A 72,089-nucleotide genomic window follows, 5' to 3' on the forward strand; every position below is an offset into this window, starting at 1 on the left:
TAATGCTTTATGGTTACAATTCACCGGTGTTTATTAACCCGGCCTGGCTTTCGACTATAAGTCGCCAGTATATGATAAGATAATATCCGGTGTTTATTAACCCGGCCTGGCTTTGTTCATAAGTTGGCAATATATGACAATTCAACAGAGCATTTGAGTGCTCAAATTTTTTGGGTTATCACCCTTACTGCACTGGCTTGATAAGTCGGCAGTGTGATCAAATATCACAGGTATGATATATCTTGTTATGATTATATATGGTTCTAATTGAACCAGCCCTGTTATAAACTATTTTAGTTTCCAGTGATTATATATTGGGTATTATGACCCGTCCTACGGTAAACCGTCAGGACACTTGTGATATGTTTGTATGCAGGAACAAATTTAAATTGCCAATATTACAAGAACAAGTGGCAGATCTTAAATTGGCGGATCAACAGTGTGATGTAAAGCAAAATATGCACAATGGCATAGCAAATCAAGAAGTTTAAGCTAGCCTATTACAAGGCATCTGATAGCCCAACGAGACTAAGCATTCATCAAAGTTATCAGTACAATACATCGGCTTATGATTGTTGGCGGGTTGAAGCCTCAGGATCTTCTTGCACCTCTTCTTCATCCTCAACTCCTTGCTTATCCATCAGCTGGAAGTCAGGCGTAGCCCAGTTGATACCGGTCAACGCTCTAAACACAGCTTCATCGTCAATAAGATTTGATGGATCAATGTCAGGGGCAAAGGTGTGCTTACGAATCGGAGGAATAAGATCTGTTGGTTGGTGAACCGGCGCGCCAATTTTCTTGTTGTCAGCATCATAAGCCGCCTGGTATGTAGATAAGTTGGTTTCGTCAGCTAGCTTGCTTGCTAACGGACGCATAGCTCTCGCTATTTCTGCAAAGTCGTCCGCACTGAAGTCAGATCCATCTTCTTTAACATTGTGCAGCCATTGGCCAAATCTTCCGTGTCAAGATCGGCCTGCCATGCTTTGGCCCGGCTTAAGGCAGTCAAAGCGCCAACTCTAGCAGCTCCCCGTTTCAAGTCATCGATTCTTTTGGGCAGTACTGATAATTGCTTCAAAGTGTCTTGGATACGTGTTGAAGGAGTTTTCTTATGCATCGTAGCAGCGATTGTTCGTTGGGCACCAGTATATAGCTGTTCTACAAGAGTATAGACAGCTTTAAGCCGGATGCGCATATCTGAGCCCAACTTAGCGCTCCTCGAACCTGTATCAATCAAGGTACGGGTAAGCCGGCAGACGTTTCTAAAATAATTCTTACAATGCAAGGGAGATATGTTCTTACCAAAGATGGCTGATGACATAATATTAATCTGCTGCTTTAAGCCGGATAACTCTTCAGTCACCGGCTTAAGCGTGGCCTCAGCATCTTCAGCTCTTTTCAGCAGGGCTGACTTCTCTGTCTCCCACTCTGTTTCTTTAGTTTTAAATCTTTCCTTCAATTTTTCCATCGCTGCTAAAGCATTGGTCAGTTCATCCTTGGCTTTGGAAGTTTCGGCTTGTTGAAGATTTGATGTTTTCTCGGAGGTCGGCGACTTGGGATTCCTTACTGCTAAGCTCAGCCTGCAAGAGATAAACAATTTGTGAGATGGTACGAAGTCCCAAGTACAATACAAGTATTATACTTGGCACTTGGGGGCTAATGTCCATTGCTTCTTCAAATACTACGAAGTCCCAAGCACAATACAAGTATTGTCCTTGGCACTTGGGGGCTAATGCATATCGCTCTTATCAAGAAATGAATATATTTGTTGACCCGGACAAAGGGTGGTGATCCGACTTATGAAGACTACGAACAACATTATTTCCTCAAAGATGATAAGTCCCGACTTAACATAATTGTTAAGCCAACCCTTGGGGGCTACGGATGCAATGTTTACTTCCACTACTCAAAAGTCCCGGCTTAACATATCTATTAAGCCGGCCCTTGGGGGCTACATAAGCAGAGTTGAAGTGCTATTATCATAAGTCCCGGTTCATATTCGAAATATAAACCGGCCCTTGGGGGCTACTGATTTTTATGTATGCAACTATTGAAGTTTACAGCACATTCTATTCTATCATGTCCAATAAACTTGGCGGCTAATGGAAATATATTTATAGGAAAGGAAGTGACAGCGTTTACCTCATAACGGTCCTTCATCAAGTTCACTAAGCCGGCTTCAAAGTCACGGCTGGTGTATAAACGGTTCAAGTAGCCAGAATGGACGTCTTGGGCGCTAAACTGGGTGTAGTGTTCTAAGTATACCTTCCACTTGCCTTTATCCTCAGCAGAAATTTCTTCTTTGGTGCTGTGCCTGGATAAGGCAGTAGGACGACCTGGTGTTGTGAAGCCATGACCAGTAATGGTAACATCATCATCCTTTTCTGCCGGCTTAACAGGACTGTCTGTTCTGAAAGGGCTCGGCGGATTGGTATTAGTCGGGTTAGCATTCATCGGGTCAAGGTCAACATTGTGGTCTTCTGTTGGCAAATCATCAATAATATTATCAGCAATTGGATGAGAAGACTCTGGTTGTTGTCTTTCCGGCTCAGACGGATTGGGATCATTGACCGGCTTATTCAGTTTTTCCTTTTTACTGGGTTTAGCTTGGCCCCTGAAGAACAAGAAATAAAAAGAAGTCAAGGTGATGATCAAGCACAAAAAATGGAATAATTGAAAATAGTCTTACCCAGGTACAGTCTTGAAAGTTGGAATTTGTGTTCCTGTTGACTCGCCAGAGGAGGAATGAGAATTCCCCTGATAGTTTGAATCAGACGGGTTAAGAGGTTGTCGAAAATAACCCGCCTTGGGGTAAATTATGTCAGAAATATGTAAGACCTCTGGACGGCGTTTGCAAAGCGGAGTGTTTGGTAAGCCGGAGGAAGTAATCACGTTGCCACTATGCCGGGTCGTGCGGCGAGCTTCATGTTGCTGTTTCTTCAAAAGAAAGTTTGGATCCAAGTGAGCTAGAGGGTGAGAAAAACTTACTTTTCGGCTTGCTTGTCGAGTTTGCTGTGTTGGCAAAGGTTCTGAGCCGGAGGAAAGAATAATTACCTCTACATCACCTGCACGTCTGGCCTCTGCGTCATCCTGATAACAATTATTGTCAATGAGATGTATGAAAAGGAGCCAAGTGAATCAAGTTCTACCTCTGACTCATGGTTATCATCGTCATCATCAATGTTTAACTCGGCAGATTCGGCGGTTTTCTTCTTGGTGGGCTTCTTGTTAGCCTTGGTTTTGACACGAGACGGTTTGGCTGGCTTATCCTGCGGTTTTCTCTTCCAAAATGGATAAGCAGCCTGTTAAGATTGAAAAAGATCATAAGTTGATATTAAAGCATAAGGATTAAGCAGAAGATGGCAAGTCTTACCGCTGGTGGCTTATTGAAAGTACAGAAAGGACTAAGTCCAGTTTTGCTGCACTCTTTTACAGATTCATTCAACAATTTTTTGGTGGCTTCAGTGACTTCTGCATTAGACAAGTGAATATCACAATGGCGCTGAGGATGTTTTACATCACCAGTATATTCGCACATTAAGCCGGGGCGGCGGCTTAATGGCAGGATACTCTAAGACAGCCAGCACCGGAAAAAGTCAATGTCAGTTAAGCCGTTGGCCATAAAGGCTCTGAGCTTTGAAAAGGCATGTGCATATTTGGCCCGTTCCTTTGAATCAAGCCGTTGGGGAAGTGGATGGTCGTTACTAAGCCGGTGATCCCGGTAACCCGACAAAGGATTTTCGCCAGCTGGGGATGTATCTTGAACATGGAACCAAGTTTGGTTCCAATCTTTGGGGTGACTATGCAGCTTGGCATGAGGAAAACTGACATCTTTCCTCTTTTGTATAATGACTCCACCAAGTTCTTGGCATGGCCCATCAACAAACTCAGTTTGGCGGTTTAAATAATAGAATTCCCTGAATAGATCAACTGAGGGCTCTTCTTGAAGATAAGCTTCACAGAAAACTTGGAAATTGCAGATGTTGGACACGGAGTTGGGTCCGATATCAGGAAATGAAGCACATCGCGATTTTTTTTTGAGCCGGGAGGGCTGAACCCCCGACCCAGGTGATCAGTAAAAACAGTTACTTCTCCATCTTTCGGTTGAGGAAGGACTTCGTCACCAGGAGCCCTCTAGTGGATATCAGTGGTGACAAAATTATTCAGTTCTTCTTCGGTAACCGGGATTTGACCCAATTGCAAGACGTGTATATCTTAGCCATTTTATCAATGATCTGAAAGAAATGTTATGTCGGGTCAATATTACATGGTTAAGCCGGCTTATGGTTAACAGGGAAACAGTCAAGAAGCATGCATGGGCATTAACCCGGAGATTGGAATTACAAAGTTACAGTAAACTATTGACGGCTTAAGAGGGGACTAATGGTACCTGGCGAGTTACTATTTTTGTTAGTTAAGTTGTTCATACCGATGTTGAAAGAACATATCTACGGATGAAAAAATGGCTAAGTGTTGAGAAAAACAGTTTTCACAGATTGATGCTATAATTTCAGATCTGGCGCACTTCAGTTAATGCAAAAATATTCAGACCTAAAAGTATCGGTGCTCGAGCAGTTCATGGGTACAGATCAATTTTCTAAATACGGAGGAGATATTCTAAATAGTAAAATGGATTGCTGAGATTGCCGCGGTACAGGAGGAATGCCAAGTTTGAATCAAAAATCCTACAGCCAAGAACAAGGACGAGCTTCGATGAACTCCATTGAAACCCTAACGGATCTAGGAGGAGAGAGGAAGAAGGAGAACTAACCGGGGCTGTTGAGCAGCGGAGGTGCGCGGACGAGATCTGATCCGAACAGGTTGATGCAGCGGCCGTTGTCGGAGCAGAGGCGAGGGTCGACAGCGGCGGCAGAGCTCGAGCGCTAGGGCGTCGCAAGGTGGAAGACAAGACGAAGAGGCACGGGAAAAAAGTGAAAGAGACCTTCGGCCCTATTTATAAGGCGAATGGATAAGTGGCATGCACGGGAATCGAGGAGGTCCAAAATGAATATGTAACAGTGCAGACGCCTCGATTTCCAGAGGTTCATTAAAAATGGGGAGATACATAAAGAGTTTGGATTTGTATAAAATTAACGACAGGTGACGTCACGACAGGTTATCATGATCTCAGAAGATGACGTCACGGCGAGTTACAAGGTTTCATGAGAGTAATGAGAAGGGGTTTTTCTAAGTGTTGAAGATTGATATGAACAAGTTCAAATCAACCTGGGGCCTAATGTTGGGGATATAGCTATTGAGTTAACCCACCCAGGAGGGGCCGGGTTAAGCCCAGTGCGGCTTATCAAGACAAAGCCATGGGCCGCAGAAGATGGCGGTTCATTAAGTAGACTCGCTAAGGGCCCGAAGCCTGAAGGTGAGTTAAGGCCCAACAAGTATAAACCGCCATATAAGTGTTACTTGTATTATAAGGCAGGTGTGTTTAGTCACCGAGCCGGACACGTTGTTTATGAGCCGGCTCGGACTCTGTAAGCCACCGGGCGTCAACCTGTGTATATAAATGGATGACCCGGCGGCGAGTTAGGGGTAAGAAATAAGAGATCGAAAGCTAGGTCAAGCGTATTCGCTCCTTGGTAATCGAGACATAAGCAATACCACCTCAAACTGGATTAGGCCTTTACCTTCACAGCAAGGGGCCGAACCAGTATAAACTCCCTGTGTCCTTTGTCCCGTTTAACCCCTTTAAGCTAACCTTGTTGCGATGGCTCCACGACTAAGTCCTCACCCTAGGACATCTGCCGTGACAACCCCACGACAACTTTGCTACTAAATATTTTGCTGCAGATATTAAGTCTTTCAGGTGTGGTTGAATTGACAACTCAGCTGCTAATACTTGAGAATATTCTTTGGCTCCCCTCGTGTTGAATTAATAAATTTGGATTAAATACTCTACCCTCGAAAACTGTTGCGTTCCCATATACTTGTGGGTTATCAAAGCACGACTCCAAGATGATGCCTTCAGCAAGGGACACGACGCAGGTTGCGCCGTCATCATCCAAACTAGGAGGACATGGACTAGGGGTTTCCCCTAGATTCAAAGAGGAGGAACATTAGCCTCACAACGACGCCTCCAAGGAGGATTACGGAGCCCATAGGAGTCATCATCGCCGGCTCCGGTTGGAGCAGGGTTTACACCCGATCTGCGACGACGCCCTCCCCTGGGCGGCGTCTGATAACTGAGAATTATAGCACACCTGGAGACCTGCACCGCCGCAACGCCAAACACCACACCACTGCCACCACTAGCTGGAACGACCACAGTCACACCACCACCACCCTTGTCGGGCGGAGACCCGCACGACCCATATCTGGTCACCCGAACAACCACCAACGTAGTGCAGGAGCCACCCACGACCACCTGGTGAGAGGGAGGCGACGCGAAAGCAACCGGAAAGTGTCGCGCCTGGGCATGGCCGTCGGCAAAGAATCGAGCTACCACCCCACATGTGTTGGCCCAGATCGGGACCCGCACCATCGCCACCCAACCTCAGGCCAACCACGTAGCCCCAGCTCCACCTTGCGCCACGACCGACGCCCGAGCTGCCACCTCCACGCTAAAGTGAAGCCGCCGCCGCCCGCCCGCCTCCGAGTTTCCAGATCCAGTACAACGCGTTGCCCTCCTCTAGCGACGAAACGAACACGAGGAACCAGATGCGCCCCACGCGCCACTTTCCCCGGAGCGCACACGACCTTCGCCGGCGGCCCCTCGAGCGGCGGCGAGACAGGGGGGAAGGTAGGATGGGGGGACGCGACAACGCGACAAGGGGATTCCGGCGTGTCCCCAGAGGAGAGGTGATGCAGGGGGAGTCAATGTGAACACCATAAACTTAATGTGTACTCCCTCTATAAAGAAATAGGGAAATAACGATCTCTACGCTCTTATATTTCTTTATGGAGAGGAGCGCATAGATCTAATCGCTCTTATATTTCTTTGCGGAGGGAGTAATAACCAGGTGAAAATAAATCACAAGTTGATTGTTGTGAAATTGCAATACTGGACGAGTACATTATCCATTTTTTTTTCGTCGGCAGCGAACTGCCTGCAATGTGACATCATCAACCACAGCTGGTCCAACCCGCATTCCCCATCGTAGAAGCGGGGGAGGAAAAGGGGGAAAAGCGAGAAAGGACTCTTCCAGTCTCCAACCCATCCCAATTCCCTTCCCCCGTGGAAATAGACTTCTTCCCCTCTCTCGATCTCGCAGGCCTCCCTCGATGTCCAGCAGCCGCGGCGACGCGCTCCTTGACTCGGCGCCGCTGCTCGGCGGCGGCGCCGGCGGGGGGCAGCGTAGAGGCAACGCGCTCCGCCGGCCGTCGCTGCGCGGCGCCGCGCGCCTGCTGCGCCGCAGCGGGCGGCGTGCGATGCGGGAGCCGTCGATGCTCGTGCGGGAGGCGGCGGCCGAGCACCTCGAGGAGCGGCAGGCGGACTGGGCCTACTCCCGCCCCGTCGTGGCGCTCGATCTCCTCTGGAACATCTCCTTCATCACCGTCGCCGCCGTCGTGCTCGTGCTCAGCCGCAACGAGAAATCCCCCATGCCGCTCCGGACCTGGGTCGCCGGCTACGCCCTGCAGTGCGTCGTCCACATGGTCTGCGTCGCCGTCGAGTACCGGATGCGCCGAAGCCAGCGCGGCGGGGCCCCGGCGCCCGCCGACGAGGAGAGGGGCAGCGACGGCTCGTCCTCGTCTAGCGACGAGGATGCCAGCGAGCACCATCTTCGTGGTCGCGACACCGATTACGTCAGGTAATTGGAGGGATTTCACAACTAGCGGACATTTCTAAGCTGTTTAGGCACAACCCTGGTTGTTTCAAGCTACCTAGAAAGTTCAGCGAAACCGGTTTATGAAAGTTTAATTCCTAATTGATTTTTCGTCAAGTAGTCCCTAGCCACGGTAGTGATAACTTTGATTGATGTACACCCGCAAAAAAAAAAACTTTGATTGATATAGTGCCTATGCGCCATTCTACAAGGAAAGACAGACCATTGCATAAGCCGTGTCAGTATTATACAGTTCTCTACCCCCAAAAATTATACAGTCCTGCAACAGTATGTTGGTAGGTTCCATGGATGGTTTCTTAATCTGTGATGTTCAGCGGTGAAGCAAGGAAGGTGAAGTGAATTCATGGTAGAGTGTTCTAAATACAGTTGTGAAGTTTAGTTTGGTCTGTTATGGCCTGTTCATCTTGTTTAGGTGTACTTCTGCTACCGAAGGGGGTTCAAAGATTCTAGTGTTGTGCTCTTGATAATAGCATTATATTTTACTATCCTCTGCGATCATGCTGGCATAAGTTTCTCTTCCTTGTTTTCATGACACGTTTTGTGTGTCTCCCTGTTTCTTCTGCTCGATAAAACATGGTAGTGATTATAAGTGTCACATCGGTTGTTGTATTCATGATGTGTATTTAAATATTCATCATGTGATTCCATATACGAGTGTTCATGTGTCAGCATGCAATATTTCCATTATGTCTTGTTCAGCTGTACCTGATTATATCATTGTGGTTTACTCTCGCAGTTTGGCAAAGCATCTGGAGTCTGCAAATACAATGTTCTCCTTCATATGGTGGATAATTGGATTTTACTGGATATCTGCCGGGGGTGAAGAGGTTATCCGTGATGCACCTCAACTATACTGGTACATATATGTTTGAAGTGATATCCCACTTCTCAACTGTCCTTATTTCTTCTGTTCAGTATCATAAACAAGTTTTTCTATGTCTTGCTTTGCAGGCTTTGCATAGTCTTCCTGGCGTTTGATGTGTTCTTTGTTGTTTTCTGTGTCGCTCTGGCTTGCATTATTGGTATTGCCGTTTGTTGCTGCCTCCCTTGCATTATAGCAATTCTGTATGCTGTCTCTGATCAGGTATGGCTTTCAAGTATTTGAAATATGGCAATACAATCTATAGATGCTTGCTAGGATCCAGTTCTGTGTCATACTGTTGATTCTCCTACAGATTTAACTATGAGCAGTTAACTCTCATATGCCAATCTTGCTATTAGTTAACCTTTCTTTGCCATACTATCAAAATCAGGAAGGAGCATCTGAAGATGATATTCGCCAAATTCCGAAATATAAATTCCGTAGGATGGATGAACCTGAAAAGGATTCTGCTGATGCCACTGAGTCTTCTGGTGGAATAATGATAGAGTGTGGCACCAACCAACCTATAGAGAAAGCACTTGCAGCTGAAGATGCAGTAAGTTCTCATGTCCTCGTCTTTTGGTTATGCATGTCTTTGCCCTAACAATGCATGAGGTACTGCAACTCTGAACCTCTTCGATTATACTTTGGACCATCTCACGTAGTATTGTTGGTTCATCATTTATCATGACGGAATCATGCCCAATCAATAGGAGGGAATAAAACCATGATTCTGTTTCAGTCAGCTCATACTAATGAAATACCTGGCTTTGGTGCATTTAGTTATTTGTTTGGGAAAGTACATTTGCTCCTCTAAAAAATGGTCGTTTTTAACCAATCCCCTAAACTTAACGGAGTACATTTTTGTTTGGGTCTGTCTAGATGTGCCCTAGTTATTGCACATCTAAGTGACTCAATCAAACTAGAAAGAAAAAGAAAAAGACAACAGAATATGCTTGCACGAATCTAACATAAAATCAATGACATAGGACTTAGATTTGCAATACTTAGAGCACATCTAGATGTGCTTTAGCAAAACTGTTTTTGTTTTTCCCAAATCTTTCCAATTTTAGTTTACATAGTACATTTCAACTACATATTTGCACGCATATTAAGTCCATCCATGATAATTAAGGTTCACACAATTCACGAATATTACAAATTCATAGTTTAGAAACCAAATTATTTAAATTCAAACACACGAAAGGGTTCCAATGAAGTAAAGAGCATGATAAAAGCACAACTACGAAGTGCTATGGAGATGCCACTGATGCTCAGCAAGATCATCTTGGAGCTGGGTATGAACTTCTCGGTTCTCTATTCTGTGTTGCGCAGCGAGGAATCCTTGTATCCTATTTGCGTCATGCTCTGGCTCAACAGGTGGCGGAGGTGTCACGGGCCCCCGGCGATGTTGAGCCGATACTAGCGATAGACGTGGCGTTGAGATGGCCGGCAGTGCACGGTGAGGCTACGAGGAAGAAGATCCGAGCCGCTTTCCAGTGTCGAGATCGATGCGACGGCGGCTTTTGAGCTTGATTCCAGCGGCGGCAACGGCCGGCGACCGGCTCGGACTGGGGCAGGAGGGTGGCGAGGACGAAGGGAGGCAGTGGGGTGTCGACGGAGGCGGTGGGTAGTCGCCACAGCAACGCCGGCGACGACGCAGCATGGGGTGGGGACGGCGCAGGAGCGCGTGAGGGGGCCGAAACTTGTACTCAGCCGGGCGGAGGCCGAGGAGGATAAATTTTCCTGCACTAAAGGTTATATGGGTTCGGCTAGGTGCCGGTTAGAGGAGGAAACCGGAATTTATCCTCTAACCGGTTATAGGGGATCGGTTAGAAATGCTCTTAGCCATGCATGACTTCAGTTTTCATCAGCAAGAACTACGAGCATCAAACCATTTGCTTGTTGTATGGCTCATGATAGGGAACTCTGCATTCATGCTTCTGTAAAACCTGTGCACGCCAGGATACAACATCATTTTCCGCACTACGTTTCTGTTGTTGTGCTATCTGGTTTTTCTTTCAACTTTCGACAGGATATAACCATGTTGTATCGTTTGCATAAGTGATGCTTTATGATATTAGTACAAGAATTCCATCCACTCATTGTTCGCCTTGTCAATGCAGGAGTGCTGCATTTGCATTTCAGCATACGATGATGGTGCAGAGCTGCGTGAACTCCCTTGTGGCCACCATTTCCACTGTGCCTGCATTGACAAGTGGCTGCACATCAACGCAACATGCCCCCTGTGCAAGTTCAGTATCCGGAAGGGCGGCAGCAGCAGCGGTAGCGAGGAAGTATAAATGTATCCCACTTGAGAATGCCATCGGTCCGACTTCACGCCTGAGTCCTCGCTAATGTGGTGTAAATTTTTGTATCCCAAATGTGCTGATAGTGTCAATCATGTCATGTCTTAAAGGTGACTAAAGTGCTGTCCATATTACAGAATTAGTTCTGGGGTGTATCTCTGCAGTTCGGACTATATGCTTAGTTACCCAGTGGGCTGTATAATTATGTTTGAGCGATTCATGCTATATCCCCATACCTGTTTGTGTCAAATCGGGCTTGCAAAATTCTTAGTTGATTTTTTACAGCTGCTGAAACAGGCCAGGGATATAGTTCCGGGCTGTAAAATGGTTTGCTCAATGATGCATCTCGTGTGGTAACTTATATGCGGTTCTCCTCCAGCATCGCTTTTCTTGACTGGTACTCTTATATCTTACAGTATAATTTTTCAAAGCATTTTACTGAGCTGGTTGCCATGGAAGGGAGAACTGTTCGTAGTACTAGTGCAATTTCGCTTCAGTAAACCATCACATCGGGAAAAAACAGTGGTTTGAGTGTTCAGTAAAAGGTGAAATAATCGAAATGTAGCCGTTCTGGAATATCACATAATGGAGGAGGAGGACCCACGGTTGTCTGCTGGTCTGTGATCCAGCAGCATTGAATACACCCCAGACCGCCAGATGATTCAGGAATTTCAAATCACCTCCCCGCAATTCTCTCTTCTTTTCGAGAAACCACCTCCTTTGTGGACAGACACCCGCACATCGGGCGCGATTTAGGAGCCCGAAACTTCACCAGATGAGCAGGAGACTTACCATCGATGACCAGATATATAAATTATACCCTACCTCTATAAACACCATCGAGAGACTGAGCCAGCATATCATTTTAAAAATTTACGAAATCACCGTAAACGCCTTCATAGTCGACGTGAACGTTTCGTCTCACTGACACACAACACCGAAAATCCTAAAATAAATTCAGGATAAATATGACCACCAGAACTTAAACCCTGATGGGGTGAGAATACCACTGTTGTAATTATTCAATCACAAGTTGGCTTGTAAAATTTGAGAGGAGCCGCCGCAAGAAATATTCAAAAGGAGAGAGATGGCCGTACCCGGTACGCCGGTCGCTTTCACTACTAGTCTTCCGTCTTCAGTGCTCCCTTCACTGCCGTGCCGAGGGCCAAACAAGGCGGCTGCCTATCGTCGTTACCGTTTGACGGTTTCCGCTCACGCGATTGCGTGCGGCCTCGTTTGTTCCCCACGCCGGACCAAACCCCTCTCCCCCCCCCCCATCCTTCCGTTATTTTTCTCCCACAGCTGCTTTCTCTGTGCACTCCGCACTCGCACCGCGCAGCTTTCCGCCCCGCTCCCTCCTCCTCCTCCGCGCCCCCGAAACCCTCGAGAGGTTCTGCGCGGCGGCGGCGGCGGCAGCCATGGACTCTGCTGCGTCGCTCCTCGAGGCGTACCGCCGCGACCGGCGCCGCCTCCTGGGCTTCCTCCTCTCCTCCGCCGGCGGCCGCGCCGTCGACCTCTCCCGCGTCGATCTCGACGCCGTCAGCGCCGACTACGCTCTCGACTGCGTCGCCTCCGGTAAGGCGGTCTCTCCCCTGCCCCTCCCCCATCCATACCCGGCCGTGTGTGTGCGGCGCGGGTGGAGCGTTTATTATGAAATTGAATCGAACTAACTGTCGGTTGCGCGTGTGTGTGTTTTTATTGATATATATCAGGCGCGCAGTTTGACGCTTCAGAGGCCACCAGGAGGTACTTTGACGACAGGAGGTACCCGATCATGGTATGTCTGAGCTGCCCGCTCCAAAGTTCCCATCCATTTCAGCTCCGAAGTTTGATTTGGCACCTTGTTTCGTTGGATAATTGCTCCTGGTCAATAAATGAGTAGTGTTACATCAACAGAAATTCTTAGGAGCTGGTGGGGGGATGGAAGCCAAGAGTGATCCTAATGTTTGCCCCCCTCTAGTTAATAGTAAGAATGCATTCAAATTGCGTGCAACAACAGCAATAGGAGCGTTACAGAGCCATAGTTTAATGGAAGCCTATGCTGAAGTCTAATAGAAGCATATTCACCTTGTAGTAAAAAACCCATTAATAACAGGGGTGTATGGTGCAAATATTTGTATGCAGCTAGACATGAATCCATCCTCAATGCTAATCAGTATGTTACTGTAGTTAAATATATGAGATGACTAGCCTTTGATGCGAAGAATAGAGTTTTACCAGATTTAAGCAGCCCTCCATGATTTTCGAGGTTTATACGCATGTTGCACTTCTGCACAATACTTTGTATGAAGATACTAATTACTCGTCTTGCCCTACCATGTTTGATGTTTTGTACGTAGTGATAAACATAAACCCATTACACCTTGGCCTGCAATTCACCAATTAAATGCTACTCCCTCCGTCCCATAATGTAAGACGCTTTTTGACACTACACTAGTGTGAAAAAACGTCTTACATTATGGGACGGAGGGAGTAGAAGTTAAATAACAGTTTAATGATCCATGAACTACTGCTTGCAAATTTTCTGCAATTGTTAAGAATTTTCCATTCAACAGACGAGCTCGCCATCAGGGAACTCATATTTTCTTCTTTCAAGGCCAGAAGGCTCTGGTTCTCCTCCAAAGAAAGTAGCACCGGACATTGGACCCGAACCACCTGCAGAAGAGAACTCAAGTAGAGCAAGAAAACATAGTGATTCTTTTGAAGTAGCAGTTAATATTCAGGGAGCATCCTATGTCCTGAAGGATCTTAATTTGGCAAATACATCTCCTCAGCATGCCAAAGAAATGGATCTTCTTTCTCTAGGTTTACCTAGATTAAATGCAGGTAGACAAATATTTGTGCTGTGCTTCGCTCCCCCCTCTCTTTTACGAAGGGCAACTAGTATTTCCTAATTTGTACTCTTGAACTAATTCTGTACTCTGTATTGGACCTTTAAGAATTGTCTGATGATGATCTAAGAGAAACAGCTTATGAGGTCCTTCTGGCTTCTCTATTTGTCAGGTAATTCACACGTAAACTCGACTCTATGTGCATATTCTATTTACACCATTGACTCATTGTTGTGATCTCTTCCTTAATCATATGTAATCAACAGTGGAAAACTGTACTTTGCTGAAGAGAAGAGAGAAAAGAAGCCTAAATTCTTGAAGGGTTTGAGGTCAAAGACTGAAGGATCTAATTCAGCACCTCAGATGGAAAATTATTATACCCACCATCTTGATTTGATCCGAGTACAAATGGAGGCAAGGTCCTCCACCAATTTCTGTACTATCCCGTCTTTTTGTTAGTTTAACTAAAAATAACTTTTGTGATTTGCTTTTGAAATACCTAGCAACGATAGCAAGATTCTTTATGTTCACATGATGCCAAACTTATGTGGTCTCCCTTCATTCCATGTGTTATTTTTATTGAGGACTGAAGTGTGCATACTGCATAATGATCTGAGGAAGATTAGACTATCAGAGGATTCTATTTGTTTTCCCTTTTATCAATACCATTTTCTTCTTGTTTTTTGGACTCCAAATTTTCCTGTGGTGATCCGAGGACAGAAGGTTCTAGCTAAGAGAATTTCATTCTTTTTGGTTCTGGGTGATTTTGAACTTCTTTTTTTATTCTGTTTCCCTGATTATGATACAAGGGGATAGTGTGGATAGAACTCACTATAAGAACACATTCTTTCAGATATCAGAATCTATGGATACATTGGCTAAGAGAGCTTTAAGACGTATTGGTTCGAAGATGGTGCAGGGACAACTTGACGTGCCTTGCATATCACTACAACTCTTAAGCTCTGTTGGCAAATTTGATTTCCCAACAGAAAGATTGCGTGTACAATGGCAGAGAAGACAGGCAAGAATCTTTAGTTGTTTCTCTCTACAGCATGGATGCTTGTTCAAACTATTATTCACAATTCTGCTGTCCAGGCAAATGTTCTAGAAGAATTACTTCTGTTCTCAGCATCTCGTGAGTGCAGTATGAGTGAAACATTGCGGATAGTTCTCTCCAAGCTAAAAAATACAGAGGCAAGTACCATTATCCATATCTTACATCATTTTGTATTGATTAATGTTACTAGTGTCTCATAGGCCACATCAATTGTTTAATCTTTCTCTTCAAGTTGGCCTCAGTCTTGAAATTGAGTTGCGTCTATATTTGCGCCATAAACTATTCCAGGACTGGGTTGTGAGTGTTCCTGATGGGCGTATTGAGGTCTTGACTATCATTGAAAGATACAACACAAGACTATCTGCAGCTCCAAAGAAGTTCGGCCTTAAAGGCGAAACCTACCATTGGACTCAGAGCTATCATTTTAATTCTAGGCTATATGAGAAACTTCTCTCCAGTGTCTTCGATATGCTTGAAGATGGACAACTTGTAGAGGTTTGTTTTTCTTTTTGGTATGCTTAGAAAAAACACACCCTGCTTTTATTGCATATATAGCTGAATTGTTCTTGAACGACAATGGGCCATTAAGTCAAAGGTTGCATCTTGAGTTCCTGACAGTGTTATTCTGTTTGCTACCAGGAGGCTGATGAAATACTTGAAACAATGAAGCTGACCTGGCCTATATTGGGCATTACCCAAAAGTTGCATGACGCCCTGTATGCTTGGGCGCTTTTCCAGAAGGTCTATTTACTACTATGTTTGTTCCCCATTTTCTATCGGAAGAATTCTACTTTTCAACCCTGAATTCTGGCAAAAGTTCATTTTCCAACTCTGAACTTTTAAGACCGGTTGGTTCACAACTTTCAACTATTGAAACCATGCTTTTTTCACCCTCTGGTAGTTTCACAAGTGGTTTTGGGTGATATGGATGACGTGTCTACACATCATTGCTATGTCAGCAAGTTCCATGTATTCATCTGTTCCTAACAATTTTTCTTACATCTCTAGCATTTATTGTGGATTTTTTTAACCCAAATGGTGGGGCTTGTTTTAGATTGTGTTTCATCGTAATATTTGTTCATGGCAGTGAGGTGGCGGACACATGGCATCCATGTCAGTTAAAACCACCCGCAGAACCATCTGAGCGTGAAAAGTATGTTCCAGTAGATTGGGTTTGCAACTAAAACGATTTTAGAGTCCAAGGCTGAAAACTGAACTTTAGCCAGAGTTCAGGGTTGAATAATAGTCATTTCTTTTGTAGTAGCAAGTTGTTCGTCCGTTGCTGCGGCATTATAATCATGCATACTGTTAGACTTGGAGTTACAGAAGATCCATTTGTCACAAACAGATAGAAGGAATATAAACAGTATATTTTTATTGGCTATACCAGAAAAATGACATGCATGTTTGAAACAGTGAACTCACTTTTGCCATGACAATATATAGCATAGACTACACATACTGGTTCAAATTTGGCTGATAATATAGTACTATAAAAAATTGTGGACCTAAATACTGGGTTAAGACACATGATTGGGTGGTTCTTGTGGGCAAAAACAACTCAACTTCAGGGGCAGTTTAGAAAATTGCACGGGTCCCACTTGTCAGAGCAAAGGGAGTGGCAGACGGGCCAGCGCCACCAACTGTTATATTTATAGTAGTAGACATTTAGGATATTATCTTCTGCCATTTTTCAAAATGATTGCATTGTGAATGTATAGGTTCTCCATCAGGTTACCTTCATTTCCAGTGCTGTAGAAGCACCTAGTTGTATATTATTTTGAATGGCAGTAGGGATTTGCTGATCTGTTTACTAACATGTTGAATGGCATTGGCATATATTGTTTGGTGAACTTAGCAACTTAGAATTGAGAAACGTTTTCAGACTTACTTTTGAACAAATGGTACAGTTCATTGTTTCAACCGATTGTCTTGTGAATGATAATAAAATAATTCGTTTTTACTCTGCTTACTTCATTTCTTACATGGAAAGCTTCTTTCTTCCATTCTTCAAACATGTTATTCTTGGCAAGAGCATTTTGTTAGTGCTAGTGCCATGCCAGTGATGTCATACTGATTTGTATGGTTATTTTCCTTCTGTTCAGTTTGCTCAAACTGGGGAAATTCTTCTACTGAAACAGACAGACCTTCAGATACAGAAACTAAAGTTACATAATAATGTTAGAGAAGCAGAGCTGTATATAGATAGCTTTGTTTGTTCTGTGGAAGGATTTGGCAGCAATGGCACTCTAAATTTGGTGGACAGTGCCCTTCTTAAAATAAACATGTGGTGCCATAGACAACTGAAGAATTATCACTTATACTTCAGTCAGGTTTGTTACCTCCCTTGTTTGGATCCTTAAATGTTTCAGCTGAGGATTTTTTTTAATCCATCAGGCCATCAACCTATAGCTAGATGTGCCTTCATGTTGTACCAAACCTGTTAACACAAGTTATATCATTTAGTTACTGTAATGTAATTCATGAAGGATGAATAGAGGATTATAGCCTAGGTCATATGTATTACTTCTTAGATGCACTCTTTGGTTCAGGCTGGTTCTGAAGTTAACCTGACTGTCTTGTGACCTATGATTTGACAAATGTTTATGTCCATGTACATGTTAGAAATTTATCATAGGGCCAAGCAGATGATGGAAGTACAGTTTCTTGAATCATAACCATGGTCCGCCAATTTCTTTCTATTGCCGAATAAACATAGGTTTTCTGTTTCTCTTATGTAATTCTTCTGTAGGCTGTTTTCTGTGTCTGCGGATTTTTCTTTAGTTAGGCTTTAGGATCTTTTTTCTAGATTTTCGCTCTTTTCGGCCTTTACCTGTACTTCGGGTCACATTTTCTCTCCTAGACAAATGCATGTTCCAGAAAAAAACTTGAGTTCAAAACGCTTAAAACAGTTGCAGATGCAGGTTAGTCATCCATTATTATTTGTCTCATGAGTCATGGCCTTCACCTTAATCAGTTTCGACAATGATTTAGTGCGATTTACATTTGTTTTGTCTGAAAGTTATTTTTATATAGGGAAAAAAGGGCTTGGCCCTTCCAATTTATATTACCAGAAACCAATCCGCAAAGCTGGTATAATGCCGCGACAAAGTTTGCCATAAGAGCTTCTTAATGTTGCCTTTCTGCTACAGGCTAACTGTTCAATCTTCGAGAGCATGCTGAACTTGGTATTACTTACGGCGGCAAATCTTACTGATGATGATGAGGAAGCCATGGTTAGATATTTTTTTAATTCTCCTAAAGTACTTCTATTCATACATGCACCCTCGTTAACCTGGAATGGAGCCTACCAACTAAAGGGGGAGTGGATGCACGATCCCACCACCCAGGAGGCCAGGACTGAGTCCTTTCCAACTGAATTGGCGTGCCTATTTTTCTTAATTAAATCGATACCTAGTTCCTTGAGTGTATATCCAATGCATCCTGCCCTTACAGCATTTTACCCATTCTGGTTAAATAAAAATATTCCTGTGTTAGTTTGACATAAGTAGAGATAATCTTTGAATATTGATGTAACATATTTAACTCCAAACTATCAAAGTCATATATACCCTGCAAGGCCTGACATAGTCATGATAATTGACACTAAGGTCCATTCAGCAGGGAAATTCTCAGAAAAGAAGTGTTTACAACTTGCTCAAACTAGGAAATACTTGCCGGTGAGCCGTACATGAACGTTCCTCATAAAAAAACATTTTCCTTAAAAAATTTATGTGGTAGATCAAACATTTTGCTTTGTATGTCTACTTCTAGACTTTTGTCATGACCTACAGAATGTGAGAAGATAAGAAACAAAAAAAGTTTCAGTTGGATCAGATTGTTCACTAGTCATGTTTGTACCGTGGTTGATAATGTAATCAATGCTGTAAGGAGTTAAGATAAGATGTAGATCATCATCTTGAAGGCCTGAATTGATCTTTCTCATAGTAATTCCGTCAAATTCTTTTAACAGTGTTAATAAAACACGGACACGAGTGCTCCCTTTTGGCCAGTTTGATCCCTCTTGTCATCTAAAGTCACTTGGGGTGTTTTGGTTCATCAGTTAGCTTGTCTTGTGTGTTGGATGCTAACCTTTTCTTGTTCCTCTTATTAGGCCATGTTTGAATGGCCTGGGATCTGTCCCATCCAAACAAGGCCTCATTAATAATTTTTGGTTCCATTAAGAAGCTCAAATTTGCCTCATAAGTTGCTTTCAGGGTTCACAGTGGAATGCTTTAATATATTTTGGATTTATTTCAGCTCATTGGGACCTCACTTGGCAGTACACCAGAATCTACGTTGATCCACATACTCGTTGTCAGATCCATTCAAGCTGCATATAAGAATGTGAGTTAAACCATCCTGTGTCCCACTATCAAATACATTTGGCAAAAACTAGAGCATGATTTTTAATGTTTCATATTTCCATTATGCTTCATTAGGCCCTAATTTCAGCAGATGGCCAATCAAAAGCAGAATTTAAGCATCCATTGATATTGCTTGCAAGTGAGCTAAAGCTATTAGTGGAGAAAGAGTGTTCTGCATTCAGCCCAGTACTTCACAAATATTATCCTGAAGCTGGAAGAGTAGCACTAACTGTCTTTCACCTACTTTATGGCCAACAACTGGTTAGTAAACTCCCTTGTCCAGCTCAGCTGTGATATTTTTATTGTGTCAACTTGTAATGATTTTTTGCTACTACCATTGGTGTGAAGGAGCTGTTCCTGGAAGGGAGTGATCATTCAGAAAGCTTGAAAGAGATACTTGGAGCATCAAACAGCTTTGAGCTCTGTATAGCTCAGAAGCTTTACTCGATGTACGGGGAAGCTGCTGGGTCTTCATTGTCTAACTTCCTAAAACCATACATGGTAAGGCATGAGGATGTGCTTTGTGCTCATGATACATACTATTTGGAAGTGTTCTTTATCCTGAAAAAGACTTAGAAATGCTTTATACATTTGGGCTTTTTTTGAAGAACATAATGAGCATAAAATAATCTTCTCCCTCTACCCCTATGATGCAATTTTTGTAAACATGAAATATCGTGTACAATCCGTTCTGCTAATTTCATAGCTGATGGTACCAAAGTAATGTAGAACTATGGAAGCCAGTGGTTTGATATGCTACTAAGAACCTTTTTTATTGTGCCTGTCAAACTGCCAAGCTATCCTGATTTTGTAGATGCCTTGCTGTTTCTTGAAACAATCATCTTGACGCAATGTCTTCCCTAGTAGTTTATTCATAACTTCAAAACCTAATCTTATTACAATGCCAAGACAATTATTTATACACTTGTCGCAAAATAAAATGAAATTATAAACAACCGAGTTGGGAGTCACATGGAACAAATTTCATGCACTTAACTTTCAAAATACCTTGCAAGCAACTTATCACAACAGCAGTCATTTTCCATTTACTTACGAGGCAAACATTAAAGTACAACAATGAGATATCACTTGGTCTCATTTTTAGTTTAGATCAAACTGTATTGGTGTGCCAAGTGGCATTTCCATGGTTACATTATTTTGGACTAAATGACGCCTTTTAAATTTTAAACAGATAGATCGTTTTTCTTCACCCATCATTCTTCAGTGGCTTCATGCTCAACACGAGAATGTTTTGGAGTGGACAAAGCGTACCATTGAGATTGAGGTTTGTTACCCTATGCAAAATTCACTGCTAAGGTTTTTAGTGCATAGTTAATTATGCTAGAACATCCTGAAAATGATTCTGCATTTTCTTCGCATTGATGCTCACATGGAAAATAGGAAAGTTCCTCTGTAGATTTTGGTATAAAGTGGCGTGATTGTAAAATTGTGCATGCGGATATTTTTTGGTGCAAATTTGATCACATTCATTTTTAGTGCCACATGGTTCATACAGTAACTTGATTGCTAGCTCAATGCATTTTATGATGTTAAATTGGTAGTTACAGTCTTGCAGTCAGGTTAAATCTTGCCAAGAAAGAAGAAAATTTGAGCTTCATTTATTGTTACAAGATAATAATATTAACTACAATGTCAGATTTGAACACCCTTAGTGGGATAGCTCAGTGTTGATTTTATTGAAACTGGCATGGTAAGTTTCAACAAACTGAACCGGTGCTACATATGTAATAATCAGACACATATGGTTGTTGTTATTGACACAACTCTGTAACTAGTACTGCCGTCACAACAAGATGACGGTAGCCCATATGACATTCTTTAGTTGGTGACTTCAATTTTTTCTATTTTAGATTCCTCTTTAATAGCTAACTCTTACTTCGGACTTTTGTTATGCATCATAAATTTCTTTTGTTTGCCTTCTGTATGTATTTTTTTTGTCTTCTTTTAAGTGTTCAAGACAAATTGTTCATGCGGGCTGTTGTTTCATCTCTGGCCCATAGGATTGGGAGCCTCTGTCAGTTCACAGGAAACTAGCAACATCTATGGTTGAAGTCTTCCGGATTGTGGAGGAGGTCAGCTTTTCTTCTAATGAGCTCATTTACCACCATATTTTATGTGCCTGAAGAAAATGAAGAGAAGAAAAAAAAATCCCTTGCTTTTGGATGATTTGGTGCAAACTTATTAGTAAACATGGTGATTACTAGGAAACGAGCCTAGCTCATTTGATTGCGCGAGTGGATGTACAATCCCACCACCTGGGTTCATCATCATGGACACAAATTTAGGCTCCTATTTATATTGCCGGGGTTTCCCTTAAAAATATGCTATCTGATCTTGATGCAATCTGAATATTTGAAAGTTCAGTATGGAGGCAGAATCTTCAATATTTCCAGTCACTGCCTGAATGTTGAAGTTCTTAAAAAAATCGACGGCTGTTCTACTACAAACGCACATTTTCCTTATTTTTTTATTCAGTTAATACTCTTATATTTGCTTGGGGCTTATCTGATCATTCTATGTGCAGACTATTGATCAGTTTTTTAACTCAAGTCTACCTCTGGATATTGTCCACCTGCGGAGTCTGCTTATAGGGATCACTAGCAGCCTTCAAGTTTATTTGCTTCACATGGAAAATCAACAAGGTATACCTTAATTCTGCGTAAATGGCAATGCCCTATCTTGTATCCACTGTTAGGAAACGTGAGGAAGAGAGAATGACCGAACAGTTTTCTGTATTGAGGAGGAGAGAGAGATATACAAGGTTACATGGGCCTGGGCCTCACTCTAGACTATGGGCCTGGGCCTGTACAAGACAAACACAACATATATACTTGACACCCCCCCCCCCCCCTTCAAACTTAAGGTGGGTCAGGAGCATCTGATACACCAAGTTTGAGAGTGTGAAACCTATGCTGATCTCTAGTTTGTGCCTTGGTGAAGAAATCTGCGACTTGAAGCTCTGATGGGACATATTGTAGCTTGACAGTGGATTGTTGACAATGAGATCGAGTGAAAAAGGCATCCACACCAATGTGTTTGGTCAACTCATGCTTGACTGGATCATTAGCAATCTGAATAGCAGCAGTGCTGTCACAAAGAAGAGGTGTTGGTGTATGACATAAGACACCAAGATCATCCAATAGCCAGCGAAGCCATACAATCTCTGCTGTAGTAGTAGAGAGAGCCCTAAGCTCTGCCTCGGCGCTGGAGCGAGACACAGCAGTTTGCTTCTTTGATTTCCATGCAATGAGAGATGTACCAAGAAATATGCAATAGCCAGTGACCGAGCGACGATCAATAGGATCACTCGCCCAAGTGGAATCAGAGTAAGCATGAAGCTGGAGCTGACTGGAATTAGCATAGAACAAGCGGCGAGATGTAGTTCCCCTTAAATACCTAAGGACTCGGAATAGGTGACCATGATGAACTGAGGTGGGAGCACAGACAAATTGACTGAGAATATGGACCGCATGTGCGATGTCAGGTCTGGTCACTGTGAGGTACACTAGACTGCCGACAATGTGACGATAGCGAGAGGCATCCTCAAGAGGAGTGCCATCAGTAGGACGCAACTGCAGCTGAAGCTCCATAGGTGTAGCAGCAATGCGCGTGTCAGTGAGACCTGAGCGAAGAATCAAATCCTGAGTGTACTTTTGCTGGGAGATATAGTAACCATCATCGGTATGCTCGACCTCAATCCCGAGAAAATAGCTGAGAGACCCCAAATCTGACATCTTGAATTGTTCACTCAATTTTTTCTTAACAAAATCAATATACCCAACATCATCTCCAGTGATCAACATGTCATCTACATAAAGTAGAAGCAATGTACGGCCATGCTCAGATGTATGGATGAAGAGTGCAGGGTCATGACTATATCCAAGGAAGACACACTGAGCAGACTGAGCAGTCAACTTGGTACTCTCACGAGGTGCTAAAAGAACATAACAAGTACAACCAAAGACACGGAGGTGGTCATACGTGGGAGGAGAACCAAACAAAACCTCACCAGGACACTTGCCCTCAAGGCGAGTAGAAGGTTGGAGATTGATAAGATAAACAGCAGTTGAGATAGCTTCACCCCAAAAATGAGTGGGGACAAAGGAAGAAATCAGAAGGGTACGAGCTGTCTCAACAATATGGCGATGCTTACGCTCAGCAACGCCATTCTAAGCATGGGCACCAGGGCATGAAAGCTGAGGGAGAGTACCCTCAGATGAGAGAAACTCGCGAAAAGCAGTAGATAGATACTCCCCCCCGGAGTCGGAACGAAAAACACGAACAGCACTGGAAAACTGAGTATGGACCATATGTACAAAAGCCTTATATATAGAAAACAACTCAGAACGATGCTTCATAAAATAGACCCAAGTATGTCGAGAGTGATCATCAACAAATATGACATAATGTTTGTGGCCACCTTTCGAAACAAAGGGGGAAGGACCCCATACATCAGAGTGCACTAAATCAAAAGGATGACTAGAATGAGTAGTGCTGGAAGAGTATGGAAGCTGTATTTGTTTCCCTAGCTTACAACCCTTACAGTGAAAACCAGCATCTATGGAAACATGACCCAAAACACCTTGTCGAACAAGGGAAGATAAACGAGAACCACACAAGTGACCTAAGCGATGGTGCCACTGGGCAAAAGAAAACGACGAAGTGGATCTTGATGTTGATGCAGCCATCCGGAACGCGGATGTGGTGGAAGCTGAAGGAAGGTGTAAGGTGTCAAGGATGTAGAGGGATGTGGATCCTCTACGGCGATGGCCAGTTCCAATGACCCTCTTGCTCTGACGGTCCTGCACATAACAAAATGAGTCATCAAAACCAACAAAGTAGTTCATATCAGCAAGCTGGCCAACAGACATAAGATTCATGGACAGCTCTGGAGCAAAGGAGATGGCAGGAACAGAAAACTTGGATGTGCAAAGAGAACCCTGATGAGTAATAGAACAAGGTGTACCATCAGCAGTCTGAACAGAGGCACCATCCCGCACTGGCTGGCAAGACACAAGCTGAGAGCGATCAGAGGTCACATGGAAAGAAGCTCCAGAGTCCAGAACCCAAGGCTGGGTTGCAGCAACAACGGGCTGAGAGAGAACAGATGCAGAAGCACCCCTCGCTTGCTGCTGATAAGGAGCCTGGGGTGCACGACGCTGCTGATTGAGGGCCCGTCTAGCCTGAAACTCAGCTAACAGCTCTGGATGAAGCTTGAAACAACCATCTCTGTGGTGTCCTGCCTTCTTGCAGAACGAGCAGACGACAGCTGAAGGTGTGGCCTTGGAGGCACCTAGCCGCTGAGGAAAAGCCAGAACACTAGTGTGTAGAGTCTGCGCAGAAGTAGCCCCAAGAGAACGGAGACGAGTCTCCTCAGCGATCAAGCTAGCAAGTGCCTCTGTCAAGGTGGGAGGAGTCGTGCGACCAAGCAATTGAGTGCGAATGTTCTCAAAGTCTGGCTTGAGACCCATCACAAACTGAAACATGAGAGTCTGATGGTCATACTTTTCCTTTGCTGCACATGACTCACAACCAGAATTACCCTTTGGAACCATGGAACCTAGCTGCCCAGTGATGCGAGTGAAAGCTCCATAGTACTCTTCTATGGACATGTCTTCTGGCTGCCGAGTGTTGTGTAAATTCTGCAACAAGGAGAAATGAAGTGCACTGCTGGGCTGAAGGTAGCGCTGCTCAAAGTACTTCCATATCTCTTTAGCTGAAGTGTGATGCTCATTCGGAGTGAGGGTTCAACACCCAGAATTAAAACTCCCATCACACGATCATCGATCTTTTGCCAAGACTTCCTTGCTGCATCATCATTTGGACTAGGTGGATCATCTGTCAGATGAGAAACAAAACCAGCCGTCCTCAAGACAGTCCGGGCAGAAAATGCCCATTCCCTGTAGTTTGAACCATCAAGCTTGATATCTATGATCGAAGAACCAAATCCGAAATCATTTCTTGCCATAGTGGTGAGCGGCCAGCAGCTGGAAACACCCAATCTGATAGCAGCTGCAGGCAGCAACAAGAGAAGAGCAGCAGACAGCCACAAACAGGAGCTGGATCTCACTGGATAGAAGGAGGAGCTTGCTGGATCTTGCTGGATAGAAGGGGGAACACCTGGAGCTTGCTGTAGAGCAGGGAAGGCACCAAGAGCTTGCTGGAGATGGCTGCTGGAGAGCAGGGGAAGTATTCTCACAGAGTAGCTGTGAGGACACACAGAGGAGCTGCTGGAGAGCAGCTCCTACAGGTTGATGACGAAGATGGGATGGGACAGCGATGTGGATGTCTCCTCACCAGACAGATCCGCCTGAATCACCTCACCGGCGGCAATTTCATGGGTGGCGGCTGGAAGAGGGACTAGGGTTTGGTCCTGGTCTGATACCATGTTAGGAAACGTGAGGAAGAGAGAATGACCAAACAGTTTTCTGTATTGAGGAGGGGAGAGAGATATACAAGGTTACATGGGCCTGGGCCTCACTCTAGACTATGGGCCTGGGCCTGTACAAGACAAACACAACATATATACTTAACATCCACAAGGTCTCATTTGTACAGTACATTTGCAGTAGGTATGACAGAAAGTAACCAACATGAGTCCTAATCTCATCACATCAGGTGTGTCAACGGAACTGCTCACTTTATAAGTGAACTGTTGACCTCAATCTTAGAACGAAGACTACACTGAGTCGGCATCATACTGATGCTGGTGTTACTTGCGCAGCCTTGTGACTAGGTTTACTATTAACAGATCTGTCAATGGGTATCATGAGATCTCTGTGTTGGTATTCTTGCAATATAAGGACTATTATAATTTAATGTGAAACATCATGTATCTTTGAAAAGATTATGAGTTTGCCACATGTGGTACTGTTTTTGGTACATATTTGAATTAGTACTTGGATTATTAGACATATATACCAGCTAAATACTCGTGCATTGCTATGGAAGTTAAATGCTGATGTATTGCTATAAAAGTTTTTTTTAATTGCGTGAGTTGTTTAAACGCCTGTGTCATTGTAGTCCCTAACTTTGTGCAGATAACAAAAACTGAAAATATACATGAATCGAATCAACTAATCAAAAGACTGATACATTTGCCTACCACATCCTAGAGGCTGTGGGATACCGTTACAACCATCATCTTCTTTGCTTTTAACCAACTAGAAGGGTAGGGCGCGCTTCGCTGCGCCGTTGGTTTTGTTGGCTTTTCATAATTTTGTTACCCACTCTATTTCAAAATATAGAGGTTATTAGTTTTTTGAAAAGTCAAACCTGTCAAAATTCATAATATCAAATCGGTATCATTGGATTCATCATGAAATGAATTTTCATATGTTATTCATTTAGTATTGTGGATGACAGTACTTTTGGCTCTGAACTTGGTCTACTTAGTTTGGCGAGTGGGGGAGATGATGGAGTGTGTTTTATTTCTATTTATATAATATGGTGTTTTGGTGGGCCTTTAGTGGTGTGATTCTATGTTATCTGCTAATCAATCCATATTGATGTGAATATTTTTTGCATCGGTGGTTGCATGTAATATATTGGCGCTTATTTTTTTAGGTGATGAGAGGGTGCGCATGATTGATATGTTTTCATAGGCCAATTGGTGCTAATTGAGTTGAAAAATCGTTGCCCCAGTCCAAACCGTGAACCAAATCCAAAATTGAATACCTCGATGAAAGAGCTCCAAAATTAGGGGGGAAATGACTTAAAAGAAATTAATGGGAGAGCTCCTCGAGAAATTGTTGACCCAGTTGGAGACCTCAGTTGATTGTGGGGCCTTAAAATTTAGGGAGCATGGTGTATAAAAATAATTTAAATGAGAGAGCTCCTTGAGAAATTGCTGAACTGGTCAGAAGTCAAAACCGGATGACCCAATTCCAAATTGAAGACCTCAATTGATTGTGAGGTCTTAAAAATGAGGGAGCATAGTGTATATTTGATGATGAGACCTTAAAAATTAAGGAGCATAGTGTACTAAAAGAATTGAATGAGAGAACTCCTTGAGAAATTGGTGACCCGTTCAAAAAACCGGATAACCCAATTTCAAATTGAAGACCTCAATTGATTGTGAGACCTTAAAAATGAGGGAGCGTAATGTATAGTTGATTGTGAGGTCTTAAAAATTAAGGAGCATAGTGTATTGAAATAATTGAATGAGACAGCTCCTTGAGTATATGACAATAGTTACAAACACATGGTAAATTGTAGCATCGTTCCATGCAGGATTTGCATCCATAAGTGATATAAACAGATGAACATCTACTGCTCTATCAAGAAATGCATCGTTCTAAGATATGAATAAATGAACTAATCAACACTGTTCTAAGATATGAAGGAATGAACTAAACAACACTGCTACCCGCAAAAATATAACACTGCTACGGAAAACTTATTTCTGGTAAACAATGTGTTTTATTCTTACAAACTGAACATCCAGGTTTCTGAAGCCAGGTTCATGGCTTCATCACAGGCTGGGTTCATGGGGCTAGTACACTTGTTTAGTTACAAACAGACAATGATGGAATCACATATTACACGATGACTAATCACAGAGTGCTCGTGTATTTAACTCTGCTATTCTCAATATAGGCATCTAATCAGGCTGCCAAGCAAAATAGAACTATGTACATAGTGTGGCTGTTCATACGGACACTCAACAATGAAATAATAATTTTAGTAAATCTGGAGGAGTGGCTGCAAAAACAAATCGGCGGACGCTGGTGGACAACAGGACGGCGGCCTCCGGTGGCGTTGGTGGAGAATGGTTGGCCGCTCGAGTTGCACGGCTGCCAGCGGCGCTGCTCAAGAAGGTGGAGGAGGACTGCAGCGGTGTGTGGTGGAGGCGGAGAAGACGGGGAAGAGGAGGAGGCGCATGACACGGTGGTCTCAGCTGCCGGGGCAAGCTGCCATCGGGGAGGGATGGAGAGGGGGAGGTAGCAGCGAGTACGGTCGGGGGCGAGCAGCGGCAGCGCTAAGGTCGACCAGGGACAAGTAGGGCGGCGGCGATGTCGGCCGACAAGGACCTGGGACGGCGACCGACGGCTGGAAGGAAGCGATGGGAGGAAGCGAAGGTGGTCCGGCGGTGGTTGTCGCCATGTTCGCGAGAGAGGGAGAGAGGGGTTCGGTCATGGCGGCCCGCATGAGAGCGACACGCTGCCCGTGGCCTGACTCAGATCGAACCGACGTTGCCCTCGGGCTGACCAGCGGGGTCCACGATCGTTTCCTCGTTACTCCGCATACCCCAACCTCACGATCAGAGTCAAAATTGGACCGACCATGAAATCGATAGGCTCAATTGAACGAGAGCGCTTTTGCCCCTAGGGAGCTTAGTGATATAGTAGATGCGTTAATACTTATCAAGCACAATAGCATGTAGCAGTTTCACAAGTATATAGCATCTACTTTTTAAGAACTCTATTGATTACTTTTGCTTTGTTGTATCAGTAACTGTTTTTTCTTCATCTGTTGATTGCAGTTTCTAGAGCTACCCTGCTTCCTGTTGCGCCAGTCTTGACACGTTATGCGGAATCAGTTAATCCATTTGCCAAAAGGAAACTTATTGAGCCTGCAGTTCGTGAAGAAAAGGTGGCTAATAAATTGAACAATTTGACTGTCCCAAAATTATGTGTGAAACTCAACACCCTTCAGGTAAGACATTTTGGTTACCTCCCACCCCCTCCCAACCCGCATGACTGGATTTTTCATTAAACCCTTTCAGCAATGCGTCTCTGACCTGCATTTTGTAGATGCACATTTGTGTTAATTTTAATCAAATGCTGCCATGGTCATAGAATCAAAGTTTTTGTTTTGTTTTGAACATGGGTTATTCAATTATGGAAAACATCATAAATACAAAAGTCCTCGGTCAGTTTCGACGCGCAGGTCGGCACTGCACCAAGCATAACCCCTCCATAATCAAAGGTTTATTTTAATAATTTTGAGTTTCCAAAACACATGAGAAAATGGCAGTCTTGCCCACGGAGCCGGGTGCACCCGTGGAGCGTGGGCACAGGGGGCTTGTCTCCTACATGGAAGATACCCATGAATGTCACTGGGACTGGGATGACATGGTTACTCGAATATCAAAATACGTAATAAATGGCTTCACTACTCCACACCTCTCACACAATTGTGTAAGCCTGCTTTGTGTTTGGTAAAAGCATATCGGGCCACTTGCTTCATATGAGTTCTGCACTTGCAAATAGCTCTTAGCAGCCCACTGCCCACGAACATCCAGCTATACCCTTTTCAGCACGTCACACCTCCAGTTCCATTCCGGTTAGTACCATACCGGTTGTCTATGAAAGGAGGGTCAGGCAAGTACCAGGCTTGCGTTGGCGGGTTTTGGATAGCATCACCCGCTCAAACCATCCCTAATCTTGTCATGGAATGATTTCATAAAAGTTCTATTACTTTGCCGGCATTTTTAATCTTCCACATGGTCTAGATAAACAGAATCGCTTCCATTATTCCTGTCACAACATGCGCTATTTTTAGTGTCAATTTTCTTATGATCCAGTTATTTGCTGAATGCTGCAGTACATTAGAGATCAACTTGATACCATAGAAGAGGGCATCAAACAATCCTGGGTCGATGTCCAGTCAGGTAATCCACGCTCTGCGGCCCATTTTTGTTGTTACAGTGCTGTGCTGTGGAAAATCTAGTTAGTGAGAGATTTGTTGTTGTAGATCCAAAAACATGCTTTCAACTTACCAGTCTTATTTGTTCTAGCAAGATTTTGTTGTTTGAACTCCAAAAAATAATGCTATTAACTAACTAGTATGTTCAAATCTGTAGGAAGTAAGTGTGTTTCAAAATCCACAGCAATACCAAACGTTTGTCCTTCTGTATTTTTCATATCACATGGTTGTTATCATGGTATCCTTGAATTCATGGTAAACCGATTATTTTTATGCCTTTTTCTTCCCTAACTGGGGATGCATTTGTTTTTGCAATCATATGGGTCAATGGAGACTTATGAACAATGTGGGGTCGGGGGGCTGTTAGCTTGACCTTAAAAACGGTTACAAGCTCAAAGACTGTTTAACGAGCTGCTCTAGAGGAATTTCATATGCATGTCTAGGATCATTGGTGTTGAGAAATTCGAGCCTTTATGCCATGGGCTTCTTGGACTGTTGATACCGTAAGCAAGAGTTATGAATTGTTTTTCGACATACAACTGACTATTGTCTTTTTCATTAGGTTGAAGGCGTCAATATAACAAAAGTACAGCAAGACAAAAACAGAAACAAAGACTCCTAGGCATAACAACAAAACAAATTAAGCAAGAGTTATGAGTTGTCCATATGTGAAGTTTGCCAAGCTTAGTGTTATAGATGATACCTTATGCATAAGTAGTATTTGTTCCTGTACTTGTATTGAAGTTGTGGAGTGGTAGACTCTTCTCGTCTTATATGCCAATTGAAGGAGTTCTCCGAAAAAGCATCATCGTGTGATGATTCGATTGATGAGACGCAGTGTATGGAAGGAAAATTACAAATGACTAATGTTTGTTCCTCTTTTCTTGCAGCTGTGGGATTGTTAGACTATTTGTCTTGTATGACCAGTGAAGGAGCTACTTCAAAAAGTTCGCCTTCTGATGAGTCGATTGATGAGTTATTTACAATATTTGATGATGTGCGAAGGACTGCGGTGAATATAACTGACACAATCTTGAACTTCATTGGTGAGCTACATAGTCTGTGCTCTCCACAATTCACTTCTATTTGTTGACATCATGGAACAGGCAACCTGTTAGAAACATTTTGCTATCTGTTTATCTTTAACTCTTAAAATCTAGGGAAGTGTTGTAACGTTTGACTAGTACATCTGGGTAATTACCGTATTGAGCTGATCAGCATGGCTGAATGGGAGGGATTTTAAAAGAAAGATGAGATTAGACCATGGATTCGTGGAACTAATGTGTGAGAGCGCTGAACTTGAAGAAGTCCTGACTGATAGAATCAGAGCTGCGTGTACCAGAACCCTTTCAGGCCTAAAATACCAACTGAACTCATCCTCTAGAGAAACAATGTACTCCCTCTGAACCAAAATTTCAATCTAAAGATAAGATAACTTTCCATCTAACATAAATATCAACTTGCCCCCTAGATGACTAAATTATTCTTAAGCCTATTCAGCCGACCCTAGTATTGTGCTATGGCTGCCCTAGGTGCACCAACTCCATGGGACTCAACACTTGACGGGCTGGACGTCTGATGCCATGTGCCCGTGATAGTTTATTGCTAGAGTTATGGCACTCGCTTTATGTTTCCTCCTTGTAATGTGCATATACCCCCACTGAGCCATTATAACACAACTAGCTCATTGTATAGCACTTTAGTTAGACCAAGATGTGCTTTGGGTAAGGTACATGATAGATCATGGCGATGTACTATTGCTGAAATTGTGAAACTTTCTGTGTTCGTTCACGAGCAATACAATTTTTTATTATTTTAAATGTATAAGGAATAATAGTCTTGCACTCTTCTGTTGCATTAGCCTGATATTTCTTGGAAGAACCATTATCCCGATACAGTTCACTTGAGTTGCCAGAGAAATGCTTTGCAGGAACAAGGGCTGTATTCTGGGATATGAGGGACTTGCTTCTTTTCTCCTTGTACCGTACTAGCGTTGAAAGTGCACGCATGGAGATTTTTATCCCTACAATTGAACAGGCAGTGAATCCAAACTTGGGATACTTAGACATGTTCAGTCAGTAAACATGTCTTGCTTTTAGCTTTATTAACTGATGAACGACATATGCTGCAGGTTCTTGATCAGGTATGTGATCTAATCGTTGACGTGTTGAGAGACCGAGTGGTGCTGAGAGTTTTTCAAGCATGCATGGTATATGTCTAATGCTCTCATAGGTGCAGTTTTTTTTAAATATCTTATTTATTTGATGGTTAAATTTCAAACGTTAACTTTAATTAGGAAGGATTCATTTGGGTCCTACTGGATGGAGGTCCATCCCGCGCATTTTTGGAGACAGATGTGAACTTGATGAAAGATGATCTGGCTATGCTCAAGGTGAAAAAAACAAGACTTAAGCACTTGTATATTGTACATACTGTGAGTTAGAAAAGAAGCAAGATGCTTGCAAGACATCGGGCATATCATTTTAACAAGTTGACAACTTTGTGAAACTGGACATATGATTGTAAGATCTATTTGTCGTAACTGCTGAATATTTTCTTGTAGGATCTTTTTATAGCAGAAGGCCAAGGTTTACCATCAGATGTTATTGAAAAGGAGGCTAAATTAGCTCAGCAGATTTTAGACCTCTATGTGCTAAAGGTCTAGTGCTTCTTTTTCTTCAATCTTTTATCCAAGAAAAATGCTATGAAGTAGCTAACTTAAGGAAAGCTACCGACTGCTGTTTTTCAGGCTGATACAATCATTGATTTGCTGATGAAAGCAAGTGAACATATGTCACACCATCTTGAACCGGCAACTGCTCGGAGAAGAAATGTACATGATGTCCATACCCTCCTTCGAGTTTTGTGCCATAAAAAGGATAATGGTGCCTCCACATTTTTGAAAATCCAGTATCATCTTCCAAGGTCCTCAGGTGAGACAAAATTAGTGATGCATTATGATTGACGTCTCTCAGCAACAGTAATACGCGCTATTATTTTCTGTAATTTGGTCCCTGATCCTCTGCTTCAGTTCATCATTATCAAAACACATGCACATAACACTGATCTATCTTACATACTCACAGCCCAAAACTGCTAACCTATGGGATCAAACTAATGGATGTAATCCTCCACTAACACACCCCCCCCCCCCCGGAATTGTCTGTGGGGTTTCATGGTAAACAACCAAATGATGCCATGTCAGTTCTGTAATCACCAATCCGTAGTGCCCCCATCTGGAAGTGTGGCATCGCTCCTCACTGCCGATGCGCGTTTCGAGTAGCATGCGGACTTCACCTCAACTGTTATACATAACTGAAGAATTACAATCATTTCAGTTCCTGTGAAGTAAAATGAAGTAGACTTCACCTCAAATGTTATACATATCTGAAGAATTACAATCATTTCATCACATATCTGAAGAATTATGTAATGACCACAAGTTCTCCGTTGATGCAGATTATGACGATGTTCCTGTGAAGGATGCACCATCTAAAGTACCTATATTTTCAGACATGCTGAATAGGGGTGCTTCATTTAATTGGTCAGAAACTGGGCAGCAGAGTTTTAGGATTATGAAGAAGAAACTGCAAGAAGCTAGTTGGCAGTAAAAGGTGTCTCGGTTGGAAAATTCTGCTGAGTTTGCACATGTCCTTCGCATATCTGTGAAATAGGCAAGTAATAAGGAAAATCTAAATTTGTATAGCACATGGATACATGCAAATAGATGTTATCCCTTTGTTTTCTGCAGTCAAGCTGAACCTAATGTTCCCTCTTTTTACCTCTTATTACCTTCACATGCTGCATTGAATTACTTATGTCCGTTCTATGCACAAACATTTCTTCCTGCATATAATGCTACAATGTCTGATGAATATTGTAGACTTCAATTTTATCCACAAGGGATGAAGCATTCCCTGTGATTATATGATTAACACAACATCCTTCCTAATGATTATATCCACATTTTCATGTTTGTGTTTTTATGCACTCTTAAATTATTGTTTAACTTTTTAAAGTTATTGCACTTGTAAAATTCAGAACGAGTAGAGTGTTATTTATTTGTTTTGATGAGAATGCTCGTCAACGTTGCAGATCACGCTGTTTGGACAGAAGATGCAACTTTGCATATGTTCACGAAGTAGCAAACGAAGGCATTGCTATAAGGCCTTTTTCTACACATAATGGATTAATGGCGTCCTGATCTTTAAACGGTTACGACCTCATTTGATGCCGCCTGGCACTAAGCAAGAGACGAGGAAGAAGCAAAGAAGCTTCAATTGGTGATTTGTGAATGACGAACTGAGCTTTTACCTGAGATCATCATGATCCAGCTAAAAGAGATGAAGATTTGCCCTCGCAAGGAAGAGAAGCATCACAGGTAAGTTACTTCACTAGTACCACATACGATGTGCCAAACGAAATAAATAAATAAACCGTTATCTTTTCTGTCTTGCAGGATCTCTGTTCTGAAAATAATGTTCCTATTTTCTGTCTTTCAGGGTCTCAGTTCTGAAAATACATGTTATGTTTCTGTTCTTTCCCAGTGCAATTTCCATGTGGAAATCATAGCAGCCACCTGTGGTGACGTAATCCTGCCTCCCCAGCTTGATTAAGTCTTCGCTGCAGATCAATATATGTGGAGATCTGTAGTATTGTAGTATCACAGATACTAACAGATTCTTGGAAAGATCACCAGGTACATTGTCCGCGAGCATTTCTGATCTTTTCATAGAACAACTTGATTTTTCACTCACAAGCCGCCAACTTTTGCTCTGCATTGTCCAGCACTTAATGAGAAGTGACAACAGGCTTGCATGTGTAAATATGCGGAAAAAGGAATGGTTGGGCGACCTCCTTCAAAACCAAGCTTCTAAATATTGTATTCTAGAAAATGTTTGCAGATATCAACCAGTGTAGCCAAATTTGTGGATGACAAAAAAATATTGAATTTTTTGATGGCGATGAATTTAGTACAATAGATGCACCATTTGTCAAACAATTTTGTGGAGATGGTTTCCTTTTTCCTGTATGTAAAACCTCGGTAGTTATTCTATTTTTTTTTTTCAAGAGAGGAATGGTATATACATGAATAGCAAGACAGTGACAGTACTTTTCTGATATGGCTATATGTATGTATGTACTAATACTGAAGCGAATCCGATATATAAACTGAGATTATGGGAAGCTTACTCGAAACATTTATAGCGTGACTGCTGTGTTCTGAACTTTGGAGGTTCTTTTTTGACTTGTGGTATGTGGCATCATATGACTTTCTTTCATGTGCCTCTATGATTTCTTAGTTTTTTTGGCAACCTTGTTTTCTGTGCCCCACTGACTTTGCTCCGGTAGGGCTTGAATCATAAGCTAAGAATCTGTCTATATTGATAAACCTTACTTCTTTAACCGAATAGGTGTAGGTTTTCCATTATCGTTTTCTCAAAGAATATGTTGCTCTCATAATAGGTTCATAGGGTAGTTTGAGAGAGTGGATTTTTGGAACATGGGTGCATTAGAGGACTTTATTTTAAATAATTTAAAAATCACATTAAAAATTTCAAAAAATGCTGAAAAGAATTCTACATGTTCATATGGATGGATATTACACATGTGTAAATTTTGGTGATGAAATAAGTAAACATGTGAGCTATAAAAACATGACAAAATGATGATTTCTAAATACTGAATAATACATGCACTATTCATCTTTCCGAAATCATGATTTTGTCATTTGTGTGTAACTCACATGGTTACTTACTTCATCATCAGAGTTTGCATGTGTTTAACATACATCCATATGAACATGTGGAATTATTTTTGGAATTTTTTTGAAACTTCAAAATACCATTTTGACACTATATAGGGCTCCAATGCACCCTTGCACCAAAGTGACTTTTTGATAGTTTGATTTTCTTCATTGAGAAGTGTTCCATCCCTTTTCTTATAGGGACTCAAACCTTCTTTCATATCAATAACAACCCCAATTGTTCTCAGGAATGGTCTTCTTAGCATAACGGGACATGAAAGATTGCATTCAATATCCATTACTGTAAAGTCATAGGAACATAATTTCGATTCGCTATAATAGGGACATCATCTACTCTTCCCAATGGCTTCTTGATAGTTGAATTTGCTTGCTAAATGTAAATTCAAGAAAAGACAGTCTTTGAACCAAAAACATCATACAAAACGCTAGCACATAAATCATTTAAATCAAAGTTACTAATTGTGATCTTAATGGTAGGTTCCCATCCATCTTTTTTTTTTTGGAATAGAACTTCCAGTTTTGGTTTTTCTTCTCTAGCTTTTTATGACGCCTTCTGCAGTGTGTTATGTAAAGACTATTGTATCATCAGCATTAGGCATTTTAACAAATTCTTGTAGAACCTTTATCACTTCAGCAAGAGTACAATCATCACAATTATAAGTTTTTTTATCCAAAATAGTGGGATAAACACTACCTATAGTTTGACCTCTCCAAAGCCACTTTTGACATATTCGCAATCATATTAAACTAGTGGGATCATTACTAACTAAATTCATGGCATCTCCAAGCCATTTTTTAGGAATATTGCGAACATATAATCCTTTAAGAAGTTCATCGGTAATAGTGGTACCTAAAGTCTTGACCTCTTCAATACCACTTTCAGCAAATAATTCAGCTAGTTTCTCTTTGCAATCTCTCTTTCTCCCTTCTAGCCCTAATCATCACAAGTGTGCTAGTTGTATAATATATTTTAGCTTGTATAGCTTAAGACTTAGACATATCATCTTTAGAAGGCATATTTTATTATTTTCAGCATTTCAACATCATGTGCCAGATTATCAACTTTATGTGATGTGTTGTCTAGTTTTTCAAGCTTGCCACTGACCACAGTATTGATTTCTGTGTGTAGCAATGAATTCTTTTATGACACTTTTAAAAAATCAAACCACCAACTTTATTCATTTGTAACATCGTTTGTGAGAAGGGCCACAATTTCATCTAAAGGCTCCTCAAACCAATCAATTAGTCGAATGAAATCGAGCCAACCTAGTCGCTACTCTGTTACAATGCTCAAACATAGAAATACGAAAATCACAAGCAGACTGATAACAGCCGTCAAAAAAGCCACTGCCGCACCCGTTGATTGTCCTCCATTCTTCATGGTTTCAATGACCTCCAAACTATCAGAAATAATAACGAGACGATTGTAGCCCCACCCTTTGTGCAAGTGATAAACCAAATTTGAGAGCCAAAGCTTCAACCGTTAAGACATTTGCACACCCCCCACACACATTCAATGAGTATGCCCCTGTTATCCCTCAGGACCGCTCCAATAGTGTCCCTAAGTAGGTCTTGATCAAAAGTTGCATCACATTTAGTTTGACGAAACCACGAGGGGCATGATCCATCCCCATTTTTCATGGTAGCCTCTGGAGAAGAAGTAATGACAAAGCTAGTCGTGAGTGCACGAATCCCCATTGAAATTTGAAAGGCACTCTGAACTGTCTCCTCATGGACCAACTTACGTCTTTTCCCACCATAAATACCAGGTAGTAATTGCAATCACCCCAGAACATTATAGACATCCACAATGGATAGATCCTGATCTGTTAAAAGAAGTAGGAATTCCAGAACCGCCTTCCTAGCACATCAACTTCGCAGGCTCTATTAATAATTTCGTTGATCCCCGGCCTCCTTCAACTTGTCTTGCTTTTTTGCAGAGAAATAACACGTGTTTTGTATCTTTCGGACTGGGCCGGTCCTGAGATTTCAGGGGCCTAGGGCAAGACAATGCAGAGGGGCCCTAAGGCCACTTTTTTTCATATTTTAAGTGCAAATAAATACAATACTACTTAGTACACTATATTTTGTGTTGCCATGTCACCTGGATTATCCAAAAAAATCGAGAGCATAAACATTTATAGTGAAAGTTGGCCGCTCTTATCAATCAACACTTATTTTTTTGGGATTTTTATTTCTGTGCCCCTGGTTCCTTAGTTCTACTCATTCATCCTCACGCTCTTAACTTTTGCTCACTTTTCCCCACTCCCTTGCCCGAAACCCTCAGAACTGGTCACAGCGGACGTTGTCGTCGGGTCAATGGCTTGACCGTTAACTCTGACGAGTGGGGCCGCGTAGGGCGGAGTCCACATTTTGACCGTTGCGTGGTAACCAGTGGGGCCGCGAAACTGACACTCATTGTAACCTAAATCAGATCCAGTCGCTTCCGCGCCGCCCCCTCCGCCGCCGTCGTGCCGCCTCCGCTGCAGTCGTGCCGCCTCTGCCGCAGTCGTGCCGCCTCTGCCGCATCTACCCTCTCTCCCCATCTAGGATTAGGAAGCGATGTCGAGGGGGGCACCCCGTCCGGCCCATTGACCGTGTAGATGATTGGGTCGAATCAGAGGCTGATAATTCATGGATTCCACCTGGGTAAGCATCGTTTTCCTCTCAAATTGATTAAGAGATCCATAAATTAGGCTGTATTTGACCACCGTTGGCGTGAATCAGTGCAATTTATCTAAAAAAATTCGGCCTAATTGCGCCCTTTATCTTATTTCAATCGAATAGGGTAGATCTTGCACTTGCTTTTCGGCTGGCGGTTAGAATGGAAACTAGCGAGCTGCGTGGAACTAAACCGTGTATGATTTCTGGATTTTTCTATCCTGAAGTGGTAGAAACCAGCGTTTCATTCAGAGATTTCCGCGAGGCACTCTATTTGTGAGTATCCGTGGAGCTCTGCCGATGCTGTTGAACTGGGATATTTTGACAGTACCGAGCAGAGATTTGTCCCATTAACTTGTGATGAGCATCTGGGATTGCTATTTAGTTTGAATGCTGACAGCCGTTTCGGTAAAATCCATATCGGTGTGCTTCAGGCACGCAAACAACGTATCCCGAAGGGTGTTCAGACATCATCTGTCTCTGCTAATAGCGAGCGTCCTCGCACTCCTTGTAGGTCAAGGAGTGCGAGACCAAGTAAACCTAGTGGTTCTAAAAGCCACAACATGTCGGCTACCGCTAATTCTTCCACTTCTCCTCTCCCTTCTGCACCTGATGTAGAAGTAGATGCAGAGCCTGACGAGGAAGTGCCTCGACATGATGATGAGGATGAGATTCTATTCCCTGAACTGGTAGATAGAGCCAGTCAACAGGCAGTGGAACATGAATATCCAGAGGAACCTAGCAGCCGTGCTAGATTTGATGACACTGACGATGAAGAGAGGGAGGAGAACATCGACTCCTTAGTTTTACAAGAATATAATGGTGAGGACATGCCAAAAATTGAGTGGAACAGGGAGAATCCTGACCTTACTCCAGGAACCGTATTCGAATCGATGGTGGAATGTCGTAGTGCAGTGACTACATATTGCATTCTCACTGAAAACTCTTATGAGGTTGATAGGAGTGAGCCAGGAAGATTCACGGTTCATTGCCCTTATGATAGGTGTAGGTGGAGGTTGCATGCATCCACTATGCGAAAGAGCAAATTGATTCAGGTATTACAACTGAATATTGTTATCAGATTATTTATCCATTCTATATTCAGATCACGTGTACTTGTTCTTAATTGTATTTGACATCATTTTTCATTTTGTTTCAGATAAAAAGCAACCCACATGGGCACACTTGCCCACCTGGATGGGGAGGGGGAAAGGACAAATCTAAGCTTGCAAAGACTAGGTGGGTGGCTGATGCAATCTTGGATTGGGTGAGGGAAACACCAACAATTGGTCCAATAGCACTCCATGGGAAGCTATTTGAGAAGTACAAGATTAATGTACAGTACATGATGATTTTCTATGCTAAGGAAAGGGCTCTTGATAGGATTAATGGTCCATGGAATGAGAGTTTTCAGTTGCTTTACACCTTCAAAGCTGAAGTGGAGACGGCTAGTCCAGGGAGTGTTGTAGAGATTGACAAGCATACAGTTAACTACAAATTAAAAGGGAAGGCACTGGAGAAGGAGTGCTTCAGGAGGGCTTTTGTTTGTTTCAAGGCTTGCTGGTAGGGGTTTCTGATGGTTGTAGGCCCTATTTGGCTGTCGATGCAACTGCTTTGAATGGAAGATGGAGAGGCCAGCTAGCAGCAGCTTCTGCAGTTGATGGACACAACTGGCTATTCCTAGTTGCATTTGGTGTGTTGGAGGTAGAGTGTGAGGAGAGTTGGGTCTGGTTTCTGCAGCAGTTGCGCAACATTATAGGTACACCCTCAGGTTTAGTTATACACACAGATGCTTGCAAGGGTTTAGAAACTGCAGTAGAAATTGTATTCCCTTGAGTGGAACATAGGGAATGTATGCGACACCTAGTGCAGAATTTTAAAAAGAAATTCAAAGGCAAAGTTTATGATGAGAATCTATGGCCAGCATCATACACATGCAGCTTGAGGAAGCATGAGCACCATTTGAGAGTGTTGTATGCTCTTTGGTGAAGGAGTACATGGATGAACATCATGGAAAGCTGTGTTCAAGAAGCAAATTCAATGAAATCTGCAAAGTAGACTATGTGACCAATAACCTCGCTAAGTGTTTCAATGCAAAGTTTAAGTCAGTGAAAGGGCTTTTGTTATGGCAAGCATTTGATAAGATCAGGCAGATGATCATGGTAAAGATGGATCTTCGTAAAAGAATTGCAGAAACACAATATGTTGGCCATCTTATGCTCCCATCTCTGATTAAGGCATTGCATGCCAAGGCAAGAGCACTAAGGATGAAATGCATTCGACCGTCGACATACGAAGCTGAGGTGACATACACTGACAGTAAAAATAGGGAATGGAGATATCCAGTGAACCTTGCAACCAATGAATGCAGCTGTAGGCAATGGCAGATCCGCGGGAAGCCGTGCATACATGCCCTACATCTCATGACTATTATTGAAGGTGAAGATGGTGAAGTCGATCAGTATTGCTCTAAAAAATTTGTCTGTTGCCAAATTTAGGGCTGCTTATGCTGAAAATGTGCCTACACTCTTGGGAAAAGACCAATGGAACATAGTAGACCCAGGGTTCAAACTCCATTCTCGTGTACTGACTAGACCACCAGGAAGACCAAGGAAAAACAGGATAAGAGCTGGTGAAGAGGGTCGTGTAAAAAAACAGCATAAGTGCAAAAGATGTGGTATCCTAGGGCATATTGCTAGGCGTTGTACCAATCCAGTTGATGCATCATTTGGAGAAGAGAAACAATGGGCAGCAACAAATGCAGAGGAGAATACAGCATCAGAGGAGAATGCAGCAAGTTTAGAGGATAATGCAGCAGTAGAGGAGAATGCAACAAGTTTAGAGAATGAAGCAACTGAAGTAGCAGCTTGGTATGTGTGCAATCTTTCCATTTTTTTGCATTTGTTCTCTTTTTTATCGATGGCTAAGCTTATTTCTGTTTGACCCAGCTCTAGGATAATTAGAGGCACAAGACAAAAAAGACCTAGAGAGGATGAAACTTCGGTTGAACCATCATCTGATGCGGAATTTGAAACCATGACTTACGAAGGTTTTGAAGCTATAAGAGAGGAGGAAGTTATTTTGTCTGAAGTTCCTTTAAAGATTAGTGAGCCCACAGATGACCGTCAACTGGTCATCACTTGCTCGATCAATCAAAGCTCAACAAAATCGCCACCACCAGAAGTGAAGATCAGAAGCAACAACACAAAGCTTTCAAAAGCACAAAATATCCCGGCCAGGGAAACCAGAAGCAAGACGGTTAACCCATCCCGGAACACAAGGAGCAAGGCAAAGATTTGAATTTGAACTTGAATGCAAGTCATAAACTTTGAACTTTAAAGATTTGTAATAAGGATTCTGTCGTCAATTTGAAGTACTGTGAAAACTTGTAAGGTGTAATAATTCTATTTGTAAACTTTGAATTTGAACTACTGAGGCAAACTTTGAATTTGAACCAACACTTGAAGTCCATTCCCCTGTGGTGTGAGTTGCACAGTTTGCTGAACTATTATAAACGTTAGGTGATCAGTCTGTTCTCTTTTGCGTGGTAAAACTTGTAGTCATGAGAAATGTGCTCCAAATGAGCTCCCAAGCTAGGGTAAACAACCCCATTTGTAATCAAGTTTTTTTGGACCTACTCCAAATGAGCCAAATATTTTTTATTAACACCAAATCAATCTATATAGTGTAGATTCGAAGAATCACTATTTATTGAATTATCTTTCTATTTTTACATTTTTTTCAAAAAATATACTTTAATAGAAAAACCATTAAAAACACGTTTACCATATGAAAATGGAAAACTAAGTCCAGATCCTTCTTATTCACTTTGAAATCAAGCTTTGGTGTTTTTTTTGATTTTTTTTAATTTTCAAAAATGAAGGGAAACCCTACCTCCTCTCCTTGATCTCTATGAAATGTTGTACGTGATAGCTCATATGTGTGAAGGTTTTTTCATGAAAATGTCCATAGACAAAGTTTATGATTTTTGGTTGGTAACATGGCACACAAGACAACATTGTGCGCAGGTTTTATATATTTTTGATTTTTTTAATTAATGGTGCTCATTTGACCTCGATCGTGCTAGCTAGGTTTTTTTTTCTCTAAATGTACGTATACCAATTTTAGTATTTTTCCTCGTTAGTGTGTCCTATAAAACGACGAACGACGAAGGTTTCATATTTTTTCAATTTTTTAAAATTATTTATGCTCAGTCAAAGCCTTTGAAACCCCATTGACCAGCTCAAAACCCCTCTAAACCCCGTGGGGTTTCGCCTAACCCTAGCTCCGAACGTCAGCCGTCCGATCATACCCTAGCGCCAAGCGACAGCCCTCAGATGTGGTCTTCTAGAAGTAATGCCGAGGGCAGGATGCGTGCAGGCTCCGCGCCGTTGGATCACATGGACGGCTCCACATCGTTGGATCATGGGGCGATCCGCGAGACTTGTTGGTTGTGCCTCCCCTTTCTTCGGGTACCCCTTTCTTCTGGTGCTTATTTTGCAGCAATGAGAGGAGCCACTCCTCCTCTGCTTCTTCTTCTCCGGTGACGAGAGGAGCCACTCCTCTGCTTCTTCTTCTCCGGCGACTTTAGGTGACATGTCGAGCTCCACTTCAGCCTCCCGCCCCTCGTGGACCCAGTATGGTCCACTTCCCATGGAGCGATGTCCTGACTGCCCACGTAGCACGCCACTGATACCTCGAAGGAGGTCAAGAATGGCAACTATGGGCGCGAGTTCGTGAAATGCGAGAGCAAGCCAGATGGGCAGGTTAGATCTCATGATTTTTCTCTGATTTCTTTTTCTATTTGCTTTTAATTCTTTTTCGATCTGGGATTTAGGGTTCATGTTTCCGTTTCATATCGTGAAGAAATGCACACATTTTGAATGGCCGGATGACTACGTTAAGCGGATTCAATTCAATGGGGCCCCAACCCGGGAGCTCAATCTGCCATCAGCACCAACGAATTTGGTCTCTGAAAGTGCTGCTCTGATAGTTGGGGATGCAGATCTGAAGGGGGAAATAAAGAAGATGAACAAGAACTTGAAGTAGATGATTCAATTGAACAAGCAGGCGAATCTGATAGCTTTAGGATTTTATCCCTTTTAATTTTGTGTAGTTGCTCTAGGATTTGCTTACTTGCTGGTCATCACTCGTTAGAGATGTTATTAGTGTGGTGTCATGTGCTCTAGGATTTGGTTAAATTTGTGGATCATGTGCTCTACGATTTGCTTAAATTTGTGGATCATGTGCTCTATGCTCTGTGTTGCTTAATTTGTGGATCATGTGCTCTATGCTCTGTGTTGCTCAATTTGTGGATCATGTCAGTTTCGTCAGTTTTGTACACTTTCAGTTTCTTCAGTTTCGTCAGACAACACCGACCGCAGAAAAAAAACCCGTAGTTCTAGGGCCCAAATTGAAACTAAGCTCTGGTTGGGCCGTCTCATTGCGTTGAGTCACGCGTTGGCTCTGTTATTTTCCTTGATTATTACCATGGTAAATCCATTTATTGCCATGCCGAACAAAAATAGTGCATGATGGTAAATCGATTTATTGTTGGACTTGCACATGTCAAATTTATTTGTACATATCATGGCAATTTCCTTCTGTATATAGCCTACGGCACAACACTTTCATTTTTTGACATGTGGGTATTATAAACATGTTTTTGTTGCAAGCAAAATATTGTATACACGTTTTTTTGTTTTTGTTTTTTTATTAAGAACATGTCAAACTTAATTATGTAGATCATGATATCCATCTGAAACCACATCTCAAATAAAGTCCGGTGGCACCATTAGCCAGCATATTGATACGTCTCCAACGTATCTACTTTTTCTCACGCTTTTTCTCTTGTTTTGGACTCTAATTGGCATGATTTGAATGAAACTAACCCCGGACTGACGCTGTTTTCAGCAGAACTATGATGGTGTTGTTTTTGTGCAGAAATAAAAGTTCTCGGAATGGAATGAAACTTTGCGAGGATTTTTTATATCAATAATAAGAATTTCTGGAGCCAAGACCCACCAGAGAGGGGCCCCTAGTTGGGCACAACCCACCAGGGCGCGCCCCCTCTCCTGGCGCACCCAGGTGGGTTGTACCCACCTGGTGGCCCTGCTGACGACCCCCCTGATACTATAAAATCACATTATTCCAGAAAAAATCAGGGAGAAAGAATTATCACGATCCACGAGATGGAGCCGCCGCCAAGCCCTGTTCTTCCTCGGGAGGGCAGATCTGGAGTCCGTTTGGGGCTCCGGAGAGGGTGATCTTCGTTCTTCGTCATCACCAACCAATCTCCATCGCCAATTCCATGATGCTCCCCACCGGGAGTGAGTAATTCCTTTGTAGGATCACTGGTCGGTGAGGAGTTGGATGAGATTCATCATGTAATCGAGTTAGTTTTTTTAGGGCTTGATCCCTAGTATCCACTATGTTCTTAGATTGATGTTGCTATGACTTTGCTATGCTTAATGCTTGTCACTTTGGGCCCGGGTGCCATGAACTCAGATATGAACCGTTTATGAATTCATCATTATATCCATGTTTTAGATCCGATCTTGCAAGTTATAGTCATCTACTACGTGTTATGATCCGGCAACCCCGGAGTGACAACAACCGGGCCCACTCCCGGTGATGACCGTAGTTTGAGGAGTTCATGTATTCACTATGTGTGTTAATGCTTTGTTCCGGTTCTCTATTAAAAGGAGGCCTTAATATCCATTAGTTTCCAATATGGACCCCGCTGCCACGGGAGGGTAGGACAAAAGATGTCATGCAAGTTCTTTTTAATAAATCACGTATGACTATTTACGGAATACATGCCTACATTATATCGATGAACTGGAGCTAGTGTTGTATCGCCCTAGGTTATAACTATCACATGATGAATATCATCCAACAAGTCATCGATCCAATGCCTACGAATTTATTTATATTGATCTTGCTGCGTTACTATTGCTATCATCACTGTTACACTTGCTACAAAATTACTGCTATCACTGTTACCGTTACCATTGTTGCTGTCACTACTATCAAAACTATCAAACTACTTTGCTACTGATCACTTGCTGCAGATAATTAATCTCCAGGTGTGGTTGAATTGACAACTCAGCTGCTAATACCTTCAAATATTCTTTGGCTCCCCTTGTGTCGAATCTATAAATTTGGGTTGAATACTCTACCCTCGAAAACTGTTGCGATCCCCTATACTTGTGGGTTATCACATATCCATCTAGAGAGCATGTCTAGGGCTCGGCTACGGCACCATATCCATCTAGAGAGCATGTCTACGGCTCGGCTACAACACCATATCCATCGACCGATATCTCACGTAGCAAGCATACATCCATAACATAAAAAGTAGCAACCATAGCATATTTCTTACATAAAACATAGGGTGCCCTAAACCATAGCATAGGCCACAAACTATTCAAAAATTAGCTTGTTTTTTTCATACAATATACGGAATAGGGCCACCAACAATTTAAAAAAGTTAGCTTTTCTTCTTATTCTTTTCAACATCAACATGGCTCATTTTTCTAGCTTTAGTTTCCTTTTTGACACTTCAACTAGTCCATTATCCGGGCGTGCGAAAACTTGACCCTACTCTAAATGGGCGAAAACTTGCTGGTTTTCATTGAGGAATACCCTTTCATTGATTGATTTAGCAAAAGGGCTCGTGTACGGCACCATATCCATCTAGCGATTTATCTCATGTCAAATAAGATATAAATAGCAAGCAAAAACACTGATAACCAACGACATATCAAATAAGGGTAGAAAGCATAACAAAGTTCTTAGGGGATAACACGACAGAGATTAAAAGTTCACGGTACAACCAACGACATAATTAAGATAGAAATATATAAAAGATAAAAAGCCCTAACACCCTAGGGCAAGACAAGCTCACGAGACCAAGACTTCACCACCATCTTCACTGCGCCTCCTCTTCACTGCTTCTCCTCTCCATGCCGTCCTGGCCGATGTAGTAGGGGAGACTGTGCATACCATCGCGGGTGGGGAAGATGCAGTCGAAGTTTGTGAAGATGTTGTGGGTTGTGAATGCGATGAATTCGCATCCACACCAAAAAAACCTTGCCGAGGAGGTAGTACGCATCAAATCTGTTGCTGAAGGTGACGGTGAGCCCTATCGGCGGAGTCCTGGAGTTTGGACGCACTTCCTCCAGTCAGAACATCACCGGCGAGCCTACCGGGAGGTGGGCGAAGCCCGCACGGAGGAACCACTCGGCAAACCCCCTTGCACCCCTCCAGCGTGAGAACGCCCACACGCGGAGCATCCTCTCCACGATGACGCTGGCCGGATACCGTCTCTCCGGCACGGTCGGTGGGGGCTCGAAGGTGGGGCCGTTGTACTGCATCCTCGCCTCGCTTTGAGAGTGCTCTGGGTTTGGGTGAAGAAGAGAAGGGGCGGCGCAAATGGATGTGTGGAGAATAGGTGGAGGGGTGGTGGTTTAAATAGGGAAAGGGAAGGGAAGGGGAGTGGCACCGACCGCGCTTTGGATTTTCTACGTTCAAACGAGTCGCGTCGATCGATATGCCACTTTAATTGCCAACAAGTTTTAATTGCCACGTTGAATAGATGCGAGTGGATCGAAAAGTGTGAAACAATGCTCTACATCGAGGAGACACACGTGGGAGACGATACGAACCAGCGGCAGCAACCGTCCCTGCGTCCATGGCGGCTCGCGTGAAAATGAGGCCGGTCAGCGTCCGTCGCGGCTTGCATGAAAAAGAGGTTGGTCAGCGCATCGTGGTGGCGGGCGGCGGCGCATGCAGGTAGGCTAGCTACGTGCATGCATAGCAGGCTAACTGGACATGTCGTGCATGCATAATAGGCTTCTGTCGTTGCGGCACGCGCATGGCCCAAGTCTAACCACGGCCCAACTGGCTAACCGCGGCACCGTCCGCCGCGACCCCACTCATCAGGTCCAACGGGCGACACAGTCAGCGCGGCCCCACTCGTCAGAGTTAACGGTCAAAGCACTGACCCAACGGCATCCACCTTTTGTGACCAGTTCTGAGGGTTTCATGCAAGGGAGTGGGGAAAAGTGAGGAAAAGTTAAGAGCGTGGGGATGAATGAGTATGGCTAAGGAACTAGGGGCACAGATGTAAAAATCCCTATTTTTTGTGTTACGTGAATCGTAACACTTTTTTGCCAACTAGAATATCATCATATTTTTTACTAGGTTGTTCTTCAACGGTAACTAAAGCTAATTCCTCGGAATTCCTAGCGGTAGAAGTACTTGTATATGTTTAAGAAAATGTCAATATCTTCTTTCTGGATCTCAATCAATTCATATTCATGTCTTCCTTTTTTACTCTATTATCATATGGATTCTAGCTAACAATTTTAAATTAACAAAAAATGTTGTTAATTACCACCTAAACATATGATACAAGTAATTAAGAACACGTCTAGTTAAAATAAAATGTTAAGAAAGGCATGGAACAAGGTACCTAGATGGCTTGAAATTAGAAATTGCAAGATTTCGCCGCTGCTTCCGAGTCACGAGAAAAACTAGAGTTCCTCTTTTCTAATCCCAATCAACACAAGAAATCAGAGTGCGAGGAGGACATATATACAAGGATGAACTTCTTCAAACAAATGAACGATCCGACAAGACTATTGAAAGAGGGGATTTGCATTGAAGATAACATTGATTGGAATCTGGAAAATCACATTTCCTACTTCCACTAATCGCACCCAGCAGCCAGAAAACACATTTGAAATGCGCTGGCGGGGTGCCATAGACCTTGGCATGGTTGATTCGTTGCCAAATTGAGGGAGAGGAGTAGTAGGCGAGAAGTCTATGGCGTGCTGCAAGTCGAGAAGTAATCGATCTGTTACGGTTCCTTTTTCTTTTCTCTAAAATCAATTGGTCGATCTACTATATGGGTTGAACATCAAACACGTGCAAGGAACAAAGAACCAAGCCATCGGGGGCCCCTTCATAATCGGGGGCCCAAGGCGGCCGCCCCTCCGCCCCCCTCAGGGTCGGCCCTGCTTTCAGACCATAAAAGTAGGACAAACATTGGGGCGATACTTTCATATGTCCATTTGCAAGTGTAACACGACACATATGTACTATGCAATATATGCCAAATAAAAATCTTAACCTTTGTACCAAACCTTACAACAAATAGGGTTAACATTGGTTTATCCCATTCCATTATTACTTCTCAATTTCATTCCATGTTGATGGTCCCATTCTACGGAGTAGGTTGACCAGACCGAAAATGAACCGTTTTTCATGAAGCTCCAAGTGACAAAATCTTGCATGTCATGTCGAGGTAGAGGGATGGAAAGAACACATTTGCATCACTAGACGATAAAGTTTGTCTAACCAGATCTTCATCGTAGTTATTAGAACCCGGATCAATAAAATCTGCCACCCAAGATAACAAGTGAGCCCCTTTAGGAGTGATAAGTAGGCATATTATTATGGTCCTAATAACTTCCATAAGAAGTTTGGGAATTTTGAGAAGATGCTCTAGCATAGTTGTTACTAAAATGTCTTATAAGCATTGTTGTTAAAATTGTTTCTTGCAATAAAGTTCACATCAACTTGATCATTATTTTGTTCAGTAAGTTAAGTTATAGGAACATATTTAGGATCTATAAGAACTTGTTTGGAAGTAATCATATACATACTCATATCAACTTTATAATTTAAGCAAGCAATTTCTTCAACAAAACTTACCTTCTTACCTGTTGGAGCTATTTTTGTGTGACATTGGCCATAAATTGCCATCATCTCATTAAGTAGAGTAGTGGCTCTTCCCAAAGTATAATTTCCATGAAGGTCCCACCTGCAACAGAGTCTAGTAGATTCCTAGACATATAGTTTGATACACATCATGAAATGTTTATAATACCATTCGATCAATCAAAACCTATGCATGACAATTCTTAGTTATAATTTTGATTATTTCCCAAGCTTGGGCTACATGATCATGCTCAAGTTGTTTGAAATTCATGATAAGATTTATTAATTGTATGATTTTTATAGGAGGATAGTATTTTCCAATGAAATAATCCTTATATTTATTCCATCAATCAATACTATTCTTAGGTAAAGATAACAACCATTCCTTTTCTCTAGCTCTTAATGAAAATAAAAAGGTTTCAGTTTGACAATGTCAACCTCCACCTTTATATATTTTTGTCATATCACATAGCTCAATAAAATTATTTAAATGAGAGGTAACATCTTCATTATGAGAACTATAAAATTGATCTATCATTACCAAGTTCAATGAAGAAAGGTTGATTTATTAAGATTCAAACTTAGTAATTGGCTGAGAAATAGGTGTATTAATGAAATCATCATTATCGGTACTTGTAAAGTCATAAAGTTAAGTATTTTTAAGAGAAGTACCCATGATAACTAAGCTAAAACAAATAATAACTACTTGTTGTAATTCAAATCTTTTTGTTATTTTTTAGTTTTTTAAAGTACATGAAATACAATTAAAGAAAACAATAACTAAGCAAAATAAATAATAAGGAAGTAAAACAATTGATTGAAGGACCTATGCCTTGGTGAAAAAACTCCTCCTAACAATCTCATAATTTGATTGATGGCAAGTTCCTATTAATGCCGCCATAATTTTTTGCTTAATGATACGTCCAAACGTATCTATAATTTTTGATTTTTAAATGCTATTATGTCATCACTTTTGTATGCTTTATATGCCATTTTATATTATTTTTCTAGACTAACCTATTAATCTAGTGTCTAGTGCGAGTTCTTGTTTTTTGTGTGCATTTTTTGGCTTTCGAGAAAATCCATACCTACAGAAGTCCAAACACGACGAAACTTTTTAACGATTTTTTTCTAGACAGTAAGAGACCCTGGAAGCTTTGGGGAAGGACCGGAAGACCCACGGGGGCCCCACAAGGCAGGGGCATGCCCTGGGGGGTAGGGGCGCCACCCTGGCTTGTGGGCACCTCTAGCTCCGTTTGCCCTAATTCTTGGCCTATAAATATCCATATATTCCGAAACCCTCGGAGTGAGACCAAAACAATTTTATCGTCATCACAAGCCTCTGTTTCGAAGCGATCCCATCTGGAGCCCCCCTCTCTCTCTGATCTTCAATACAATGATCTCTTCAGAGATCTATTCGATGTAATTCACATGATGTGTTTGTTGGGATACAATGAATTGTGGATTTATGGTGGGATTGTTCATTGATTTATTGATTCTCTTTGAATCTTTCTCTTGTGTAATTTTATAGCTATGTATGCTCTATGATTTATCCATCTACTTTGGCCAAGTTCGATTAATTTATCTTCAGAGGGAGTGGTACATAGTAGTGGGCTCAATCTTGCGGTGATCTTGTCCAGTGACAAAAAGGACAAAGGCACGTATTGTATTGTTGCCACTAAGGGTATAATGACAGGGTTTGGTCATATTGATTGTTCTCTTCCTGTCTACATTATGTCATCTTGCTTATTGTGTTACCACGTTTCTTATGAAATTAATACTTTGAGATGCATGCTAGATAGTGGTCTTGGGGTGGGGTAATATTAGTAGTAGTAGATGAAGTTGGATTATGATCTACTTATCACAGACGTAATGCATATGTGAGATTATGCCATGAATGGTCATTGTAATAATTTGCGATATTCCGTGAATTACCCAACAGTGGTTTGTTTACCATGCATATACATGCTTTCGAGAGAGATGCCTCTAGTTCACTAGATGCATATCTCTCATGAGCATAGTAATGAAATTTCCTATAAATACTATGAAATGTTAGCCTACCATTGATGCCCACTTGCCTCTCATCGCAGCTCAGTCACCATTGATGCACAGTTGCCTACCATTGCTGCTCAGTTTCCTAACTTTGCAAATTAGTTGCCTACAAATATGGTGACGTTGCTTATCATTGTTTTTCTATGTTGCCAACAAACACTAAAGTTTTCTGCTGGTGATGCTTAGTTGCCTGCCATTATTGTTTCAGTTGCCTACAATACATTGAAAAGTTATACATAAGTATTGCTAAGTTGCATATCTATGAAACTAAGTTGCTTACCATACCAAAAAAGTATTTTATGCAACTAAGAATGATGTTAAACTACTCGCTAGTTATGGAAGACAACTTAGGATGAATGTTAGCCTACCTCGAAAATTAAGTTGCCTACACGTACTATCAACTTGGAGGCGGAACTAAACTAGTTATGGTAGCAAACTTAGAGGTGAAGCTAGTTCACTTGGTAGTCATTGTAGCTAACTTCAAAGGGATTTTCGATGATAGACAATCATCCTACACAGACTAATAGTAAGTTGCTTTCCTATATTACTAAAGTTGCTTCCGTTTCACCCAAAGTTGCTCATAAAAAAGTTAGTTAAAACATACTCATATAGGATCTTGTTTGTAAGAGCTCGTCGCGGGGTACCTAGCCATGAAAACAAATCTTAATTTTGATGACCGGTTCAAAAGTTATAGCTTATTGAAATATTGAAAATGCAAATTAAATGCATGCAACGTGGGATCTTGCTAAGAAATCACATGATGGGTGGACGCACTAAGACACGGTGTACTGATACGTCTCCAACGTATCTATAATTTTTGATTGCTCCATGCTATATTATCTTCTGTTTTGGACATTATTGGGCTTTATTATTCACTTTTATATTATTTTCTGGACTAACCTATTAACCGAGGCCCAGCCCAGAATTGCTGTTTTTTGCCTATTTCAGAGTTTCACAGAAAAAGAATATCAAACGGAGTCCAAACGGAATGAAACCTTCAGGAGCGTGATTTTTGGAACGAACAAGATCCAGGAGACTTGGACCCTACGTAAGAGAAGCTTCCAGGAGGCCATGAGGTAGGGGGGCACGCCTACCCCCCCAAGGCGCGCCCTCCACCCTCGTGGGCCCCCTGTTGCTCCACTGACGTACTCCTTCCTCCTATATATACCTACGTACCCCCGAATGATCAAAACAGGAGCCAAAAACCTAATTCCACCGCTGCAACCTTCTGTACCCACGAGATCCCATCTTGGGGCCTGTTTCGGAGCTCCGCCAGAGGGGGCATCCATCACGGAGGGCTTCTACATCAACACCATAGCCTCTCCGATGAAGTGTGAGTAGTTTACCTCAGACCTTCGGGTCCATAGTTAGTAGCTAGATGGCTTCTTCTCTCTTTTTGGATCTCAATACAATGTTCTCCCCCTCTCTTGTGCAGATCTATTCGATGTAATCTTCTTTTTGCGGTGTGTTTGTTGAGACCGATGAATTGTGGGTTTATGATCAAGATTATCTATGAACAATATTTGAATATTCTTTGAATTCTTTTATGTGTGATTGGTTATCTTTGCAAGTCTCTTCGAATTATCAGTTTGGTTTGGCCTACTAGATTGATCTTTCTTGCAATGGGAGAAGTGCTTAGCTCTGGGTTCAATCTTGCGGTGTCCTTTCCCAGTGACAGTAGGGGCAGCAAGGCACGTATTGTATTGTTGCCATCGAGGTAACAAGATGTTTTTTTATCATATTGCATGAATTTATCCCTCTACATCATGTCATCTTGCTTAAGGCGTTACTCTGTTTTCATGAACTTAATACTCTAGATGCATGCTGGATAGCGGTCGATGAGTGGAGTAATAGTAGTAGATGCAGGCAGGAGTCGGTCTACTTGTCTCGGACGTGATGCCTATATACATGATCATACCTAGATATTCTCATAACTATGCTCAATTCTGTCAATTGCTCAACAGTAATTCGTTCACCCACCGTAAAATACTTATGCTCTTGAGAGAAGCCACTAGTGAAACCTATGGCCCCCGGGTCTATCTTCATCATATTAATCTTCCAACACTTATTTATTTCCTTTGCTTTTTTACTTTGCTTTTATTTTACTTTGCATCTTATCATAAAAATACCAAAAATATTATCCTATCATATCTATCAGATCTCACTCTCGTAAGTGACCGTGAAGGGATTGACAACCCCTTATCGCGTTGGTTGTGAGGATTTTTTTGTGTAGGTACGAGGGACTCGCGCGTAGCCTCCTACTGGATTGATACCTTGGTTCTCAAAAACCGAGGGAAATACTTATGCTACTTTGTTGCATCACCCTTTCCTCTTCAAGGGAAAACCAACGCAGTGCTCAAGTGGTAGCAAGAAGGATTTCTGGCGCCGTTGCCAGGGAGGTCTACGCAAAAGTCAACATACCAAGTACCCATCACAATCCCTTATCTCCCGCATTACATTATTTGCCATTTGCCTCTCATTTTCCTCTCCCCCACTTCACCCTTGCCGTTTTATTCGCCCTCTCTTTTCCGTTTGCCTCTTTTTCCCCGTCTCTTGTTTACTCGTGTGTTGGATTGCTTGTTTGTCACGATGGCTCTACCTAGATTTGGTGATCTTCACCTTAAAAGGTTAGAAGAGATCGAAAGCAATGTCAGGAGTTTTATGGTTTTGCAATTTGAGCATAATAATTTCTTCAGAAATGAGCTTAAGGAACAAAAAAGCTTTATGAGTTATATGAATAAAGAGCTCGATGATATGTCTAAAGAATTTGATGGTTTGAGATCCCAAATTGCTCGCCTTGAAAAGTTGATAGCTGAAATATCGGATAAGCAAGCTACCTTAGTTAATAAGATGGCAGCTAAACTGGATTTCTATGAAAATAAAGATGAAGATCTAAAAGTTATTGATGTGTCCCCTATTAAATCTTTGTTTTGCATATGAATCTTGGTAATGATGGGACTGAATATGATCCACCTTTACCTAGAAGGCGTTCCAAAAATTCGGAGTTTTCAGATCTTGATGCTAAAATTGATAAAAGTGGGATTGAAGAAATCAAAACCCTAGATGTTAAACCCACTATTTTGGATTTCAAGGAATTTAATTATGAAAATTTCTCTTTGATAGATTGTATTTCCTTGTTGCAATCCGTGCTAAATTCTCCTCATGCTTATAGTCAAAATAAAGCGTTTACTAAACATATCGTTGATGCTTTGATGCAATCTTATGAAGAAAAACTTGAGTTGGAAGTTTCTATCCCTAGAAAACATTATGATGAGTGGGAACCTACTATTAAAATTAAGATTAAGGATCATGAGTTCTATGCTTTGTGTGACTTGGGTGCTAGTGTTTCCACTATTCCCAAAACTTTGTGCGATTTGCTAGATTTCCGTGATTTTGATGGTTGCTCTCTAAACTTGCACCTTGCGGATTCTACTATTAAGAAACCTATGGGAAGAATTAATGATGTTCTTATTGTTGCAAATAGGAACTATGTGCCCGTAGATTTTATCGTTCTTGATATAGATTGCAATCCTTCGTGTCCTATATTCTTGGTAGACCTTTCCTTAGAACGATTGGTGCAATTATTGATATGAAGGAAGGGAATATTAGATTCCAATTTCCATTAAAGAAATGCATGGAACACTTCCCTAGGAAGAAAATAAAATTACCATATGAATCTATCATGAGAGCCACTTATGGATTGCCCACCAAAGCTGGCAATACCTAGATCTATCCTTGCTTTTATGCCTAGCTAGGGGCGTTAAACGATAGCGCTTGTTGGGAGGCAACCCAATTTTATTTTTAGTTTTTTTTGCTTTTGCTTCTGTTTAGGAATAAATCTTTGATCTAGCCTCTGGTTAGATGTGTTTTTATGTTTTAATTAGTGTTTGTGCCAAGTTAAACCTATAGGATGTTCTTGGAAGATAGTTATTTGATCTTGCAGAAATTTCCAGAAACTTTCGGTTCATGAAAACAATTGTTAAAAATCACCAGAACGTGATAAAATACCTTTTTTTGAGGGAAGAACGTGATAAAATACTGATTCCAATTGCTTTTGATCAATAAACAAATTTCCTAGGTCTTCCTATTTTGGCTGATTTTTTGGAGTTCCAGAAGTTTGCGTTAGTTACAGATTACTACAGACTGTTCTGTTTTTGACAGATTCTGTTTTTCGTGTGTTGTTTGCTTATTTTGATGAATCTATGGCTATTAAAATAGTTTATAAACCATAGAGAAGTTGGAATACAGTAGGTTTAACACCAATATAAATAAATAATGAGTTCATTATAGTACCGTGAAGTGGTCTTTTGTTTTCTTTCGCTAACGGAGCTCACGAGATTTTCTGTTGAGTTTTGTGTTGTGAAGTTTTCATGTTTTGGGTGAAAGATTTGATGGATCATGGAACAAGGAGTGGCAAGAGCCTAAGCTTGGGGATGCCCATGGCACCCCCAAGATAATCTAAGGACACCAAAAAGCCAAAGCTTGGGGATGCCCCGGAAGGCATCCCCTCTTTCGTCTACTTCCATCGGTAACTTTACTTGGAGCTATATATTTATTCACCACATGATATGTGTTTTGCTTGGAGCGTCTTGTATGATTTGAGTCTTTGCTTTTTAGTTCACCACAATCATCCTTGCTGTACACACCTTTTGAGAGAGCCGTACATGATTTGGAAATTATTAGAATACTCTATGTGCTTCACTTCTATCTTTTGAGTTATATAGTTTTGCTCTAGTACTTCACTTATATCTTTTAGAGCACGGTGGTAGATTTGTTTTATAGAAACTATTGATCTCTCATGATTCACTTAGATTATTTTGAGAGTCTTAAATAGCATGGTAATTTGCTTAAATAATCCTAATATGCTAGGTATTAAAGTTTAGTAAAAACTTTCTTATGAGTGTGTTGAATACTAAGGGAAGTTTGATGCTTGATGATTGTTTTGAGATATGGAGGTAATAATATCAAAATCGTGCTAGTTGAGTAGTTGTGAATTTGAGAAATGCTTGTGTTGAAGTTTGCAAGTCCCGTAGCATGCATGTATGGTAAACGTTATGTAACAAATTTGAAACATGAGGTGTTCTTTGATTGTCCTCCTTATGAGTGGCGGTCGGGGACAAGCGATGGTCTTTTCCTACCAATCTATCCCCCTAGGAGCATGCGCGTAGTGCTTGGTTTTTGATGACTTGTAGATTTTTGCAATAAGTATGTGAGTTCTTTATGACTAATGTTGAGTCCATGGATTATACGCACTCTCACCCTTCCATCACTGCTAGCCTCTTCGGTACCGTGCATTGCCCTTTCTCACATTGAGAGTTGGTCAAACTTCGCCGGTGCATCCAAACCCCGTGATATGATACGCTCTTTCACACATAAACCTCCTTATATCTTCCTCAAAACAGCCACCATACCTACCTATTATGGCATTTCCATAGCCATTCCGAGATATATTGCCATGCAACTTTCCACCATTCCGTTTATCATGACACGTCCATCATTATCATATTGCTTAGCATGATCATGTAGTTGACATAGTATTTGTGGCAAAGCCACCATTCATAATTCTTTCATACATGTCACTCTTGGTTCATTGCATATCCCGGTACACCGCCGGAGGCATTCATATAGAGTCATACTTTGTTCTAGTATCGAGTTGTAATCATTGAGTTGTAAATAAATAGAAGTGTGATGATCATCATTTTCTAGAGCATTGTCCCAAGTGAGGAATAAAAAAAAGAAAAGAGAAAGGCCATAAAAAAAAGAGAAGGCCCAAAAAAAATGAGAGAAAAAGAGAGAAGGGACAATGTTACTATCCTTTGCCACACTTGTGCTTCAAAGTAGCACCATAATCTTCATGATAGAGAGTCTCTTGTTTTGTCACTTTCATATACTAGTGGGAATTTTTCATTATAGAACTTGGCTTGTATATTCCAACAATGGGCCTCCTCAAGTGCCCTAGGTCTTCGGGAGCAAGCAAGTTGGATGCACACCCACTTAGTTTCTTTTGTTGAGCTTTCATACATTTATAGCTCTAGTGCATCCGTTGCATGGCAATCCCTACTCCTTGCATTAACATCAATCGATGGGCATCTCCATAGCTCATTGATTAGCCTCGTTGATGTGGGACTTTCTCCTTTTTGTCTTCTCCACATAACCCCCATCATCATATTCTATTCCACCCATAGTGCTATGTCCATGGCTCGCGCTCATATATTGCGTGAAGGTTTATAAGTTTGAGATTACTAAAGTATGAAACAATTGCTTGGCTTGTCATCGGGGTTGTGCATGATGAGGGCATTCTTGTGTGACGAAAATGGAGCATGACTAAACTATATGATTTTGTAGGGATGAACTTTCTTTCGCCATGTTATTTTGAGAAGACATAATTGCTTAGTTAGTATGTTTGAAGTATTATTATTTTTATGTCAATATGAACTTTTATCTTGAATCTTTCGAATCTGAATATTCATACCACAATTTAGAAGAATTACATTGAAATTATGCCTAGTAGCACTCCGCATCAAAAAATTTGTTTTTATCATTTACCTACTCGAGGACGAGCAGGAATTAAGCTTGGGGATGCTTGATACGTCTCCAACGAATCTATAATTTTTGATTGCTCCATGCTATATTATCTTCTGTTTTGGACACTATTGGGCTTTATTATTCACTTTTATATTATTTTTGGGACTAACCTATTAACCGAGGCCCAACCCAGAATTGCTGTTTTTTGCCTATTTCAGAGTTCCACAAAAAAGAATATCAAACGGAGTCCAAACGGAATGAAACCTTCAGGAGCGTGATTTTTGGAACGAACAAGATCCAGGAGACTTGGACCCTACGTAAGAGAAGCTTCCAGGAGGCCATGAGGTAGGGGGGCACGCCTACCCCCCCAGGGCGCGCCCTCCACCCTCGTGGGCCCCCTGTTGCTCCACTGACGTACTCCTTCCTCCTATATATACCTACGTACCCCCGAATGATCAAAACAGGAGCCAAAAACCTAATTCCACCGCCGCAACCTTCTGTACCCACGAGATCCCATCTTGGGGCCTGTTTCGGAGCTCCGCCGGAGGGGGCATCCATCACGGAGGGCTTCTACATCAACACCATAGCCTCTCCGATGAAGTGTGAGTAGTTTACCTCAGACCTTCGGGTCCATAGTTAGTAGCTAGATGGCTTCTTCTCTCTTTTTGGATCTCAATACAATGTTCTCCCCCTCTCTTGTGGAGATCTATTCGATGTAATCTTCTTTTTGCGGTGTGTTTGTTGAGACCGATGAATTGTGGGTTTATGATCAAGATTATCTATGAACAATATTTGAATATTCTTTGAATTCTTTTATGTATGATTGGTTATCTTTGCAAGTCTCTTCGAATTATCAGTTTGGTTTGGCCTACTAGATTGATCTTTCTTGCAATGGGAGAAGTGCTTAGCTCTGGGTTCAATCTTGCGGTGTCCTTTCCCAGTGACAGTAGGGGCAGCAAGGCACGTATTGTATTGTTGCCATCGAGGTAACAAGATGTTTTTTTATCATATTGCATGAATTTATCCCTCTACATCATGTCATCTTGCTTAAGGCGTTACTCTGTTTTCATGAACTTAATACTCTAGATGCATGCTGGATAGCGGTCGATGAGTGGAGTAATAGTAGTAGATGCAGGCAGGAGTCGGTCTACTTGTTTCGGACGTGATGCCTATATACATGATCATACCTAGATATTCTCATAACTATGCTCAATTCTGTCAATTGCTCAACAGTAATTCGTTCACCCACCGTAAAATACTTATGCTCTTGAGAGAAGCCACTAGTGAAACCTATGGCCCCCGGGTCTATCTTCATCATATTAATCTTCCAACACTTATTTATTTCCTTTGCTTTTTTACTTTGCTTTTATTTTACTTTGCATCTTATCATAAAAATACCAAAAATATTATCCTATCATATCTATCAGATCTCACTCTCGTAAGTGACCATGAAGGGATTGACAACCCCTTATCGCGTTGGTTGCGTGGATTTATTTGTTTTGTGTAGGTACGAGGGACTCGCGCGTAGCCTCCTACTGGATTGATACCTTGGTTCTGAAAAACTGAGGGAAATACTTACGCTACTTTGCTGCATCACCCTTTCCTCTTCAAGGGAGAACCAACGCAGTGCTTAAGAGGTAGCATGTACCAGGTGCTTTTCATGCGTGTTAATTCCTTTATGTGGGTTGATTATTAAGGACGATGTCCGGGGGACAAGAGCATGTATTTCTTGTCGTGTAGCACGTGCGGCACCTACAACAAAATCGTGCAACTGCAGGATCTAGCATTTAGGTTCTTTATTATCATGTGCCTGTAGAATTACTATCCCTTTTTTGGATTTATTCATTCTTATAAACACTAAAGCAAACTACTTAAATATATATTTTTGCGTATCGCTAACTACTAAAATATAACTCATCATAATTTTAATTATGAAGTTGCTAGCCCCACATACCGTTCCCGACTAAAAAAAGCATGTCTACCATTTGAATTTCTAGTTGTATGCTCAACGTTTAAGTAGTAATTTCATCCGGCCAAACTGACAAAGTGGTAACTATTTTTCTATAAACATTTCTAACCAAAATTTTAAACGTAATGTGATATCAGAAAAAAGTATTTTAAGTTCTTTGTTTTTTTGAGTTGTTATTAGACAAGTCCTTCATCAACCGGATGGAACAAATATATGTTGTACCTTGTTATTTTGAGTTAAAATAGTAATTTTACAAATGAAGAAAAGTTCTACAAATAATTATAGTACCAATAAAAGCAATTCTAATTTTCATATCCAAATTTGAAACATAGTTGTAGAAACAATAACGAGAAAACATTTGCATGGTGAACAAAATGTCTGAATCCGTGGCCCGACTCTCATCACCAAAATAACAACTTGTGTTCGTATAGTTTTGTTTCAACATAAATTTGAATTTTTTATAATGCTACTTTAACCTTACATCTCCACATAACTTCAAGAACATTCAACCTCAGAAATGAGAGTTATGGAGAATAGGTGCACCGATTATTACCCCTTCAAGGATTGGATACATGGACGGTGTCACTAACAAGACGACAATTATTTTTCTCTAAAATATATTTTGAATATGTTTTTTAAAATATGTGATGAACATATTGTAAATACACGATGAACACTTTTCTATATATGCCACGAACATTTTCCAAATACGCGATGAACATTTTTTTTCAGTATGCGATGTACATTTTTGGATACGCAATGAATATTTTTTTAGCACACGGTGAACATCTTTTAAATAGACGTAGTCATTGTTAAAATCATTGAATATTTTTGAAATACTTGACAAACACTTTCTAAGTACACAATGAACAATTTTTGCCAGGTAGTTTCTTCCTGAATCAGTTTGGTTTCATGCCTGGGAGGTCGACCATGGAAGCCATTTTCTTGGTACGACAACTTATGGAGAGACACATGGAGCAAAAGAAGGACTTGCATATGGTGTTCATTGACTTGGAGAAGGCCTATGATAAGATACCGCGGAATGTCATGTGGTGGGCCTTGGAGAAACACAAAGTCCGAGCAAAGTACATTACCCTCATCAAGGGCATGACAAGTGTTCGAACAAGCGATGTCGACACTGATGAATTCCCAATTAAGATAGGACTACATCAGGGTCAGCTTTGAGCCCTTATCTTTTTGCCTTGGTGATGGATGAGGTCACAAGGGATATACAGGGAGATATCCCATGGTGTATGCTCTTTGCGGTTGATGTGGTGCTAGTTGACGATAGTCGGACGGGGGTAAATAGGAAATTAGAGTTATGGAGACAAACCTTGGAATCGAAAGGGTTTAGGCTTAGTAGAACTAAAACCGAATACATGATGTGCGGTTTCAGTACTACTAGGTGTGAGGAGGAGAAGGTTAGCCTTGATGGGCAGGTGGTACCTCAAAAGGACACCTTTCGATATTTGGGGTCAATGTTGCAGGAGGATGGGGGTATTGATGAAGATGTGAACCATCGAATCAAAGCTAGATGGATGAAGTGGCGCCAAGCTTCTAGCATTCTCTGTGACAATAAAGTGCCACAAAAGCTAAAAGGCAAGTTCTACAGGACGGCGGTTCGACCCGCAATGTTGTATGGCACTGAGTGTTGGCCGACTAAAAGGTGACATGTTCAATAGTTAGGTGTGGCGGAGATGCATATGTTGAGATGGATGTGTGGCCACACGAGGAAGGATCGAGTCTGGAATGATGATATACGAGATAGATTTGGGGTAGCACCAATTGAAGAGAAGCTTGTCCAACATCGTCTGAGATGGTTTGGGCAGCAAGCCTCCAGAAGCTCCAGTGTATAGCGGACGGCTAATGCGTGCGGAGAATGTCAAGAGAGGTCGGGGTAGACCGAATTTGACATGGGAAGAGTCCATTAAGAGAGACCTGAAGGATTGGAGTATCACCAAAGAACTAGCTACAGACATGGTGCGTGGAAGCTTGCTATCCAGGTGCCAGAGCCACGAGTTGGCCGCGAGATCTTATGGGTTTGTATATGTGGCGGACATGTTTTGAATACCGGGTGATTATTTGAAATACACAACAAACTCTTTTTTCGAATACACGATCAAGATTGTTTCTAATATGCAACAAACGATTTTGGAATACCTTTGAATGTTCTTCCGCTCTTTTAGTTTATTTTTTCAAAATGAATGAAATATAAAAACTAAACATAAGTTTAAGAGAATATGTACAACTAGAAAAAAAATAAAAATCAAAAGAGAAAAAAAGCAGGCTTACATGTGCTCCTTTGTACGTGCAGCGTCTATCTGCTGTGTGACATGTGGCTCCGCACGCCATGAGCGACAACATGAGGCGTAGCAGCACCCACATTCAAACAACGCAGAGGGACATTATGTTTTTTCATGGTAATACATGTCTCATTCATATCATAAAGATCAAAGTATAAGTCACGTAAGGACCGACATGAAAAAACTGAAAAGATAGCAGAATATCTCTAGGTTTGACACCAATGCCCGTGACCTACCTCCGGCACCACCACAGCAGCCACCGAAGAAAAGAATGACGAATCACCTCCTCAACCGAGCTCGACGCGGCTCCATCGCTGATATGCAGCTTTGCGGACTTCCAAGGTGGCTCACCAAAAGTGAAGCCATTGTCGTTGAACGAAGCAGGCTGGGCAACACCTCGGACCCGCCATCAAACTTCAGATTTGGCACCCCACTGATACGTCTCCAACATATCTATAATTTTTTATTGTTTCATGCTATTATATTATCTGTTTTGGATGTTTTATATGCATTAATATGCTATTTTATATTATTTTTGGGACTAACCTATTAACCTAGAGCCCAGTGCCAGTTTCTATTTTTTCCTTGTTTTTGAGTTTTACAGAAAAGGAATGTCAAACGGAGTCCAAACGGAATAAAACTTTCGCGATGATTTTTCTTGGACCAGAAGACATCCACGGAGCTTGGAGAGGGGGCCAGAAGAGTCCTGAGGGCTCCACAAGCCCTTAGGGCACGCCCTCGGGGGGCGCCCTGGCTTGTGGGCCCCACAGAAGTCCTCCAACCCTAATTCTTGGCCTATAAATTCTTAAATATTCCCAAACCAACAAAAGCGTCCACCAAAATACTTTTCCGCCGCCGCAAGCTTCTACATCAACATTATTGCCCTTCCGATGAAGCGTGAGTAGTTTACCACAGACCTACGAGTCCATATCTAGTAGCTACATGGCTTCTTCTCTCTCTTTGATCTTCAATACAATGTTCTCCTCAATGTTCTTGGAGTTCTATCCGATGTAATATTCTTTTGCGGTGTGTTTGTCGAGATCCAATGAATTGTGGATTTATGATCAGATTATCTATGAATATTATTTGAGTCTCTTCTGAATTCTTATATGCATGATTTGATATCTTTGTATTTCTCTTCGAATTATCGTTTTGGTTTGGCCATCTAGAGTGGTTCTTCTTACAACGGGAGAGGCGCTTAGTTTTGGGTTCAATCTTGAGGTGTCCTCACCCAGTGACAAAGTACGGGTAGCAAGGCACGTATTGTATTGTTGCCATCAAGGGTAAAAATATGGGGTTTTCATCATATTGCTTGAGTTTATCCCTCTACATCATGTAATCTTGCTTAAAGCGTTGCTCTGTTCTTATGAACTTAATACTCTAGATGCATGCAGGAGTTGGTCGATTGTGGAGTAATAGTAGTAGATGTAGAATCGTTTCGGTCTACTTGACACGGACGTGATGCCTATATTCATAATCATTGCCTTGGATATTGACATAACTTTGCACTTTTCTATCAATTGCTCGACAGTAATTTGTTCACCCACCGTATGTTTTCTTACAAGAGAGAAGCCTCTAGTGAAACCTATGGCCCCCGGGTCTATTTCCCATCATATATTTTCAGATCTATAAACCAAAAAACCCAAAAATACCTTGCTGCAATTTATTTGTTTTTACTTTGTTTTACGTTTTAGTAATCTTTTATATCTATCTCTATCACATCTGATCCTTGCAAGTGACAGTTAAGGGATTGACAACCCCTTTATCTCGTTGAGTGCAAGTGTTTGATTGTTTGTGCAGGTGCATAAATTGGAGACTTGCTTGGACCTCCTACTGGAATGATACCTTGGTTCTCAAACTGAGGGGAATACTTATCTCTACTTTGTTGCATCACCCTTTCCTCTTCAAGGGAAAAACCAACGCAAGCTCAAGAAGTAGCAGGAAGAATTTCTGGCGCCGTTGCCCGGGAGGTTCTACATCAAGCCTACCAAGTACCCATCATAAACTCTTATCTCTTGCATTACATTATTCACCATTTGCTTCTCGTTTTCCTCTCCCCCACTTCTAAAACGTTTTCAGAAAATGACAAAAATATTTGCCTTTTTTTTCACCCTTTTTCCGTTCGTCTTTTCATTTGCTTTTTGTTTGCTCGTGTGCTAGATTGCTTGTTTTGCTATCATGGCTAGCTCCTCTATCATAGTTGATACCCCGGAAAACAAAGTTCTTAATTTTAAACAAAGGGGTGGGGAGAATCTAAAAGATACTTGGTATAGAATTTGCAATGCTCAAAATAGATCTATTCGTAAGCAATCCACTACCGTTCTTCTTAAAAAAATATGTGGGTGTTACGACTTGGAATAGATATGTGCTAGATACCATTACTGGGGGTAATTTATGAAGGAAATATGCCCTAGAGGCAATAATAAAGTTATTATTTATTTCCTCATATCATGATAAATGTTTATTATTCATGCTAGAATTGTATTAACTGGAAACATAATACATGTGTGAATACATAGACAAACATAGTGTCACTAGTATGCCTCTACTTGACTAGCTCGTTAATCGAAGATGGTTAAGTTTCCTAGCCATGGACATGAGTTGTCATTTGATTAACGGGATCACATCATTAGGAGAATGATGTTATTGACTTGACCCATTCCGTTAGCTTAGCATTTGATCGTTTAGTATGTTTCTATTGCTTTCTTCATGACTTATACATGTTCCTATGACTATGAGATTATGCAACTCCCATTTACCGGAGGAACACTTTGTGTGCTACCAAACGTCACAACGTAACTGGGTGATTATAAAGGTACTCTACAGGTGTCTCCGAAGGTACTTGTTGGGTTGGCGTATTTCGAGATTAGGATTTGTCACTCCGATTGTCGGAGAGGTATCTCTGGGCCCTCTCGGTAATGCACATCACTATAAGCCTTGCAAGCATTGTGACTAATGAGTTAGTTGCGAGATGATGTATTACGGAATGAGTAAAGGGACTTGCCAGTAACGAGGTTGAACTAGGTATTGAGATACCGACAATCGAATCTCGGGCAAGTAACATACCGATGACAAAGGGAACAACGTATGTTGTTATGCGGTTTGACCGATAAAGATCTTCGTAGAATATGTAGGAGCCAATATGAGCATCCAGGTTCCGCTATTGGTTATTGACCGGAAACGTCTCTCAGTCATGTCTACATAGTTCTCGAACCCGTAGGGTCCGCACGGTTAAAGTTAGATGACGATCGGTATTATGAGTTTTGTGTTTTGACGTACCGAAGGTAGTTCGGAGTCCCGGATATGATCACGGACATGAAGAGGAGTCTCGAAATGGTCGAGACATAAAGATCGATATATTGGACGACTATGTTCGGACACCGGAATGGTTTCGGGGAGTTTCGGACACATACCGGAGTACCGGGGGGTATCGGAACCCCCCGGGGAGTTTAATGGGCCAAGATGGGCCTTAGTGGAGAAGAGGAGGGGAGGCTAGGGCTGGACGCGCGCCCCCTCCCCCTCTAGCCCAAATTGGACAAGGAGGGGGGGCGGCGCCCCCTTTCCTTCCCCCTCTCTCCTTCCCTTCCTTTCCCCCTCCTACTCCAACTAGGAAAAGAGGGAGTCCTACTCCCGGTGGGACTAGGACTCCTCCCTGGCGCGCCCTCCTCCTGGACGGTCGCCCCCTCCCCCTGGTCCTTTATATACGAGGGCAGGGGGCACCTCTAGACACAACAATTGATCTCTTGATATCTTAGCCGTGTGCGATGCCCCCCTCCACCATATTCCACCTCGATAATATCGTAGCAGTGCTTAGGCGAAGCCCTGCGTCGGTAGCATCATCATCACCGTCACCACGCCATCGTGCTGATGAAACTCTCCCTCAAAGCTCGGCTGGATCGGAGTTCGAGGGATGTCATCGAGCTGAACGTGTGCTGAACTCGGAGGTGCCGTACGTTCGGTACTCGGATTGGTCGGATCGTGAAGACGTACGACTACATCAACCGCGTTGTGCTAACGCTTCCGCTTTCGGTCTACGAGGGTACGTGGACACACTCTTCCCTCTCGTTGCTATGCATCACCATGATCCTGTGTGTGCGTAGGAAAATTTTGAAATTACTACGTTCCCCAACAGTGGCATCCGAGCCAGGTTTTATGCGTAGATGTTATATGCACGAGTAGAACACAAGTGATTTGTGGGCGATACAAGTCATACTGCTTACCACCATGTCATACTTTGGTTCAGCGGTATTGTTGAATGAAGCGGCCCGGACCGACATTACGCGTACGCTTACGCGAGACTGGTTCTACCGACGTGCTTTGCACATAGGTGGCTGGCGGGTGTCAGTTTCTCCAACTTTAGTTGAACCGAGTATGGCTACGCCCGGTCCTTGAGAAGGTTAAAACAACACTAACTTGACGAACTATCATTGTGGTTTTGATGCGTAGGTAAGAACGGTTCTTGCTCAGCCCGTAGCAGCCACGTAAAACTTGCAACAACAAAGTAGAGGACGTCTAACTTGTTTTTGCAGGGCATGTTGTGATGTGATATGGTCAAGGCATGATGCTATATTTTATTGTATGAGATGATCATGTTTTGTAACCGAGTTATCGACAACTGGCAGGAGCCATATGGTTGTTGCTTTATTGTATGCAATGCAATCGCCCTGTAATGCTTTACTTTATCACTAAGCGGTAGCGATAGTCGTAGAAGCAATAGTTGGCGAGACGACAACGATGCTACGATGGAGATCAAGGTGTCGCGCCGGTGACGATGGTGATCATGACGGTGCTTCGGAGATGGAGATCACAAGCACAAGATGATGATGGCCATATCATATCACTTATATTGATTGCATGTGATGTTTATCCTTTATGCATCTTATTTTGCTTTGATTGATGGTAGCATTATAATATGATCTCTCACTAAATTTCAAGATAAAAGTGTTCTCCCTGAGTATGCACCGTTGCCAAAGTTCGTCGTGGCGAGACACCACGTGATGATCGGGTGTGATAAGCTCTACGTTCATCTACAACGGGTGCAAGCCAGTTTTGCACACGCGGAATACTCGGGTTAAACTTGATGAGCCTAGCATATGCAGATATGGCCTCGGAACACTGAGACCGAAAGGTCGAGCGTGAATCATATAGTAGACATGATCAATATAGTGATGTTCACCATTGAAAACTACTCCATCTCACGTGATGATCAGACATGGTTTAGTTGATTTGGATCACGTGATCACTTAGAAGATTAGAGGGATGTCTATCTAAGTGGGAGTTCTTAAGTAATATGATTAATTGAACTTAAATTTATCATGAACTTAGTACCTGATAGTATTTTGCTTATCTATGTTGATTGTAGATAGATGGCCCATGTTGTTGTTCCGTTGAATTTTAATGCGTTCCTTGAGAAAGCAAAGTTGAAAGATGATGGTAGCAATTACACGGACTGGGTCCGTAACTTGAGGATTATCCTCATTGCTGCACAGAAGAATTACGTCCTGGAAGCACCGCTGGGTGCCAGGCCTGCTGCAGATGCAACTGACGACGTTAGGAACGTCTGGCAGAGCAAAGCTGATGACTACTCAATAGTTCAGTGTGCCATGCTTTACGGCTTAGAACCGGGACTTCAACGACGTTTTGAATGTCATGGACCATATGAGATGTTCCAGGAGTTGAAGTTAATATTTCAAGCAAATTCCCGGATTGAGAGATATGAAGCCTCCAATAAGTTCTACAGCTGCAAGATGGAGGAGAATAGTTCTGTCAGTGAACATATACTCAAAATGTCTGGGTATAACAATCACTTGATTCAACTAGGAGTTAATCTTCTGGATGATAGTGTCATTGACAGAATTCTTCAATCACTGCCACCAAGCTACAAGAGCTTCGTGATGAACTATAATATGCAAGGGATGGATAAGACAATTCCCGAGCTCTTCGCAATGCTAAAGGCTGCGGAGGTAGAAATCAAAAAGGTGCATCAAGTGTTGATGGTCAACAAGACCACCAGTTTCAAGAAAAAGGGCAAAGGGAAGAAGAAGGGGAATTTCAAGAAGAACAACAAACAAGTTGCTGCTCAAGAGAAGAAACCCAAGTCTAGGCCCAAGCCTGAGACTGAGTGCTTCTACTACAAGCAGACTGGACACTGGAAGCGGAACTGCCCCAAGTATTTGGCGGGTAAGAAGGATGGCAAGGTGAACAAAGGTATATGTGATATACATGTTATTGATGTGTACCTTACTAGAGCTCACAGTAGCACCTGGGTATTTGATACTGATTTTGTTGCTAATATTTGCAACTCGAAACAGGGACTACGAATTAAGCGAAGACTGGCTAAGGACGAGGTGACGATGCGCGTGGGAAATGGTTCCAAAGTCGATGTGATCGCCGTCGGCACGCTACCTCTACATCTACCTTCGGGAGTAGTGTTAGACCTGAATAATTGTTATTTGGTGCCAGCGTTGAGCATGAACATTATATCTGGATCTTGTTTGATGCGAGACGGTTATTCATTTAAATCTGAGAATAATGGTTGTTCTATTTATATGAGTAATATCTTTTATGGTCATGCACCCTTGAAGAGTGGTCTATTTTTGTTGAATCTCGATAGTAGTGATACACATATTCATAATGTTGAAGCCAAAAGATGCAGAGTTGATAATGATAGTGCAACTTATTTGTGGCACTGCCGTTTGGGTCATATTGGTGTAAAGCGCATGAAGAAACTCCATATTGATGGACTTTTGGAATCACTTGATTATGAATCACTTGGTACTTGCGAACCATGACTCATGGGCAAGATGACTAAAACGCCGTTCTCCGGAACTATGGAGCGAGCAACTGATTTGTTGGAGATCATACATACTGATGTATGTGGTCCAATGAATGTTGAGGCTCGCGGCGGGTATCGTTATTTTCTCACCTTCACAGATGATTTGAGCAGATATGGGTATATCTACTTAATGAAACATAAGTCTGAAACAGTTGAAAAGTTCAAAGAATTTCAGAGTGAAGTGGAAAATCATCGTAACAAGAAAATAAAGTTTCTACGATCTGATCGTGGAGGAGAATATTTGAGTTACGCGTTTGGTCTACATTTGAAACAATGCAGAATAGTTTCGCAACTCACGCCACCCGGAACACCACAGCGTAATGGTGTGTCCGAACGTCGTAATCGTACTTTACTAGATATGGTGCAATCTATGATGTCTCTTACTGATTTACCGCTATCGTTTTGGGGTTTTGCTTTAGAGACGGCTACATTCACGTTAAATAGGGCACCATCAAAATCCGTTGAGACGACGCCTTATGAACTGTGGTTTGGCAAGAAACCAAAGTTGTCGTTGCTTAAAGTTTGGGGTTGTGATGCTTATGTGAAAAAACTTCAACCTGATAAGCTCGAACCCAAATCGGAGAAATGTGTCTTCATAGGATAGCCAAAGGAAACTGTTGGGTACACCTTCTATCACAGATCCGAAGGCAAGACATTCGTTGCCAAGAATGGATCCTTTCTAGAGAAGGAATTTCTCTCGAAAGAAGTGAGTGGGAGGAAAGTAGAACTTGATGAGGTAACTGTACCTGCTCCCTTATTGAAAAGTAGTTCATCACAGAAACCAGTTCCTGTGACACCTACACCAATTAGTGAGGAAGCTAATGATATCGATCATGAAACTTCAGATCAAGTTACTATTGAACCTCGTAGGTCAACCAAAGTAAGATCCGCACCAGAGTGGTACGGTAATCCTATTCTGGAGGTCATGTTACTTGACCAAGGTGAACCTACGAACTATGAAGAAGCGATGGTGAGCCCAGATTCCGCAAAATGGCTTGAGGCCATGAAATCTGAGATGGGATCCATGTATGAGAACAAAGTGTGGACTTTGGTTGACTTGCCCGATGATCGGCAAGCCATTGAGAATAAATGGATCTTCAAGAAGAAGACTAACGCTGACGGTAATGTTACTGTCTATAAAGCTCGACTTGTTGCAAAAGGTTTTCGACAAGTTCAAGGGATTGACTACGATGAGAATTTCTCACCCGTAGTGATGCTTAAGCCTGTCCGAATCATGTTAGCAATTGCTGCATTTTATGATTATGAAATTTGGCAAATGGATGTCAAAACTGCATTCCTGAATGGATTTCTGGAAGAAGAGTTGTATATGATGCAACCAGAAGGTTTTGTCGATCCAAAGGGAGCTAACAAAGTGTGCAATCTCCAACGATCCATTTATGGACTGGTGCAAGCCTCTTGGAGTTGGAATAAACGTTTTGATAGTGTGATCAAAGCATATGGTTTTATACAGACTTTTGGAAAAGCCTGTATTTACAAGAAAGTGAGTGGGAGCTCTGTAGCATTTTTGATATTATATGTGGATGGCATATTGCTGATTGGAAATGATATAGAATTTCTGGATAGCATAAAAGGATACTTGAATAAAAGTTTTTCAATGAAAGACCTCGGTGAAGCTTCTTACATATTAGGCATCAAGATCTATAGAGATAGATCAAGACGTTTGATAGGACTTTCACAAAGCACATACCTTGACAAAGTTTTGAAGAAGTTCAAAATGGATCAAGCAAAGAAAGGGTTCTTGCCTGTGTTACAATGTGTGAAGTTGAGTCAGACTCAATGCCCGACCACTGCAGAAGATAGAGAGAAAATGAAAGATGTTCCCTATGCTTCAGCCATAGGCTCTATCATGTATGCAATGCTGTGTACCAGACCTGATGTGTGTCTTGCTATTAGCCTAGCAGGGAGGTACCAAAGTAATCCAGGAGTGGATCACTGGACAGCGGTCAAGAACATCCTGAAATACCTGAAAAGGACTAAGGATATGTTTCTCATTTATGGAGGTGACAAAGAGCTCGTAAATGGTTACGTCGATGCAAGCTTTGACACTGATCCGGACGAGTCTAAATCGCAAACCAGATACGTGTTTACATTGAACGGTGGAGCTGTCAGTTGGTGCAGTTCTAAACAAAGCGTCGTGGCGGGATCTACGTGTGAAGCGGAGTACATAGCTGCTTCGGAAGCAGCAAATGAAGGAGTCTGGATGAAGGAGTTCATATCCGATCTAGGTGTCATACCTAGTGCATCGGGTCCAATGAAAATCTTTTGTGACAATACTGGTGCAATTGCCTTGGCAAAGGAATCCAGATTTCACAAGAGAACCAAGCACATCAAGAGACGCTTCAATTCCATCCGGGACCAAGTCCAGGTGGGAGACGTAGAGATTTGCAAGATACATACGGATCTGAATGTTGCAGACCCGTTGACTAAGCCTCTTCCACGAGCAAAACATGATCAGCACCAAAACTCCATGGGTGTTAGAATCATTACTGTGTAATCTAGATTATTGACTCTAGTGCAAGTGGGAGACTGAAGGAAATATGCCTCATATCATGATAAATGTTTATTATTCATGCTAGAATTGTATTAACCGGAAACATAATACATGTGTGAATACATAGACAAACATAGTGTCACTAGTATGCCTCTACTTGACTAGCTCGTTAATCGAAGATGGTTAAGTTTCCTAGCCATGGACATGAGTTGTCATTTGATTAACGGGATCACATCATTAGGAGAATGATGTGATTGACCTGACCCATTCTGTTAGCTTAGCATTTGATCGTTTAGTATGTTGCTATTGCTTTCTTCATGACTTATACATGTCCCTATCACCATGAGATTATGCAACTCCCGTTTACCGGAGGAACACTTTGTGTGCTACCAAACGTCACAACGTAACTGGGTGATTATAAAGGTACTCTACAGGTGTCTCCGAAGGTACTTGTTGGGTTGGCGTATTTCGAGATTAGGATTTGTCACTCCGATTGTCGGAGAGGTATCTCTGGGCTCTCTCGGTAATGCACATCACTATAAGCCTTGCAAGCATTGTGACTAATGAGTTAGTTGCGAGATGATGTATTATGGAACGAGTAAAGGGACTTGCCGGTAACGAGGTTGAACTAGGTATTGAGATACCGACGATCGAATCTTGGGCAAGTAACATACCAATGACAAAGGGAACAACGTATGTTGTTATGCGGTTTGACCAATAAAGATCTTTGTAGAATATGTAGGAGCCAATATGAGCATCCAGGTTCCGCTATTGGTTATTGACCGGAAACGTGTCTCGGTCATGTCTACATAGTTCTCAAACCCGTAGGGTCCGCACGCTTAAAGTT

General features: G+C 42.0%; 2 protein-coding genes across 7 annotated transcripts; both read left to right on the plus strand.

Moving 5' to 3' along the window:
• The first annotated feature begins 7,093 nt into the window (after nt 1-7,093).
• On the plus strand, nt 7,094-11,214 carry LOC109757264 (E3 ubiquitin-protein ligase At1g63170). The gene is made up of 5 exons (XM_020316082.4): nt 7,094-7,757; nt 8,530-8,649; nt 8,745-8,877; nt 9,047-9,211; nt 10,782-11,214. The coding sequence occupies exons 1-5, from the start codon at nt 7,231-7,233 to the stop codon at nt 10,956-10,958; spliced, it is 1,122 nt and encodes a 373-aa protein (XP_020171671.1). The 5' UTR covers nt 7,094-7,230; the 3' UTR covers nt 10,959-11,214.
• A 956-nt stretch (nt 11,215-12,170) lies between these two features.
• On the plus strand, nt 12,171-35,089 carry LOC109757265 (protein unc-13 homolog). 6 transcript variants are annotated; one of them, XM_045233224.2, is made up of 29 exons: nt 12,171-12,539; nt 12,677-12,741; nt 13,520-13,790; nt 13,904-13,967; nt 14,062-14,209; nt 14,649-14,816; nt 14,891-14,989; nt 15,141-15,347; nt 15,492-15,593; nt 16,958-17,185; nt 18,005-18,088; nt 19,113-19,199; nt 19,295-19,480; nt 19,568-19,720; nt 20,412-20,504; nt 21,241-21,312; nt 21,765-21,882; nt 28,725-28,897; nt 29,789-29,855; nt 30,781-30,936; nt 31,821-31,927; nt 32,022-32,099; nt 32,187-32,282; nt 32,454-32,549; nt 32,640-32,823; nt 33,350-33,564; nt 33,986-34,271; nt 34,350-34,589; nt 34,679-35,089. In XM_045233224.2, exons 1-26 carry the CDS (start codon nt 12,383-12,385, stop codon nt 33,499-33,501), a joined length of 3,411 nt encoding a protein of 1,136 aa, XP_045089159.1. In that variant the 5' UTR covers nt 12,171-12,382; the 3' UTR covers nt 33,502-33,564; nt 33,986-34,271; nt 34,350-34,589; nt 34,679-35,089. The 6 variants fall into 6 exon arrangements, with proteins under 6 accessions (XP_045089159.1, XP_073365029.1, XP_020171678.1 ...); XM_073508928.1 differs by having other exon boundaries at nt 32,191-32,282; XM_020316089.4 differs by having other exon boundaries at nt 32,191-32,282; nt 34,393-34,589.
• The last annotated feature ends 37,000 nt before the right edge of the window (nt 35,090-72,089 follow it).

Source organism: Aegilops tauschii, chromosome 2 (assembly GCF_002575655.3).
Source record: "Aegilops tauschii subsp. strangulata cultivar AL8/78 chromosome 2, Aet v6.0, whole genome shotgun sequence".
NCBI classification, from domain to species: Eukaryota; Viridiplantae; Streptophyta; class Magnoliopsida; order Poales; family Poaceae; genus Aegilops; species Aegilops tauschii.

Excerpts from the sequence above, each read along its gene's own strand:
- LOC109757264 (XM_020316082.4), top strand. The coding sequence starts at position 7,231 with ATGTCCAGCAGCCGCGGCGACGCGCTCCTTGACTCGGCGCCGCTGCTC. Across the intron at positions 8,650-8,744 it reads GATGCACCTCAACTATACTG|GCTTTGCATAGTCTTCCTGG; the intron begins GTACATATATGT and ends CTTGCTTTGCAG. Across the intron at positions 8,878-9,046 it reads TGTATGCTGTCTCTGATCAG|GAAGGAGCATCTGAAGATGA; the intron begins GTATGGCTTTCA and ends TATCAAAATCAG.
- LOC109757265 (XM_045233224.2), top strand. The coding sequence starts at position 12,383 with ATGGACTCTGCTGCGTCGCTCCTCGAGGCGTACCGCCGCGACCGGCGC. Across the intron at positions 14,210-14,648 it reads TGATCCGAGTACAAATGGAG|ATATCAGAATCTATGGATAC; the intron begins GCAAGGTCCTCC and ends ACATTCTTTCAG. Across the intron at positions 19,200-19,294 it reads TTCAAGCTGCATATAAGAAT|GCCCTAATTTCAGCAGATGG; the intron begins GTGAGTTAAACC and ends ATGCTTCATTAG.